This window comes from Dipodomys spectabilis, unplaced genomic scaffold, assembly GCF_019054845.1.
Source record: "Dipodomys spectabilis isolate Male_0828 unplaced genomic scaffold, ASM1905484v1 ptg000076l, whole genome shotgun sequence".
NCBI classification, from domain to species: domain Eukaryota; kingdom Metazoa; phylum Chordata; class Mammalia; order Rodentia; family Heteromyidae; genus Dipodomys; species Dipodomys spectabilis.
The window spans coordinates 1,023,309-1,095,397 of record NW_024870753.1 but is presented as its reverse complement, the minus strand read 5'-3'; the positions used below and the strand labels follow the sequence as shown (position 1 = coordinate 1,095,397).

Genomic DNA, 72,089 nt, shown 5'->3' with positions numbered 1-72,089 from the left:
ATGCTTTCTCACCTCTTCATGTCTCTTTTGCAAGGTGGGGACCCAAGCTGTATGCCTTGTTCCAGATGCGCTCTTGCCAAAACAGTATAAAGCAAATGTAAGAGTTCCTACAAAGGCTCCTGCACTCCTGAGGTAAGTACAGCAGCAGCTGTAGTCAGACCATACCCGTTCCCAGGACCCCTGCCCCCTATTCACCAGCAACCATCTCCACCATTACAGCAACTGATTCCACCTTGTATGTGCTCTATCTTCTACTGTGTGGATCCACCTAGTATTTGAGATCCCATGTGCAACATTAGAACTAGGAAGAAGAGTCAGTGGGTATAGATAGAGTGACATGTAGATCTATCTATCTATATCTGTCTGTCTATAAATATAGATAGGTAGACATGAATTCTGTGGGAAGATTTTCCTTTGCAAAATATAAGAAATTCAGCTAAACCTAATAATGAAGTGCTATACATGGGGTGGGTATTCTTAGGGCTTGAACTCACTGTCCCTTAGCTTTTTCACTCAAGGCTGGTGCTCTGCCACTTGAGCCACATCTCCAACTTCCAGATGTTTGCTGGTTAATTGGAGATAAGAGTCTTTTCTTTCCAAGCCAGCTTTAAACGTTGCTCCTCAGACCTCAGCCCCTAAATGTAAAAGGTTGGACTGTTTTCTTACAACTCCTCCCCACCCAGTTTTTATATTTATATGTTGAATAGACAAATTAAAGAATTAGTTCAGGGCTGGGAAGTTGGCTCAGTGATAGAGCGCTTGCCTTGCATGCCTGAGGCCCTGGGTTCGATTCCTCAGCACCACATAAGCAAAAAGAAAAAAGCCAGAAGAGGCGCTGTGGCTCAAGTGGTAGAGCACTAGCCTCAGGCCTCATAACTGGACACCGCCCCCCCCCCCCAAAAAAAAAAAGAAAAAAAGAACTAGTTCATAAACCAGGTTAATTATGTACTCACTTCAAATTGTTGTATGGCTTGAACTCAGGGCCTGAGCACTGTCCCTGAGCAATTTTACTCAAGATGAGCACTCTACCACTTAGAGTCACAGCTCTACTTCCCATTTTTGATTGGTTAATTGGAGAGAAGAGCCTCATAGGGACATTTTAAAATGCCTGGGCTGGTTTCGATCTGCGATCCTCAGATCTCAGCCTGCTGAGTAGCTAGGACTATAGGCATGAGCCATTAGTGCCCAGCAGTATTAAAAAAATGATTTTAAAAACAAGGAGCTGCTGGACACTACTGGCTCACACCTGTAATCCTAGCTACTCAGCAGGCTGAGATCTGAGGATCATGATTCAAAGCCAATCAGGGCAGGAAAGTCCTTGAGACACTCATCTCTAGTTAACCACCAGAAAACTGGAAGTGGTGCTGTGGCTTATGTGTTAAAGTACTAGCCTTGAGCTGAAGAACTCAGGGAAACCACCCAGACCTAGAGTTCAAGCTTCCATGACTAACAAAATAAACAGATCGTAAGCTGAGCTAAATATGGATGCATTTTATGTGTGTGGGGGGGTGGGTGAGGGTAGGGGGTTCTTCTTGGGGCTTGAACTTAGGGCCTCAGTGCTAGTCCTTAGCTTTTTCCACTCAAGGTTGGTGCTCTACCACTTGATCCATACCTCCACTTCCAGCTTTTTAACTAGTAAACTGGGTAAGAGTCTCTCATATTTGTCCACTTAGGCTGGCCTTAGATCTCAATCCTTAGATCTCAGCCTCCTGAGTCGCTAGGATTTCAGATGAGTGGATGCGTTTAAGGTAATACTTTAATTTGTGGACTAAGTCTCCATTATAGTAATAATATAGTTTAGAATCTTTGCATGTGACAGAAGTGACAGACACGTTCACATAAAGTAGGGAAGTTTCAGAAGCAACTTCTTCCTTCACCTTTGAATTGTAATTTGCTCTGAAATGTGGCTAAGGTCATGTTAACATCTTCTGTACATCTCTTGACACCAACAAAACACTTGCACTGTTTCAGAATGTACTAGGAGGGTGCTGACTCTCCCATCATCATTTGCTGTCACTCATTCTGAAAAGGGTGCAGCTGGTTCTGAATTCATACAACCCAGATAGTCTTCTTCCGGGAATTAGAATCCAGACTTGGAAGTAACAATCTTGGATTTAAACCTATTCTAAATGTTCCATAGATTGCTACAATTTTCTTCTTAGCTATTCATCTTTAAGCCATTTCATTTATTCTATTTTTGGCTGGTAATTAAAGAAAAAGGCCCCAAGTCAAAATCTCCCTGATGCTCTCCATCTTCCTTCGCTGATTTTCATCTGTTAATGCGCTTGCTTTGCTAGCATGAATCATCGGAGTCTGACTCTGAGCTGTAGTCAGTAGGAAGCTGGTTACTGCATGACTCACCAGCCAAGTCAAGCTCCAAATGACAGAGATTTTGAATTATCCAGAAATGAATTTATGAAGGCAGCAAGGGGGTTGGCAATTGCCACATCCTTCAGCCTGAAAATGTCACCTGTTTCTCTGGGAAGAACTGCTGGCTCTCTCCATAGTTGATTATATTATTGACCTAAGGAAAAGTACAGGGACTTGTGCATGGTCATCTGGTTCTTCTGCCATCTTCAGGCCTTCATGGCCCTGTCTGCCTCACGGCCCTGTCTGCCTCATAATGGGGCTGGGAGGTGAGGATGGCGTCCAAGGTTACATCTAAGCGTCAGATAGGATATCGCTGACTGGCTTCGTCTGCCCAAGTGTCCTACTTGTACAACCTCAGAAGCAGATTGCACCCACCTTACTCATCATCTCCAAGGCCTGGAGAGCTTGGGTCTCAGACTATAGGCTTCTTGCTCTTTACCTTCAGACCTCATCTGGGTTGGCTTTAGCTTACAAGATCAGGTTAGAACTGACCTGGAAGGGGGGGCGGGGTCTCGTTCCTGGGTCCCTGAACATGTGAAGTGACCTGAGGTGAGTCAGGTAGAGTTGGTATAAGTAAGATCACATGTCCTGGGGTGCCCCACTATTTCTCTAAGGCATCCTATCCCAGAGGTTTGTGACTATGCCATGAAAGGAAGCTATTTAGGCTGGAACTTCATGTTCACCTCAGGATTCTGGATTGAATGCTAGACTCCTTTTGGGGGGCCTCCGATTATTCTCTCTGGGCTAAGGTCCCAGGGCAGCAATGTTTGTGGAGTCGCCAGGATTTTGGTACATCATTTCATCTTCATTCCCAATGTACTAATGAATACTCAGTTAACGTCCAGAAGATGGAAAAGGTGTTCTGGCCCCTGCATGTTATAGCCTCCCACTGAGAGTGCCCAAGTGGAGTTTTCTTCTGGCCTGACTTTGTGGCCTTTCTGTGTCTTCGTGCAGGTTCCTGGCAGCTGACCTGTGGCGAGCTCTAGGATTAGGAGATTCAAGGACAACTCTGGTGTTTGGAAGGTGTCCGGCCCACAAAGTCTGACTCTCCGCTGGAAATGGCCTCCCCTAACTAGGGCTTTTGCTCATCATTCTCTCACCTCTGTTTGCTGTTGGTTTCCTCTTTCTGGCTCTTCTCTCTTCCCCAACCCCCTCTCCATAACCTTTCCTAGGAAAGTGGGCCAGGACATGGGTTTCTGCGTTGTCCCCCTACAGACCCAAGCCAGCACCCGCCACTCTGTCTTCTTCAACACAGCTGCCCGAAGGCTGTGGCGTCTGAGAACTCATTTCTCGTCTGCATGACTAGCTTGTGAAGATGAATCTATGGAGAGAATTTTCACAAGTTTTCCATTAAAAAAATTTTAAAAAAGTATGAGACTTATTTTTGGCTTTGACCTGGGAGCAAACTCAGTGGTGTGCTGCTGTTTCCCCTGTGCAACTGGTGTGGAATTATGCAGAACTTGATGCAATGTACCCTTCCCATCCAGGCTGTTTGTATACTTGTATATAAATGTAGCAATAAATATATTCTAAGCCAGCCCGAGCCTCACTTTCCACTTCCTTTTGCATCCTGTTGGCAGGAGGATACGATCACATTGTCAAGGCCTAGCGGGGGGGGGGGGGGGGGGGGGCATCTCTGGTTCTCTGCTCAAAGGCAGCCAATGCTTGGAGGAACTGAGCAGGAGGCCCCTTGGAGGAGGCGGGACAGGAAGCAGCATTAGTAATTCAGGCGATGGCTGGGCCTCACACTGCAGGTGTTTTGAAATGTCCAAGGACTCAAGATTATGTGACAGTTTGTGACATGAGTCAGCTATTTGATTTTTTGCATTCTTTTTAATTATTTTTAAAAATGATTTTGTCATTATTATTCAGGTGATGTACAGAGAGGTTACTGTTTTATAAGTAGTCAGCTATTTTGTTGTTGTTGGCCATGGGGCTTGAACACAGGCTTGGGAATTGTACCTGAACTCTTTCACTCAAGACTAGCACTCTACCACTTCAAGCTGGGTCTCTCCATAGTTAATTATACTACTGACCTAAGGAAAAGTACAGGTGACACTTTGATTTTCTGGTGGTTACTTGGATATAAGAATCTCACAGACTTTCCTGCCCAGGCTGGCTTTGAACCATGATCCTCAGATCTCAGCTTCCCAAGTAGCTAGGACTACAGGCATGAACTATTATCACCACACAGGAGCTGGCTATTTTAACAGTCTCTTCTACTTCCTCTGACAACATGTTGTGCTGCTTTGATGTTACTAGCACAAAAATAGGCCTGAAAGATGTTCTGAACAATCCTGCGAGCTATCTCAAGATGACAGAGAATTTTTCCATCTTTTAATTGATAGTTTTCAAGGGAATTAAGTCTAGATGTTTTAAAGACAAGCTCTTCCACATCAATGACAACCTGTTATTTAGCAAGCATAATACTGTTTATCTAATAGGAAAAAATATTTATTCAAACTGGCCTCCATAGTTCAATTAAAAACGTTGGTTCTTGGCATTTTTATAACTTCAAAGGTAACCATATGCTTTGCTGTGGTTTCTTATCAAATTGCTTTGTTATGGTATCCTAATAGGCCTTCCCTTGATCCTAAGCCAGAGTTGGCATCAAGCCATTCCCCCCGAAGCTACGGGGAGGTAATGGAGCCTGAAGTTGAAAAACCCTGCACCATGGGTTTGTAGCGCTTGGAAGGCTACTTTTTTACGTATTAAAAGTGTGAATATATTAGACTTGAAGAGACTTGAAATAATCTGGTCAAACACTCTGAACTGCTGAGCAGATGACCCTGTGAATGACTGTACCACATCTGCTCTTCACCTTTCCATTCATGCATGAGAGAACCTGAGCCTCCAGTCAAGAGACAGAGGCTGCCTCCCACGGAAGGGCCCTTGGGTGACACTGCTTTTCTAGAGATGGCTTTTTCTAGCTAAGATGCACTCATCATTGGCATGACTGACTGGTCTAGGGTCCATCCATGCCCAGTGCATCACCCAAAGGTGACAGAGGGGAATATTCACAGAGATGGAACAGATCGTCAGTTGTTTCTGGCTATTCTGCAACAAGAGGTGATCCTAACGAGAGATCCCACCTATCAGCAGCTGTGGAGAACCGGGGATTCCAGCCTTCGCTAATCAGCTTGGGCATGGGCTCTGCTCATTGGTGGTTGACTTTAGACCAGTCACTCCAGTGTAAGGGATGGGAGCAAGAGGGGCTTAGCCTGATTCCTCTGCTATATAATTTTTTTTTCTAAAGGACAGCTAATAAGACCAGCAAAACAAAGCCCTTATTATATAACTACATTGACAAATCAAGCCAAAAAGATTAGAGAGATTGAGCAACATTGTATGACCACATACACAAAAAGGGCAGCAAGAATATAAAGGAAAAAGTTGTCAATGGCACAAAAAAATGTCACAATGGAAACAAAATATGTAAGTTTTGCTTGCAATTTTCAAGAAAACAGCTTTTTTTTAAATACACTGATTTCAACATCTAAACTTCTGAGCATCTTTTCTGTTTCTAGTGTGTCCTTGGGAGCAGGAAATGAAGTCCATTTTCAATGTTACGGAGAAGATCACGGGAGAGTACAAATGGGCAACTGAGAGGGAAGAGCTTTTATGTTCAGATACTAAGAACGACACTGTTACAAGTATTGACAAGTCAAAGCATCATCAAGTCAAAGCCCTTCTGAGGAGACTTTTCACATCCCACCGGCGGGATTTGTGGTTCTCTTCTGCATAAGGAAGAAAGACTTGAAACTTTTCATTGGGACAGACAGGGAGGAACTTGAAGAGCCCACGTTATCAACACACCATCCACCAGGCCTGACAGTGCCACGCAGAGTACCCCCTGTCCTTACCACTAACCCCCAGGGCATCTGGGTCAGCCCATTCCATTTCTGGCTGTGTAAGAGCAAAGCTGAGCCCAGCTCAAAGGGGAGGAGGGCTGATCACTTCTAATCATTAATAAGCTACAACATTCCACCTGCTCTAGCATTAGCATGGACACTGCGATTCCCACAGCCTTTGCCTGCCTCTTCCTTTGTTTTACCTCTTAATGGATTCAGCACAGTGGCTCTCATTGAAAGTGCATAGGAATCACCTGGGAGACTTGGAACACAGGTGCTAGGTTCCACACCCAGAGTTTCTAATGGAGCAGGTCAGACTTCGGGTTCAAGAATCTGTATTTCTAAAATGGGTACCAATGGCTCATGCCTGAGCTGTGAGGATCACAGTTTAAAGTCAGCTGGGGCAGGACAGTCCATGAGACTCTTATCACCAACCAATAACTAAAAAGCTATGACTCAAGTGGTAGAGCATCAGCTTTGAGTGGAAAAAGCTAAAGCACAGCACTTAGGCCCTGAGTTCAATATCCCTCACCCCCACCAATATGAGCAAAATAATCTGCATTTCTAGGCTTGGGAAGTAGACCACAGGCAAATAGGAGGACCTGGGCTTAATCGCGAGCACCACTGTCTACGTCTAGCAAGTTCGGGGGAGGGGAGAGGGGGAGCCGGAGGCTGCCAATGCAGGGCTCAGGATGCTTGTCTGAGACAAATGCTGTTTATTGTCCCCTCAGACTGCAGAGGCACCCAATGTTCTCAAGGCTGTCTGAGTCAGCCGGGTGACCTTTGTTAAACTGAGCTGGCAAACATTCCTTGGTCAGTATGACTAAGTCATAACAAATCAATACCCTCTTCTAGCCCACGGCCTTGGTTGGGGTTTAAACTCATTTCCGTTCCAAGTAGAACCCAAGATAACGTCATGGTAAAAAACAGAATCGAAGAGACACATGTATCCTTTCAACACACCTTGTCAACACAGATGAACATGTAACTGCAGCTTTTCAATACGGATGGGTTTCATGAGCTTTTCCTTGCTATATATATAAAAACATTCACAGATTAAGTAACAGCTTGACAAATCCCCCAGAAACTCAATACATCTGGGAGATCAGCTCAGAGACCAGAGACCCGAGCTGTCCCAGGTGCTGGTGAGTTTCTCAGGCCCCAGGTTTTCTCTCGTCAAGGGCCTAGCAAGCCCTTAATTCTAACTGGGTAGATCAGCATCACCTGGTTTGAGTTTTCTCTATGTGAAATTGTCCAGCTTGTGCGGGTCAAGTGTCTGGTTTCTTCGACTCAACGAACACAAGAAGGCCTCAAAATGGCTTTTTGCCCAAAGTGGACCACATCACGCTTCTGGTTTGCATCTGCTTGGACTCAACACCCTGGAGCTCTCCTTCCCTAGTGCTCCATTTCGATGAAAAGCAAGGCTCTGGGGAGGACACCTGCAGCACCCCCAAACCAGGGGCCTCCTGCCCCTCACTCATCACCGGAGCTGTTGCTTCCACCAGCTCAGCTCCACACTCAAAATCAGCCACACAACCCCTCAGCAACAAAGCTAACTAACGTCCTAGCTTCCAAAGGCCATACCCAGCACCATTCTGAAGTTCTACTCATTTTCTGCTGTGTAACCTAGGGAAAATCACTTACTTTCTCTGCACCTCCATTTCTACACCTGTTTCATTTTTAAAAACCGTTTTCTGGAGCACAGAGAGCATCAGCTAAACATAAGAGTCCACATGGTGTGGTTATAACAGAATATTGGCTACAAATACTTAATAAAAGCGGAGACTTGTTTGACTTACGATTTGTTGGCTGGAAAGTCCCTCAAGGCTCTGTTGTCCTGGCAACATTTCCACATGGATGCATGCCCTGCACCCATTCTAACCCCATAGGCTACCATAGCCTCACTTTATAACAACCTAATCTCGCGAGAGAACCCTTCCAAGGGTGGAGCTCTGTGACCTTGTCATTTTCTACCTCTTAAAGATGCTTCTACCTTCCTGGGGACTGAGCTTCCAGTACAAGAAATGTTGAAGGGGAAAAAAAAAATCAAAGCAGAACATTTGTGGGTATTATTTTTTTTCCGGTCATGGGGCTTGGACCTAGGGCTTGGGTGTTGTCCCTGAGCTCCTTTGCTCAAGGCTAGCATTCTAGCACTCTGAGCCACAGCCCTGCTTCTGGGTTTCTGGTGGTTCATTGGAGGCAAGAGCCTCACAGATTTGCTGCCAAGGATGGCTTTGAACTTTGAATCTTCAGATCTCAGCCTCCTGAGTAGTTAGGATTAAGGCATCAGCCACCAGTGCCTGGCTTTTGTTTTTAAATTCTCTGGGCCAGATCATACCCTACCTGTAACCCTGCCTTGGACACTCACATGGTCTCTTCCTTCTCCATTATTCTGTTCCTGTGGGCATCCAGGGGCATGTCTGGAGACATTATGACTTCAGACAGTGTGGTTCTGGTATCTAGCAGTTAGAGGCCAGGATGCTGGAAAGCTTCTTAAAACACAACATGGTCCACCCTGCTACCTTGTCTGACCATAGGTCTTACATTGTTCCAGGAAGAGAAAGCATGGGAGTAGAAGTAAAGCCAGGCTAGACAAGAAGAAATGCACAGGGTACCTCTGAGAGGAACCAGGGGTCCCTGAATGTTGTTCTTAGATCTCTTGCATCCTACGTATTTCTCTGTCAGTACTTTTTCTTTTCTCTCTCTCTCTCTCTTTTTTTTTTTGGCAAGTCCTGGGGTTTGAACTCAGGGCCTGGCCTTCTTTTTCTCAAGGGTAGCACTCTACCACTTTAGCCACAGTGCCACTTCTGGCTTTTTCTGTGTATGTGGTACTGAGGAATTGAACCCAGGGCTTCATAAATACTAGGCAAGCACTCTACCACATTCCCAGCCCTTTCTTCTTCTTTTATTTTCCCTCGGGTTGATTGCTGAAGCAAGGTGTAAGTAACCCAAATTAGCCAGAGTCAGAACCTTTTCCCATTTGGCTCCTCTGCTCCAAGGGTGGTGTCTGGCAATGATTTAAAATGGAGAATACTCCATTTTAATCAGGCTCAACTATGATTCTGTTGTGTAACTTGGGCCAGTCACTCGACTTCCCTGGGTTTTAATTTCTCCACCTGCAAAAGAACGAATTATCTAAGAAACTTGTCTGATTTTTATCTTATTATTTTTGCTTCCCAAATAATATCTATTGATTGTCAGGATGTGTTTATGGTTATTTTTTGGTGGCAGTGATCATCAGAGCAATGCTATTCCTGTGTCCTGTTCCCATGGGCAAACACCTAGCCCCATCCCAAGGGGCAGCTGTCAAAAGGTGCTCTAAAGACAGACCAAGGGCAGGGCTGGAGGCGTGGCTCTGTTGGTGGAGTGCTAGCCAATGAGTGAAAGTGTCAGTTACCCAGTTCCAGTTCCAGTCTTGGGCCTTAAAAAAAAAAAAAAGCAAAAAAATGGGACTTGGTACAAATTCTGAGCAAGGACGATGTGATACATGAAGTAGAAAGGTTGCTTGGACAAACGCCATTTCTTACCATTCCCTCCACAGCTCTGACTGCCCTGACAGACACTTTCTCCCCGTGAGCCATTTAATGGGGTCTTTGCCCTCCCTGAGCTCCGGCTGTACCAGCTCCAGGGCCGGGACCACGTGATCATGATGAGGACAGAAAGCCAAGACACAACTACACGTGACCTTGTTTAGCCACTGGGTAGCTTTTTAGTTTTTGTCAGTTGTGGGGCTTGAACTCAGGGCCTGGCCCTGGCCCTGAGCTTTTTCCCTCAAAGCTAGCACTCTACCATTTGGAGCCACAGCACCACATCTGGTAGTTAACTGGCAGTAAGAATCTCATAGGCTTCCCTACCAAGGTTGGCTTTGAACCGTGACCCTCATATCTCAGCCTCCTGAACAGTAGGATTAAAGGTAGTGGCAGGAATGGTTGCTCGCTGGGCAGCTGCTAGGGGCCAGGAACTGTATTCTACAGTGCTGTTAGTTCAGGCTGTAGCCTGAAGAACCACCATGGATTGAACCCTTTGCCCTGAATGAACCAAAGGATAAAACAAAAATCCTAGTCTTGATTCCACTTCAGAGCTGTGGCTCACACTGCTTCCCTGGCTTTCGCCCAGTGAGTTGGTCCAGCTTAGAGCCCATTATGACTCTCCCTGATGATTGTACCTTCTCAAAGTTGAGGTACGCCATTGGCTTCCTGTTTAAATATCTTTTGTGTTTGAGGAAGCAGCTTGAACTCTGAAGATCAAGGATTTGTTCTTCTATCTTACTCTTTCCATACCACGTCTAACCACTGTTGACTGGATGATCTCGATGTCTCTGACTGGCTCTGGCTGGTTGAGAAGCAAGCTGAGCCAAGAGCTGATGGGGTGTGGGAAGGTGGGAAGTGGGAGGTGCTGGAATGTCATTATCTGGTCTTGGTGTTCCTGACACCCCAAATCCTGGGGCCAGGAGTCCTCTCTAGTCTCCACCAACACCACCCTCTGATTTTGCTTAGCACAACCATCCAGTTGAACTTGGACTAGCAACGTTAACATCCCACACTGTTTTCCACGGAGAATTTGCAGCATCCATGTATTGTGTTCTGTGGTATAATGTGCGGCTTTGTCCTTGTCTTGTTAATTTGGTAACATACATGGAAAAAAAAAAAGAAAGAAAACCCACCCATACATCTGTCTTCTGGACTTTCTTGAATAGCTTTTCATGTAGTTACCAAATTATATTTGCCATCTTCTTTAATCCTTTCACATGCATATTTGAAACAATTATTCAAATGAATGATAATTACATCCTTGGAAAGCGCAGGGGGAGAAGAGCTTTGAGGGCTGAGCAGAGGAAAGCCTCCACTCTTGTAGGGACCCCCATGCCTGGGAAGGGTGCTTCTATGGCCACTGGGACCGGCTTTGGACCTGGGCAGGCTCTCACTGAGTTCTCTTAGAAAGCTGGGAAGGGAATTTTTTTTTTTTGACCAGCTCACTAAAGATTCTTACCTTTAATCTCTTGCTGAATTCATGCAACAGGGAGCGGCTTCAGAAGCAGAAAAGGTGTCTATAGTGAGCAGGGTTAGAGACTGAAAGCTAAAACGAAGCCTCCCAAAAGACAGCAGAGATGAGTAGCTCACACCTCTAATTCCAGCTATTCAGGAAGATGAGCTCTGAGGATCAGGATTCAAAGACAGCTGGGGCAGGGAAATCTGTGGGACTCTTTACCTCCAATTTAGTAGCAACAAGTCAGAAGTTGAGCTGTAGGTATGTAGCTCAAGGGGTAAAGTGCTAGCCGTAAGCAAAAAAGTTCAGGGACAAAAAAACTCAGGGACAACTCTCAGCGCGCACACACACACACACACACACACACACACACACACACACACACACACACACACACACTTATAAAGATGGGGCAACCATCCAAGTAATAATGTAACTCATGAAAGGCTCAGGTCCATGTATTTTGCTTTGAATATATTCAGCATCAGTTGCTTTTTACACTTCCTTACCTCCCATTTACTTAATTCACCAATGTGTATTAGCCTTTTAGACAATGGTACTGGAAGAAGTACTGGCTGTGGAGCCCCACCCACTCAAGGCTTCTTTCTTTTGGATTTGCTGAGTTCTCTAACAGCCATATCTTAGGACCAATAGTCACATGGATGACAGAGCCGTAATAATCCCAGTGAGACAGCTGGGCTTGTTAGGCAATTGTGTGTGTGTGTGGGGGGGGGGGGATAAGGGAGGGTATGTAACAATAGTAAGTGGTAATTTTAGGGGAGAAAATAATAAGCAAAGGTCTGAAAAGCAATGTAGAAGAAAATCTTGCCTTCTGAAACAAACTAGTACTTACTCATGAATGTGAGCCACAAGGATGTTTATTCATGGAGCTCATTAGAGTGTCTCCTCATTATGACCCTGTCTGAAAACAGAATTGCAATTGAGGAAAATTACTACAACACTGGGTCAGGAGGACAGTACTTTCTAGAACAATGAGGGGTAAAGAGATAACTTCATGTCAGCAAGAATGGGGCAGGTGAAGAATTCAATTTATTTGCATCTGTCCTTCACCCCCACCACTTACTGCTGACATCCACCATTTCACAAGTGAGTTTGAAAGGTTCTGAAAGGTGACTTGCCCAGATTATACAATATCGTGTGTGTGTGTGTGTGTGTGTGTGTGTGTGTGTGTGTGTGTGTGTGTGTGATATACATTACCATCGTAATACATGCAGGTCTGGCATGGAATTACAATGCATGTGTACCTGATAGCCACCTATCATTTCTTCCAATCTCTGGAGGCATTTTTTTTTTTCTGTTGGTTGTGGGGCCTGAACTCTGGGCCTGGGCGCTGTCCCTCAGCTCTTCAGCTCAAGCCTAGCGCTCTACCACTTGAGCCACAGTGCCACTTCTGGCTTTTTCTGCTTATGTGGTACTGAGGAATCGAACCCAGGGCCTCATGCATGCAAGGCAAGCGCTCTACCACTGAGCCACCTTCCCAGCCTCTGTGGAGGCGTTGTTTCAGGACATTTCCTCACAGTGATTCCAGTTTCAACTAAAACTCCTGGGCATTGCTGGCTCATACCTGTAATCCTAGCTACTTGGGAGACTGGGATCTGAGGATCACAGTTCCAAGCCAGTTCTAGGCAGACAATTCTAAGGGACTCATCTTCAATTAACTGGCAAAGAGCTTGAAGTGGAGGCATGGGTCAAGTGGTAGACCATTAGCCTTGTGCATAAAAGCCAAGCAGGAACGCAAGGTCCTGAGCTTGAGCCAAAATAATAGGGAGAGAGGGAGAGAGAGAGAGACAGAGAGACAGAGAGATAGAGACAGAGAGATCCTATAGACCCTATTTCTCTTAAGATCAGTTTGGTATATTTAAATATATGTTGGCTATGTTGTCCTAAAGATTCCAGCCCAACTACAGGAATGTGGGTCTATGAGTCAAGTGCCTATTGTGACTCTAGCCACATCAGTGCTCATAGGACGTATACAGGATAGCCTACCCAGCCCAGCAAGAGGAGTCTTCCCAATGCTTTGCAATCATCATTATTGGGGAAAGAAGACCAGTGCCATCCAGCGCTTCTTGTAAACTCACTGGCTGAGGTCCATATAAACAGTCACTCCATCTTAGCCATTCAATGGATCACCATCAAATATCACCAGTAACACACACGCTTGTGACATATTAGAAAGAAAACACTCTCACCATCTTGTACATGATGACTGGTCATTGCTGACCTTTAATTTCAGTTTTCATAGGCAGTAATGTTGGCTCTAACATTTACATCAATACTGGCTCACTCTACAGAAAACCCCCATCATTCACCACCAGACGAGCCACGGAGAGAGAGAAGGCTTTTATTTATTTCACATCTATGCTGCTATAGGAGGCCCATTTCTTCATGAAGCACACCTAAGTGATCATAAAAAAATAGGACTATTTTCATTTCCTCCCTCAGTGACAGAGTCATATAGCTGTTTTAGAGATGGATTTCTAGTTACTAAGAATTCCACTATACAAACCCAGAGAACAGAGAGATAGAATTGTATTTATCAGATGGATGCTTTCAATGTACCCTTTGCTTACTTAAAAAATTGTAAGTTTACTAACTCAACTATGGCTTGGAGGTAAAAATCTACAAAGGAAAAGCAGATTGGTAACCCGGTACACTTACGTATCTTCACCTTTGTATCTGCAGAAGTCTGTGTGTTGGTGGTATTTTACATCAGGTAGAAAATGTATGATTTAAAAGACATGAAGGAAATCCCTATCAAACTCTCTCTCTATAAAAAAAAGCCAACAAATCATTGCTGCCCAATGTTGTTTTCTTTTGTGATAGAAGTTCCTTCTAGAAAGGAAGGTAGCAGAAGCTTTCATGGTCCACAGGTTACTGTTCACTTCAAACACCTGGGCAGGAACATTAGTACATAGTTTAAGAAATAAAGCCTTACAACATTCTTTAATTTTAAAAAAAACATGTACTGACATTTTCTACTGCCACATAGTCAAAAGTTGAAAGACAAAAGATCTTAGTTTGGAATACACTTGGAATACATTGAGTGTTGTTTTTCACAGGATGAATGGCCCAGTCCACAGAAAACATTCAAGGGGTGGGGGGAGAAGTAGCCACTTAAAATGAGAAACATTCTCAGTGCTAGAGTCTAGATTCCAATGTCAAAGAAAGCATCACTACTGGAGTGGATGGTAGGATTCACAGCTATGGAATGTTCTTACACAGGTGGTGGCTACAGTTCCACTTGGTGTAGAGCATCCTGAGGAATGTGTCCAGAAGTGTGGACTTCCAATAAATTCAGAAGAACGTCATTCATCACCAACAGTCCCCTAAGGTATCTAAAAATACCTCTATTAAACATTTAGACATTGAAAGCAGAAACACAGTGCCTCTCAGCCTCACCAGGTAACAAATACACTCACACTTGAGCCATAATTATACTAGTTACAATGTTCAATTTTACAGAGGAAAAAAAAATTAGCTAAATTCAGTGAAATTACAGAATTGGTATTTTTCTATAAAACCATTTTTAAAGGAGGGCTGATCTGTCACACAGTACAAGACAAAACCAATGGGAAAATGTATCTGGTAAATGCAAGCCTTTAAAAAAAAATGTGGCTCATTAGAGGATAATTTTCCAAAGATAACGAATTGTTTTCTGGTTGATAAGGTCACTCAAAAGCACAGGGTTCCTGTTTAGCAACAGAGATGCAAAGTTCATGGTCAAAAATTCAATATTTATTAAAATATCTTTTTTTTGGGGGGGGGGGTCAGTTGTGGGGCTTGAACTCAGGGTCTGGGTGCTGTCCCTGAGCATTTTTTCTCAAGGATAGCACTACCACTTGAGCTACAGCGCCACTTCCGGTTTTCTGGTGGTTTATTGGAGATAGGAGTCTCACGGTCTCTCCTGCCCGGGCTGGCTTTGAACCGCGATCCTCAGATCTCAGCCTCCTGAGTAGCAAGGATTACAGGCATGAGCCACCAGTGCCCATCTTAAAATATTTTCTTACAGATTGCTTTTTAATGGGGAAATCCAAGAAATAGCTCAAATAATGGATGTGACCAACTGAAACTGAAAATGCATTAAGATGTTTTACTGTCTCAGATCACCTTCAGAAAGACATCAATTACTATCAGCTTGTTTTCTCAAAGTCCTTTGAAATACAATGACTATTTCTTCCATTAATATATTTTTACTCTTTAATCTACCTGTTTTTCTCCCTCAAGGAAAGGGATGATGAGGAATGGCCCTTAGGCCAAATTTGTTGGCCCGTTGCTTTCATATATATATATATAGTTTTATTGGAATACAGCCACACTTTTATTTCCGTATTATCGATGGCTGGTCTATGCTATAAAAGGCAGAAGTGAGCAGATTTTTAAAAGACCATTTGATTTCAAAGCCTGAACTATTTACTATGTGATCCTTTCCAGGAAAAGTTTGCCATCATCCCTATTATGGGGTTTCTCTAGACCAAGATAAGAGATCTTACCTTAGTATTCAGCTTTCCACTAGAGTAACAGATGTGAGTCTGTGTGTGTGTGTGTGTGTGTGCGCGTGCGTACATAGGCACATGTGTCCCATTTGCATTTACATGACACTGCAGCTGAATTCTCATCTCTAGCAACATTCTGCTTGATTTTAGGTTAATCAGGAATTCTCCAAGAATCAGAGCATTAAAAGGAAGAGAGAAGGCAAGAAACATACACCAACAGAAGGGCCAGTAAACTATATATCTTGTTTTATCTTGAGTAAGGAAGTTGGATAGAAAATAGAATAACAAAATGCAAACATTCATTAGAGCAGATATTATTAAATTAGGGAGAAAAAACTAGTTTTCTTTTATAACACACACACTCACATACATTCTGTCTCTTCAAATTTGCTCATCTTTCACAAAGAACTACAACATAAAGTATATTTGTTGTATAAATATATTATTGTTTATATGCATATAGATACATCCATAAAAGACATGTTAAATAATTTTTATAATCAGCACTACTGGAAGGTTTTTATGCATTAAAAAAATTATACCTTCTATTATCAAATTATCAAATACTAGGAAGATTACTTGGTCAGGGAGATGGGGCGGGGTACAAGTTTGAGTTTCTTGAAGAAAGGAATATCTTCATTCCCATAGATCCCTGGATCCACTAGCTACTTCTACTAAGTTAAAGCTTGTTGACTAAATAACTTATTTTGTAGCATCACACAATGGACAGACTTAGAAAGTGGGGAACAAATACGAAACCACATTTTCAGATAAAACCAAACTGACTGTGTGTGTGTCTTACCACAATCTATCAGCTGACCTGGGCTGAGGAAGGCCTGCCTGCCCCGGAAAGCTTCCTGAATGGAACCTTCACTATAGTCCTAACTAGTGCTCCCTCCCGCCCCCCTCCCCGCGCCTCACCCCCAAACCCTGTCATGCCCACACCCATCCTGGGTCTACCAGGAAAGAGTTCACCACCACCAGGCCACGCCTTCTCAACACCAGAGTCTCAAGCAGGGTTTGACTTTCATATTGACCCCAAACTTTTGGAAGGCCCGGCACAAAGTACCTCAAATCCAGCAGCAGATCTCAGCAGAATCAGCTCTCCTTCCATGATGAGCTCTTAACGCAAAGCAGGGACGCTGAAGCCAGGGGGAAGAAGCAGCCAAATTAAGGCCACACCATTCACCAGGCCCCCTGGGGTCTGCCTCCCTTCCATAGGACCAAGGCCAAAAGCCACCACGGGGGATTTTGGAGTGGCTCTAAGTTCATGAGAGCAACCTGTTTGCAATCAGGGCCTCAGTCCTAGAGACTAATTCCAGCTATCCATCACCAGCTACTACTCACTGAAGGATCCTGTTTATGGGAAGGTGCCCACAACAGGAAATCTCCATAGAAACAGAAAATGGGTCATCAGTTGCCTACAGCTGGGCTGATGATGGGATCAAGTTTGCTCTGTAGGGAGATGGACTGGTCTAAAGTTGCTTGTGATCATGGTAGTGTGGCTCTGAGGATGCTGTCATTCAACTGGACACGTCACACGGCTGAGGACGGTATGCTATGTGAACTCCATCTCAAGAAAGATCAGTCAAAATGAAGCTAGCAAGGAAGACAGCAGCCAAGAGCTGCGTTCCCTGTAAGTGGTTCTACACCTCTCACTGCTCACTCAGACCCGGCAAGGCCTTCCACAGCTCCAAGAAACAATTCAAGAAGGGAAATGTTAGCTATGGAAAGAAGCCCCTCTCTATTCTTAATACTTCAGCAGAAATATTTATGTGTGGCTATATAAAAACACTCTATTATAATACATATTCTCATAAATGCCTTTTCATAAAACACAAAATTCAAGTTGTCACCAGTATCGGAGATTGAATACCAGTGAACGTTTTCATGTTTAGGTTAACGTTAGGAGACAGAGATCATAAAAACAAGACTGAAAATGTCTTGTATTGCATGCAAGGAAGGAGGAAATACTAAGGGCCAGTATTTGGCCAGTTGGGTACTCTTCCCTCTGGAGTAAGAAACAGAGGCAACAGACCGGACATGGCTGATCCCTAGGGGAAATACAAGCCATTGGCAACCTTGCTCTCATCCGCTGACCACTTGTGGCCAACTGTACTACTTGCGAAAACACTACTTTCTGGTTGTTTATTAGCAAGTCTGCCAGACAGGGAGTAGGAATTAGGAAGAAAGAGCTGACTCAAAAGGAAGGTTGGTGACAGGATTTAATTGAATAACAGACTTTAAAAGAAACACACTTTCTGCTTTAGATCAGCAATAACAGGCTGTACCTAAAGCCTAGCAGCTTCCAAAGAAAAGAGGGGAGGGGACAGACAGGTTGTCCCCTCGCCTTTAGAACGCTGCTCTTTCTATCATTCGCTACTCCCTGGAGCAGTAGACAGGGGAACACTTTTTCCAAAGCAACCACCACCACCACAAAAATAAAGCCAGCTCACAACACATTTCAAAGAGTCCAACTGTTTTCACCTAAGAAGATGTGATCTGCAACAACGTACTAACGTCCGGCCACTTTCAAATCATCAGAATGCTAAACCGAAGCATGCGGAAGCCAAGCTCCCAGGTACAATTAAAAAAAAAAAAGAATTTCATACTACAAAGTCTTAGCAGAGCGACCCAAACCAAAGGTATCTAACCTACGCATCTGAAACACTATTCTTGGCACTCACCCGGCCTCTATATTTAGACTTGTTCTACAGCTAAGGACGGTCAAGGGGAGGGAGGACACTCCACAGGTGTGGGGGTCGCTCTCCCCCCCCCCAACCCCACTCAGAAGGGTAGGCGTGGTCTCCTCCAGCCAAACACGACAGTGGAAATGGTGTCGGACTTCACTTTCCTGAATTAAGTTTGCTGAACATGGTTCAGATTATTGGATATGTCAATATGCACAATGCCTTTTAGAAGCATTTACTGTATACCCAAATCCTACTCCGTGCAACACATGGTGTTGCACAAGTAGTGGAAAAGTTATTCTAGTCAAAGATGCTTGGACATTATTTTCAGGCAGCATTTTACCTTTATTTATGTATTTTATTTATTTTTACGTTCAGTTCACACTAGGTTAAACGTTTTAGGAGAAAGAAAATGCCAATAAATTTCTGTAATCTGTTTCAATATATTCTATAAAACTAAGACAGACACTTTAATTTTACCTTAATTGTTACTTTTTATTTTCTACCCTATTCTAGACTTCAATTTTTTTTTTTACTTGAAAAATTTGGTATTTAAATAAGGGATAAAATGTTGCCCAAAACTCTAATCATAGTTACACATTTGTGTTTTGAACTAGATCTACAAATCAAAATAGTTATTATCGTTAAAAAGATACAATTTGTATCAACAGTAAAAGGTACTTTCTGGTTTTGCAGGGTTTTACTTCAAACTGTAGCTCTGGACTCCAGGCAGACTGCAGAGACAGATCTGAGTGTGTCTGACGGGCTAAGTCAAATTCAGAATTGGGAGGGAAAAGTCAAGTTACGTCAATCACACGACTGTCTGCCACAGACTGTGGAATCCACCTTCTAATCCTCAGAAACGCAATTGTGGTTAAGCAAGACCCATGTCTTAGAAACCAGAAATATCCCTTGCTAAAACTAGAACAGACTTCAGTCTGTATCTAAAACTACACTATTTATGGCAAGAGTCTGGCCTTAATAATATAACAGGCCCCCCTCCCCCACACACAAAAAAAGAACTACCTCCAGGAAAATGGAAAATATACAATATGTTACAAAAAAAATTTAAGTTACCAATTTACAGCTCCTCCATCGCCATTTCTATAGTGCAGTATCAAGAAATGCGGCATGTCTTCCATACACATACACACACACACACATACACACACACACAAAAGAAAACCTACCTCAGGCCAGCCTTGATAAATAGCAGGAAAGCTAGAGTATATTAAATATAAAAGTTGCATTGAGATTAATTAGATTCATTAAAAACAGGCAAGTACTGTGGAAACTTATTTATCCAGTATTATTGTGCCCCCAAACGAAAAGACAAGACATTAAAAATACAAGTGGATGGAAATCTAGGAGCTTGTTCCCATGTCTGCTGCCTGTAAACACACCCCGGGCCAATCAGAATGTTCCTGCCTCTCAAGTTACGGCTTTTGCCTTATTCATTAAAACCAAAAAACCCAAAATGGAAACAATGTTTTCCATTGATTGCATCTGCTTTCTTTTAAATTGACCATATTAAATTAACTAATTTCTCAACAGCAAAAAAAAAAAAAAATCAAAAATAAAATAATAAAAAAGTGCCATATTGTAAATCATTCTAATATATATACGGTTACCCATTTTTAACATAAACTGGTAACTTACATTTTTGTTTCAAATATAAAGTCAGTGCTGTAGTATATCTTTGTTTCTATAAATAATGATTATAGCACAAAGAAGCCCTCTTCCTCCCCCGCCCCTCCCCCCCCCAAATAACTTAAAAAGCTGTAAAAGGTTCTAGTTAAGCTTGGCTTGAAAAAACAGTTTGCTAGGCCTAGTCAAATGCCCCACATTCTGAAGGTATTGTAATCGCTTGCAATTTAGATAGACAAAACACCCAGTTAGTAAAACATGAAACAGGCATAAAAAGTGCTGCATATAAACCCCTGATGCACCGAAGATTCATATCAAAGGTCACAGATACATCTAGGAAATCAAACTGGAAACACTTTCCAGCCAAGGATATAGCTTTGAAAAAGAAATGTTTGGGGGAGAAAAAAAAAAAAAAGTTTGAATGTAAAGCAATTGGCTAATCCTTCTGCCAAGTGGGACTAGACATACAGATTCCATGATACAGTATTTCACATAAATGGATACTATACAATCCCCTTGCTGAGAAGGGGATCATGTGTGCTATTGTAGCAAACCTTCCTCAGCATTTGAGCTGAACCACCACACACACACACACACACACACACACACACACACACACACACACACACACACACACACACACATGCGCACGCGTACACACACACACAAACCCCAAAACAAAAAAACAAAAAGAAAAAGCCACCCACTCAACACCACAAAGATGCATCATCTTTCAATAACCCAGCTGGGATTTCTCCACTAAAATAGCTGCAGCCAGCTGCTGGGCATCTGTCATGTGAGGATTTCTTTTCATGACAAGTCTCACAAGGTCGGGTGGGAAGATGTTGCACAAGTTGATATAAATCTTCTCTCGGTTGTCCTGGTACCTGGGAGCGTCTGGTGGCATTCCACAGTATGGGACTCGCCAGGTGGGCTCTGGCTGCTCAGGTAGGCTCTGGAAGGTGAACTGCTCATAGCAGGGTGGCGTGGAGTTATCAGGTAAGGAGTAAGTCTGCCGATACCCATAGGCATCCATCCCATAACTCGGCCTATCCCAGCCTCCCAGCCCCTCCTGGCGGGAGTAAGGCTTTCTTTGTCTGGAAGGAGAGCTGTCATAGAGTCGAGAATCAGAAATGCTGTCTATTCTTGTGGCCACCAAAGACCTCCCTAGGTGCGGTGCCTTGGAGTGGGTGGAACTTGGTGGCGAGGGGTAATCCCCGGGACAGCTGGACCGGGCGCCCACAGCTGGGTGCTGCAGATGCATTGCCAGATGTGGAAGAGGAGGCTTGTGATGGAACTTTGGTTCTTCATGACTGTAACTCTGCACTCTGGTTAAGGGGTCGTGGAAATTCTGCAAGAAGGGCTGGGAATTAAGGCGGCTGTGAGGGTGCATGTGTTGACACTTCAAACTCTCTTCCAGCTGTGGGTCGGGAGAGCTGACGTAGGAGCGGTCATTGTACCCTGCATAGGAGTCACTGCTCCCACAGCTCATGCTCCCTTCACTGCTGCAGTCAGAAGCCACAGAACTTACGCGGTAATCTGTGTCTAACGAGAAACGCCTTTCAGGACTTCGTGGGCCTGAGATACTCAGATTTGAATACGCATTCAACATGGAATAATACCCAATGTCAACGGGCGAGTCACATTTGGGGTACTGTTCATAAGGCATTGGCGTTCCATGATTTTTGGTTGCCATCATCATTGGAGGATATTGTCCCTGTGGTCTTTGATCCTGAGGTGGGAAATGCACTCCAGATGGAAGGCCATTGCTTAAAGATGTAGTGCTTTGGGGTTTTGTAGTAGAAGGAGCCGGAATGCTAACTAAGGAAGGTACGGACCTGGTTTCCAACTTGTTTTTGGTGGGAAGCTTTTCTTCTAGGTCTTGGTAGACTTGAGTCCTGATGCTTGGATCGGATTGCCTCTTTGGAGCCCCTCGCTTCACGTCGGAAGTGCTGTCCGTCTTCGTGCTACAAGGGACGCTGTTGCTTTTCACCAGCCCTCCTTCGGTGGCAGTTTTGGCTGCTGTGTTTCTAGACATGGCACGAAGTTCATCAGCTACTGACCGCTGAGGCTGACTGCCCCTTTCCGGATGGTAATATTTGCACTTGTGCCCATAGGTACACTTCTTTCCTACAAAGAGGGAAAGTTAGTTAGACTAAAGAACATACCATCGGACACTGCAAAGTCGCCACGGCACCATTTTAACTCGAGAAAGAGCGACAGGGGAGATATATTTGCTAAATAGATTACTGTTCCTGATTCTAGAGAATAACCCAGGAAAGTTGGCTGACGGATGAATGGTCACTTCCAGGGTTTCTGGTCACCACTATACCATGTTTTCGGCTCCCATTTACCTCTCCTCCTTCAGCAAGACTTTCTGAGCGGGCAGGAACTTTTGTTTTGAAGAGCCACTGTAAGGCTTCAACGTGGTAAAGCCTCACACGCTTTGTGTGAGGATTTGTGTCTGGATATAAGAATCCTCAATTTTCCTCTACCCTAAAGCTAACTTCAGGCACAATTGAGTTTTCAAACTATATTTCAACTGAGGGGAATGAATAGTAATTCAACACGAAGAGGTAACAAAATCATTCTTTTCCATGGACAGGACATATTCTTCAATTTCACTGGAATCCAAAGGGCTATGCCACCCCAAATTTTAGATGTTTATTTTTATTATGCTGTTTTTATTAACAAGACATTGTGTCCCAAAGGCACACGTTGAGGATTTGTTATTCTTTCTGTTTAATTACCATAAGGACAAGGCTGCTTTTTGTGTTCAGGAGCAATGGGTTTCTTTCTCAGGAAGTTGTCCAGGCTTGGGCCATGTCTGCCCAGAGGATCATCAGGAGGCATGAACCTATCATGGAGATTAAAATAAATAAATAAAAAAGACGCCTAAGTAAGAAGCTGGTTATTTAATTCTAAAGGAAGAATACAAAATTTTTATTTCTTCTACGGTATTTTCTCTTGATGTTTTAATCCAATGGCTTTGATTCGACAATGACAGGAGAGAAAAAAAATTAGCAAACCAAGTTTTCCTTTCTCAATGAGACACTGTAAATAATGGAACGTTTTAAGCTGAACACACTATTTGTATTTAATTCACAGTACCTATGTGAGTTAACACCAATTTAATTCAAGTAGGTTTTGAGTCTAGCACATCCTAATTCATTTTCTCATCCTTCACGTCATAGGATATTGTAAGGGTTTTTAGAAAATAATTACAATAGCAGGTGCTAGTGGCTCACGCCTGTAATCCTAGCTACGAAGGAGGCTGAGATCTGAGTGACTGTGGTTCTAAGCCAGCCTGGGCAGAAAAGACTTGGGAGGTTCCATAACTGATAAACCAAGTACTTGACTTTCTGGACATGTGGTTCAAGTGAAAGAGCGCGTGGTGTGAGCAAGAAAGTGCAGGAGAGTGAGAAGCCCCGAATTCAAGCCCCAGTAGCAGCACTAAAACAAGCAAACAAATAAAACAGTATCAGCAACACTAACAGTGAAAAGAGAGGAGACAAAGTCATTCAATTCCACAATCATTTTGTTTGTTTATGTTTTAGGGGTTGTCTTCTTTCAATGCGAACAAAAATATTTTCCATGTTTCTTTAGCAACTGTCATAGTCATTCTGAAAAACAGAATAATATTCCAGCAGACATGCATTGTAACTTGACTGGTTTCTCTATTAAACGTTTAGCTGCCTTTGAATTCTTGCGATTGCAAATAATATAGTAGTGAACATATTCAATCTTTCTTTTCTCCTCATTATACATTCCAAGACGTAAGATTGTTGGGTTGAAAGAGTAAACATATCTTGAAGCTTCTGCTAATGTTTGCTACATTAGTGTATTAGTTTACATACATCCTTAATAGCATATGGCATACATAAAACATTGTGAGTTAAACAAGTGAGAAAATAGGCTTTTAGGTTTAGTCTGCATTTCTGACGAGTAACCAACCCAGTTTTCCTACGTCTTTCTAGATAATGTGACACATGGCCATTCAGACCATCTGTCTATCTATCATCTTGGAGACTGTGATCATGAGTAAGTGTCTTATAGTCATAAAACTTTCAAAACTTGTCCAGTGAGTAAACTATCGATACTCTCTAAAAGTTGACTTTGGAAGGCATTTGGGGCAGGGGCAAAAATGGGAATTTTTCTACCAGCTATAACAGGTCTCCCAGTTTAAGAAACCTCCTTTGCTTCAGGTGCATAATTAATGGTTTTGAGGAAGGGCAGAGAGCTCACACAGGTCTTCCTACAGAGGAACAAACTTCCTTCTAGTAGTGAGGAAATCAGGTGTTAAGAGAAACCTGTCCTAAGATAGGAAGGGGCAAAAACAGAAGGGTTCTGTAGCATCTAGCAGGAATGGCTGGGTCGTGAGGGAAGCAGGTCACTGGTTTACTTACTTGTCATTGACGAAGGAATACATCAATAACCGCTCATCTATGAACTTCTTCCATTCTGGTTTCTCATTGGCCAAATCCCTGTAGTTGTCATTGGATACAATGATGCCGTCGGACTCAAACGCCAGCTTCACGATGAACCTGTCATCATAGCAAACCACGCGCCTCCCTTGGACGCGCCGTGATGGCGTGAACACCAGGATCTTCTCCTTCTCTAATTTGCGCAAGATTTCCTGATCTGCGAGGAGAACACAGGCTGAGTTTCAGGAACAGATTTGTAAACGGCATATGGTGACTCTCACATGATGTTGAGTCTTTTAAATGAGTGAGGGCAGACATTATCATTGGGAGAATAGGATGTAGTTTAAAGATGCAGCATAGTTTGGAATTCTCAATAGTTTTTCTTTCAGAAATTTCAATGAGAAGTTTTTACATTAAAAAAAAGACTAAAATGGAAAACCAAGAGTATGTGTTGTATGTTTTCCTTGTGAATTATTTGGAGGATGTGGTTGTTAATGTCTGTGGAATGAACGAATGCATGAGTTTCTTAAAGATATTTACTCAGAAATCTTTCATTAATCTTCCACTGAGGAGGTGGGAAACAGGACATTTGTAGCCTGGGCTACACAATGATATCATTTCAAAAAGAAAGAAGGTAGGAATGAAAGAGGGGAGGAATGAAAGAGGGAATGGAGGAAGGAAGGAAGGAAGAAGAAAGGAAGAAGAGAGGAAGGAAGGGAGGGAGGGAGAGAGGGAAGGAGGGAGGAAGGAAGGGAAGGAGAGAGGGAAGGAACGGAGGAAGGGAAGGAAGGAAGGAAGGAAGGAAAACAGGGAGGGAGTGAGTTAAGTACCCATGGTACTTAATTATTTGTGAAGGTATTTATATTAATACATTACATGCCTAGAGCTTTACCCAGGAGGTCAGAGGGGTAAATGTGTCAGGGTAAGGCCCTCACCATACTTAATCTACATTTAAGGGACAGCTGACAAGGTTGGGAGGAAATAAGGATGCCATATAAGTAATACTAATAACTTAAATAGAAGTTCAGTACAGCTAGTAAGTGATTACAGCTAGTACTCTGCTCAAGTCTCTGTTAGATGAAAGAAAGATTTAGCAAAAGTGCCAGTCTAAATCGATAGCTCTGAAAACTTCAGTACATTTTTAAATCAAGGGATTTTTTTTTTTAATTGGTGCAGCAAAAGGTTATCAAGAATCATGTGGTTGAGAGCTTTAGTCAGAAAGTTATTACATTGGGAAAGAAAACAATGAAAAGCCTCTGAAATATAGCCCTAGCATTTTACAAAGTAAACTGCATTCTGATATGTTATGTGTTCTTGAGACCTGGCAAGCTGCTACCAGATGTACTTAACTCCCTCCCTCCCTCCCTTCCTAGATAATCTCATTGTGTAGCCCAGGCTGGTCTTGAACTTTCAAATGTCCCGTTTTCCACCTCCCCAGTGCTGGGATTACAAGTGAACACTACCACACTTGGTCATTACCTTTTTGTTTTGTTTTCCTTTGTCACATACCACCCATGATTTCCCAAGCATTGTAAGAATATAAGGTAACTCTAAAGATTATTATGGTATGATAGTTGGAAAGCTCCTAACATTTTTTACATATGCTAAAATGGGTCCATAGCTTGGGACTCCACCATTACTGGCTTATTCACTGTATTCAACAATGATTTAATAAATGCAGACTAAAATCTTAAAATAGTTCTTCCCTAGGTGCTCATGGCGGTGATCTCATTTGTTTTGGATAAGGCAAGTTCTTCATCCCCTTCCTCTAGGTTCTCATGGTGTGTGGTAATTTTGGAGGCAGAGTGGGTTTTTGAGTCATAGAAATTAAGACAAATGTTCAACAGTATAGTCTACAAGACTCATTTCCAACTAACCACCAAAAAAGGGCAAAGTGGAGATGTGGCTCAAATGGTAAAGTGCCTGATTTAAGAAAACAGAACAAAAACTTCCCAAGTGAGTGAGGGCCTGAGCTCAAGCCCCAGTACCAACACCAAAAAACACTACGACCACCAGCAGCAGCACTGCCCACAACCACAAGAAAACCAACCAAAGGCCAAAGCTGAGGTTCTAGTAGCAGGGTACCTGCCTAACAAGTACAGGACCCTGAGCTTAAGCCAAATAAAATAAAAATAAATGCCAAATAGTGAAAACAGCAATCCATTCTTGGGATCGGGCCATCTCCTCCTCCTTGAATGGATAGTATATACGCTGTCTCTTACAGATCCTTTTGACCTGTAGCCATGCTGGCCACTTAGTCTAATTTCATAGAGTGTATGAAAAAGTGGGGTCCAAAGAGGTGGTGTATGTTGTCCAGAGTCCTGGAGCTTGTGAATAGCAAATCCAGAAATGGTCTTCTGATCCTTAGTGTGCCTCTACACGTTGGAATTTTATAGAATTTGAAGTCCACATAATGAAAAAACCCTGACCGAATGTAGCAGACATGAATGTTTCCTGTAGTTAATTCGATTAGTTTCAAACTCAAAAGTAACTTGAATGTCCCAACCAAGAGTAGATGGCAGCCACACAGATTGAGTGGCTGAGGGGCCCACTGTCACACAGAAGCTAGGCAGAGCGGCTCACCTGTGATGACAGCATCAGGGCGCGACTGCTCTTTCCTCCAGGCAGGAACAAAAACAGTGATATCTTTGTGGCCTCTGTCCAAAAACCAATCCACTGCCAGTTTTATTCCTCGGCAGGAAAAGACTTCTTTGTTTCCATGGCTGAAAGATTATTTTAGAAGGTTTAAAGCCCACAGAACTTAATTTGATTTCACTAATTCAAGGTTATAAGAACAGGATGATCACATAATGACAACAATTAACAAGAGGGCTGAAATCTGAGAGGAAGTGGCAAAGGTCAGAGAAAAAGGAAGGTGACAGCTGAAAATCAAAACCTGTGAAGGGGGGAAAAATAAGATGGAAAGGATTATTGTTTACAGAATAAAGACCATGAGTTTTTCAAATGTGAAGTTGTGAAGGCTGATAACTCTTCAGGTTTCCGAAACTAGTCAGACAGGGAAAGAGATGGCATTTGAACCACAGAAGAATTTCTGTCAACTGTAAAAAGAAAGTCATAAAAACATTTGTCTAAAGGATGGTAGGGGAAGCCTGCAATGGTGTTAACTCCTTGGAACAACTATCTTATACTTAAACAACATGAAGACCGGAGATGGAAACATGCTATCAGGAGGGCGGGAGGTCAAAAGGTGGGAGGAAGGTCAAATGGAGGGAAGGGTGGATGAATACAGCCATAATATTCAATTTAGATAGGTAAAAATAGAACCAGAAACTTGAGGGGATGGGCAGGGTTGGGAGGGGGGGGGGAGAGCGATGGTAGGGGAGACATTGACCCCAGTGCATTGTACTCATAAACTGATGCAATGATACACTGAATTGAAACCTCTTGGTACAAATACTTAAAAAGATTATACACACACATATATATATACACACACATTTTTTAAGATTTGAATTTATACATACACACATGTATAAATTCAAATCTTACAAAAAGGAGTCACACAGAGAAAAATTTTGTGAAACAGTGAAAAGCAGTACTTGAGCCTTTTTAAAACCTTCGCCTTTTTGAGTTTTGTGTGCACACTTCAATGCAGTGACTAAGTAACCTACGAAGTGTACAGGTGACCAGAGAAGAATCACATAGCCCAGACTCGCTCTGAGGAAAAACATATTTGCAACGCTCAATCTCATCCAACGGACACTTTGCACCTCTTTCTGGCCACGGATTGGATGAACACGGATTAGATACGTGGCGAGGCATTCGGATGAGATTAGGGGTGTTGGTGCTAACAGAGATTGAAAAGCAATGCCCAGCTCAGAGGAGTCACTCAGCAAGCATTGCCCAAGTGCCAGCCTCCACTCATACACTTAGCCAAGTAATTCAAATCACTCTCCTACTTTGAATACAATCCCTTGCCATCTTTTACAGTTTGAACTCTGAGCATTCCATCTCCCATACGTATGTGTGTGTGCCTGCATAATGCAGAGTGCATACATCATATCTATACAATATATCATGAATATATTAAATGTAGTCATACATTTACATACAACACACACATATATATAGTAGTATTTTAAAATAAATATTATCTGTAAAATGTATTACATAATATAGAAGGACCAAGGAGATAGGAATAGTGTATATATATATATATGAATATATTACATGTACATATATACATATACATACGATACACATGTTATAAAATAAATACCATATATAAAATTTGCATTTTATAATATATGTGGATATGTAACATATATTTTGCTAACTTTCAGTGTAAATCAAACATTTCACTGATTTAAAATATTGTAGCTAAGCCCCAGGAAACCCCAGAACCACTTAACATCTTAACACAGCGTAATCATTTTTTAATGCAAAACAAATAGAGCTATTTGCTTCCAAGATGCCCAGGGCTGTTTATAGCGGTGTGGAGATTGGGCATTGTGGTGCAGATCCATTTGTGGTCCGGGGCAGGATTACAGGTGAAATCAAGTACACTGGCAGCTTCCAAAATGGCATGAGGAAAGAAAGGGAGAGTTTGTGTGACGGCTTCTAGGTGAGAATGCAGGCTGGGAGCCACCAGTGCCCCAGTCAGAGGTTCAGCGTCACGTCAACTTTCATGGGAAATACTGAAACTGAGTCAGCCTACTGGAAAAGTACAGAGAAGGAGAACATAGATAGTAAATATTCCCAAAGACACTCAACTGGTTAAACCCTTTACTATATGATTCTTTTGCGTGAGTGCTTTGAAATCCATCGGATTATATTTTGCTTGTAAACTGATAACGTGCGGTTCACCAAAAGCTGAGCGCTGCTCCTGGCTGGAAAGGCAGATTCCTCCCAGGGACCAAGTTTCTTCCTGGTGACTTCATTTGGGAAGGCCTGCTGTCCCTTTCACTCACTCCAGAATGAGAAGAATACCGCTTTTGCCTAAACAACTTCATGCAATGTGTGTAACCAGCACGGAATGCAGGGTCCCTGGGTGCTAAAACAGGAAACTGTTTCACATGATTCTGATCATAAAGGCTGCGCTCATTCTCGCCTCCTCCCTGCATGGAGCCTCGGGGAGAGAACAGGCCCGAGGGTGGAAGATGGCACACGGGAATGATGAAGAGAATCAGACAGACAAATCTGGCACAAAAAGCAGAGACGAGAATGCCTTTTCAAGAACACAAGAGAACCTCTCACATCAGCTGTCTCATTAGCTGTCGACCAAGCTACAGAACAGAGTCTGACAAATGTCAGGAATCTGTGTCATAATAAAAGTCCTTGACCACAGCATATTATCACACTGCAGAGAGATACAGGATTGGGCAAAAACAATTGACATCTTTCTTTTTTTTCTTCTCTATTCTTGTGTGCTGGTTTTAGGACTTGAATTCAGGGCCAGAGTGCTGTCCCTTGAGCTTATTTTGGCCGCAGGTAGCACTCTACCACTTGAGCCTCACCTCCATTTCTGGCTTTTTTGGTAGTTAATTGGAGATAAGAATCTTAGATTTTCTTGCCCCAGCTGCCTTTGAACCTTGATCCTTACATCTTTGCCTCTTGAGCAGCTAGGGGATTATAGATGTGAGCCCCTAATACCCCAAAGCAATTTAAACCTTAATTGTAATAAGCAGCAAAATTTAAATATAAAACAAAAAAGACATGAAAAAATTTTGTGGAGAAAGTGAAGTTGGAAACCTGTATTAAAGAGCCCAAGAGAAGACGTGAATGAAAGGAACAATGTTCCATCTGCCTAGATGGTAGGTCACAATTTGTAAAGATGGCATCAGTTCTCAAAGTAATCTATAAGAACATTATAATTCCAATTAAATTCCACGAAGGACACGTGTGTGTGTGTGTGTGTGTGTGTGTGTGTGTGTGTGTGTGTGTGTGTGTATTCTCTGGTACTGGGGCTTGAACTTTAGATCTGGATTCTGTCCCTAACCTTTTTTTCCCATCGATACTGGCAACAGCTTTACTTCTGGCTTTTTGCTAGCTACATGGAGGTAAGAGTCTCATGGATTTTCCTGCCTGGGTTGGTTTTGAACCTGGACCTCAGCCTCCTGAGTAGTTAGGATTTCAGGTATAAGCCACGGTGCTTGGCTAGTTAATTTTTGTTGTTATTGCTGTTTTAAAGGTGAATGATATGGTCACTTGACCAATATGTATATGGAAAGCTGCTCAGTAGAAGACAAACTAAGACACCACTTCACAGCCATTAGATAAAGTCTGCAAATACCAGATGTTGCCAAGAAGGTGTGGAAGTAGGAACCCATACCTCACAGGTGGGAGTGTGAATTTGATGTAGCTATTAGACAGAGTAATTTGGCAATACTAAGTAAGGTTGAAGACATGCTCTAAAACATAGTAATTCCAGGTACAGTCATCCTGTAGTAACCTAGAGTTAGATATAATGCAATTAGGTGTCAGACTTCATCCTTGGCCCAGTGCCTACATCCCACACAGGTGAGGCTAATGTTGTTACTTTCCACGGCAGGGTAGGAGAGCAGGAGAGCAGGCTGTGCAGGTTAGAGTCCGGAGTCTCCAAGATTTTCCCAGCTAATCTCTCCTGGTTCATGGAAATAAAATGGTACACCTAAGTTTTCACCTGATTGGTTACTATCTTATGGATTCATGACTTCACTCTTAAAAGTAAATATAACTAATTTATTCAGTGCCTATAACACACCAAGGATTTGGTGGTGTTAATTACCTCTTATCCTAATAGCCAGCCTGCAAACATAGAATTCCCCTATTTACAAATATGAGCTAGGGACTCATAGCGTATAATCCAAGCCTATCCAGGAGACTGAGATCAGAGGATGCAGTTTGAAGCCAGCTCTGGCAAGAAAATCAGTGAGACTCTTTCTCCCCCCCGAAACTACCCTCAAACAGTGGCACTGTAATTCAAATGGTAAAGTGCCAATCTTGAACAAAATAAGCTCAGGGAATAGTACTCAAGTCCTGAGCTCAAGCCCCAAGACTGGCATATACACACACAAAAATAAAACAACAAAAAACAAATATGAAAACCAAGGCTGGAGCATGGAAATCACTTGATGAGAATCTCATAGGTGGTATGCAGAGAATAAAATATCTCTTTAAAGTTCATTATATAATCTTAACAAAAAATATTGCCTCTTTCCTACTTTGAATTTACATCTGAAGACTCATACATATCTTCTATGGTTAGCATTCAAATGAAATTAAAGTATATTCATCTACAGGGAAGTATATCTGTCTAGAAGAAAGGAAATAATACTTTATTCTAAACTAAACTCCGTATTATAATACAGAATGTATCAGTGTGTTCACAACTGAATGTATACTTACTAGGATTCTATGTGTAACCTTAATGCAGATAATAGGCTTGCTAGTATTTATTATGAATAGAAAGTTCATTTTCAAAGTCTAAGTTCATATTTGTGCAACAGGAAGGATGAGTTCTATTTTTGTTAGAGGAAGATTTTAGATCTGTAGGTAGAATGTATAAATAGAATGGAAAAGTTCACGATATATTTTCTTGAGTTCTGGAACTCTCAAAATTATGGACATAGTGCAACATTTTATTGTGACTGACAGTATAATACTGCTAAAATAAAAATCTGTCATCGTGTTCTCTCCTGGAATGCCTGAAGCAGTTCAGCTCAAGTGTCAGATTAAAACTATATGACAGGAAGAAAAGATACATCTGCACTGTCTTATCTTTACAGCAAGACATATGGAGTGGTACAAAAAAATAATGTGTGTAGGGGGGGGGTTGACGATTATTTTCATAATTATGCAATCTATTTTTACACTAAAGTCATACGTAGTTAATGGTTTTTTAAAGATAGTGTCTATTTTACAACCCAGGTTGGCCTTGAACTTTTGATTCCCCTACTGAAGTTTCCCAACTGCTGAAATTACAGGCATGTATAACCACACTTGCTTTCCTGTAGATAACTGTTACTGTGTTAGATGAGTAAGGTTTCGAGCTTTTTGTAACTTCCAGTATGCAAAAATTTCTTTTTTTTTAATTTTAATTTTTTGTGAACATACTGTACAGAGGGGTTACAATTACATGGGCAAGATAATGAGTACATTTCTTATCAAGCTATTGGGAACTATGTTTCTTTCATACATGTGAATATGAGGTTGGCACAACATCAAGTTTTTCTCCCATCCAAGTACTAACCAGCCCCGACCCTGCTTAGTTTCCGAGATCAGACGAGATCAGGCGCACTCAGGGTGGTATGGCCATAGACAAAAGTTCAAGTTTTTCTAAGCCTCACTTGTTTTACCCCTGTCTAAAAGTATATTTCCCTTGAATACCAAATTCTGATTTGTGCCTCTTATTGTCTTCCTTTATAGTTTAGCTTCAAAAATTAGAGGCTTCTCTCATAGTACTTTTTTCCCCTCCCCTCCTCTCCCTTCCCTCCTCTCCTTTCTTCCTTTTTCGCCACTAATAGGGCTTGAATTCAGGTCCTGGGCACCGTCCCTTGGCTTTTTTACTCAAGGCTAGTGCTCTGACTCGAGCCACACCTCTACTTCCGGATTTGTTGGTAGCTAATTGGAGGTGAGCCTCGTGAGCTTTTCTGATTGGGCTAGCTTTGAACTGTAATCCTCATATCTCAGTCTCCAGGGTAGCTAGGATCACAGGTGTGAACTGCCAGTGCCTGGCAGTACTGCTTTCTTATTCTTTTCCCTCATCTGTTCTGTTTCTGCAGTTTTGTTAAAACAGACAGACAAATAAAAACGTCACTCAATTCTTCCTCTGGTCCTTCCTTTCCCTTCAGAACAACAGTCTAGACTGGTCCCTTCATTCATCACACAGCATCTTGGCGTCCATCTTCAATACCAAACAGCATTCTTGAAGATGGCCACTGCCTGGCTGTCAAGTTTTCTGAACTTTTTCTTTTCCTAGCATAAGGCAGGGCATTCTCTCCTTGAAGTCTTCCTCCTTTGGGGGGTGGGGGGGTCTGATAATATTTTTACATCTTATGGGTTTTCTAGCACTGAGAATTTTCCTAATATGACCATTTCCCATCCCACCATTTTCTACGCCTTCCTGAAGATATCGGGGAAAGAGCTGGGATATGTGGCCTTTACCACAGTACCACTGGATTAGCCTCTTCAGCGGCAGACACTGACGTTGTGCTGTTAAGGAATCCCTCGGTCATTGTGCTCAAGGATCTAGGACTCACTGTACTACCTTCTCCTCGTCAATTTCATCACTTTGGGACTTATCAAGGCAATCAGGTAGTTCTACGTTATTGGGAACCATCTTCTTGCGAAAGACTTCTCAAAGTCATGTGCTCTTTCATAGCTCTAGGATCCCAGTGAAGTAAGGACCCCTCTCCTCCACGGGAGAGGGAAAGGGTCGTTTGCCTTTCAGATGAGTTCCAGCCTTCTGTTCATCACTGCCAAGTAATCACCTCCTGTCCTGACAGACCTCTCTCCTCCAAACCCCTTGTTATGGTCTCACATTGCAAAGCCAGGCTGATATTCTCTAGCTTGGCACTGGAGGGCTCGTGAGATCTGGACAGATCACACAAGGTTTTCAAAGAGTGTAGACTTAGAAGTCACCAGATTGGTAACAATGTTTAAAGACCATTTTAGTAATAATGGTCACAGTCAAGATTTATTCCCCCTTTCACTTACCTCATTGCTACATTGCTGCCGTCAATAACGACGGGCCTCAGATTTTCACCATCATCCGCCACAATCTCCTGCATGGGTGACTCGGACCTCTGGGACTCTAGAGATGACACTTCCCGCATGACACTATTCATTGGACTCACGGTCTGATCTGTCTCGCTTTTATTTCCAAGCTTGACGAGTTCTCCCAAAATATCATTGATTAAAGCATCGGTACCAAGTTTGTTGAGCACAAGTTGAACCTGTTCTTCGGAATAACCTAACTTCAGTGCAAACTCCAGTTTCGTTTGGTATTCTCGAACGACATCTGGGGGTTTCTTCACTTCCTTGGCTGGAGTCTGGGCATCCTCGGGTTTGAAGTCTTGCAAAATCTCATTGCGCTTGAGGAGGTGTGGCTCTAAGCACGGGGACCGGCACAACTGCCTGTGAGCCTTGGTGAGTACACACGGCTCTACGGAAATGGTCTTCTGCTGCTCGGGCTCATGATCAGAATGCGTGCTTTCCTCAGAGTCCCCAGAGCTCACGTGCTCTTCGGATCGCCCCCTCTCCTCCTCCCCAGCATGGATGCCATCCATCGCCGCCTTTTCTACCATTGGCCAAGGGGCAGCTGCACTTGAACTTGGGTCGGTGCTTTCCACATAGAGATGGCCAAGGTCATGCCCCAGGAGATCTTTCAGACCCATGAAGCTGTTACATGGACTCGACTCGACTTTGCTGTTGTTTCTGAATTCCTGAAGGCAGAGCACCCCGTATTCCTAGAGAAAGACAGGAAATATTGAAAATGTCATACTCACGGACTACTCCTGTCTCGATGGAGAGGCTACAACTGGCAGATCATTGGATGCCTAATTTGTAGTTTATCTACACCCTTCCTGAGGTTCCTCCACACCAGAAAGTTTCAAAGGAGAAAGGCCCTGAGATTTCTCTGAGGCAACATTAAATAAGGAGTGAAATTGCCTTTTTTTTGGTCAGTTGTGGAGCTTGAACTCTGGGCCTGGGCACTGTCCCTGAACTCTTCAGCTCAAGGCTAGCGCTCTACCACTTGAACCACAACACCACTTCTGGTTTTCTAGTGGTTAACTGGAGATAAGAGTCTCACAGATGCTCTTGCCTGAGCTGGCTTTGAACCACGATCCTAAGATCTCAGCCTCCTGAGTAGCTAGGATTACAAGGTGTGAGCCACCAGTGCAAACTGCGTATTAAAAAACAAAGAAGGTTTTGTTCAAGACCCATGCCTTTCCCATGGTCAGTTGTGTCTCAATCTCTACGAGAGACATTTTCCTGTTTACATTTCTGAGGATGACACATGGAATACTATGCTTTTAAAAAGCATGTTTTAAATGTCATGACAGTTTATGTACACTTTTCCCTAAAAGGTTTAATAAAAACCTGGGGAAAAAAGTTAGGTTAAAGAGAAAGAAAGCCATGCTGAAAGGAAAACATTCTTTTATCATGTTGAAAAAAAAAAGTTATCCTTAATTTGGATGAAACTTAGCAACAACCTCAATTAATTTCAAAAATAATTTAGCAGAAGGCTGAGATCTGAGGATTGTGGTTCGGAGCCAGAAAAGTCCATGAGCTCTTATCTCCAAATGAACTAACAAAAAGCCAGAAGTGGAATTCAAGGAGTAGAGTGCCTGCCTTGAGCAATGAAGCCAAGCAAGAGTGCAAGGCCCGCAGTTGAAGACCCAGCACAAGTACACACACACACACACACACACACACACACACACACACACACACACACCAGCTACTGAAACAACATATATTCTGAAATTAAAAAAAAAAAGACAGCCAACAAGGAATTAAATAATTACAAAGATAATTGCATCCCTTGGCCAGGCATGAGTACCTCTGTCATTTTAGACACAGAGGCTCAGGCAAAAGAATGGTGAGCTTGAAGCCAGCCTAAGCTACAATAGGGTGGCGCTGGTTAATTATCTCCCACTTAGGGATGAGTATAATCTTACCCCAATACGCATGGGCTTTATGAATACTTAACTAGGTAATAGAAGATGATTTTCACCATGATGCTTTCTTAGTCAGTTGGTAAGAACACTGTGGTCTATTTCATTTTATGAAAAAAATTGGTTTTTTTTCCCCCAGCCTATGCCCATTTACTGAGAGCAAAGAAATTAAGTGTTTCACATACAAGCGGCAATAAACAACTAAGTATGATAAATGAACAAGGCTATTTCTGTTTCTTGAATGTTACGACAGAACGTGTCTGTAATGCATCAGATGAACTCACAGTGTGTCTGTACAAGTATATTTAACTGTCTAAAAATAATTTTGTTGTTTTTCTCTTTTCTTTCAAGTCCACTGAAAATTATTGGTATTTCTCTGCCAGGGACAGACTAGAAAAATAAAGTTGTTTACTCTAAGGACTGTAAAACTATCAGTGGCTTAATGATTAAGGCAATGCTAGTAGTATCTGGCCCAAGTAACATTAACCAGCCTCTGGCAGATGTCATAAAACACCTGTTTAAATAACTTAAGAAAGAAAAATGGGAAAATACTTTCTTCTAAAGCTCTTAGACAGAATCTATTCACTAAGAAAGAACTATTATATAGATGTCAAAAAAAAAACCCAGACCAACAACCAGTAGACTTTCTGAGAACACACAAGTTTGAAAGCATATCTGATAAACTGATGAGAGCTAAATATTACTCTATAACAAAATAAAATTTTATTTATAAATACTAGAGAAGATAAAAATCTTCAACAATACACTTAACAAGGCTCCTCAGTGTAGAACTAACTCTTACATGTTTCTACAGGCTCCATTCTCTGAGAAAAGAAATAACTGTAATATCAATGTTCTTCTGAGATGGCATGCATTCGTGTTGAAGAGAACCAGATTTTTGTTTCTGCATGCACGACAGATAAAGAGAAGTATTCCATAAAAGAGCTCTCTATGTACATCTGCTCCATTATCAGAAGCTGAATCCATTTCAATTTTTCTATTAATATGGATATGCGTGAGGCCCAATTATTTAGAATTAAGGATGGGCTTTCAAAAGCATATCAGTACCCCCTGTGATTTATTAACAACTCTAATATACTAACACCAAATGCAAGTCAGAGATCACAACAGCATCCTAATAAAGGGATGCAGTTAAAAGAAAAAAATCCACTCTGTGGCCTTCTCAGAGCTCTCAGGAAAAGTCTCTTACACAGGGAAAAACCTATTGGACGCTGAGCTGCCTTGGCAACGAGAGGCTGGTTGCTAAGCTGAGCTCCTTTAACATGTCATCATGAATGCTAGCACAGTGAAAGAATAATTTGGTATGAACAAAAGCCTATAAAAGAAACTGGGACTTAAGTGCGTCTGGTTTACCCTCTGAGAACAATGTAGCTGCCAAACCAATCTGGAAGCCCCGACATCATTGTTCAGTAAACCCCACAATCTGCTCTGACTGCACCCAGTGCATTTAGTGGGCAACATTTTTGATCTCTGAAAAAGTTTGGGCTTTGCAGTAAGTGCTGTTTGTGAGATAATTCGTCACGATAACAACTTGCTGACCAAACCCCTGAATTGAACTAGGAAATATTGTTTTAATATTGAGCAGTAGTGGCTTTTTTTTTTTTTGAGAGGTGGGGGATTGTATCTTTCATTCATCAGGATGTCTTAGTAAAATATACCTGGGAAGGGACATAGGAATGAAATGTTTTGGTTTCAGGATAGGTTAATTTTCTTCACTTTTCAAAGACACAAAAGCAGATCTTGTTAAGTTTTTAGACAGGAAATCAGGTACTCTTAAAAAAGTACTTAAGTCTTTCTATTTTATCTTTAGTGTTTTTAAAGGTATCAATGCACTTACCTAAATCTATTCTAATATACGCTTTTAGTATACGGCTCTGATGTGATAGGAAGAAAAATGAGACCATCAGTGATTTGTGGCTTTGGTTTGGTTTTGTGCTGGCCTTGAAAACTCAGAGCCCTCACTTAGTTTTTTTAGTCAAGGCTAGAACTCAACCATGTGAGCCCTATCTCCAGTTTTTGGTTTTGATCATATTAAATGACTTCAAACTTTCAAATATTAATAGTTGACTACCACATACTTTTAAACTAGTGATAACTCATATAGCTTTTCTGTAACACTTAAATACAAACTTTACAAAGCTGGGTGCTGGTGGCTCAAGCCTGTAATCCTAGCTACTCAGAAGGCTGAGATCTGAGGATCACAGTTTGAAGCCAGCCTGGGCAGTAAAGTCCATGGGACTCTTAATTCCAATTAATCAACTGAAAACCAAATTGGTGCTATGGCTCAAAGTGGTAGAGCACTAGCCTTGAGTGAATGAGCTCAGAGACAGCACCCAGTCCCTGAGTTCAAGCCCCATGACTGACAAATAGAAAAACTAAAGTTTGCGAAGTCAGGCTGTTTTTAATGTGAAGGACAACAAATATAAGTTTGTTTTTGTTTTGTTTTGTTTGTTCAGATTAGGGCTCTATTCTGTTAGGTGACCTAATTTTTTGCTTTACAACTTTCTGACTCTGCTTTTTTCCATAGACAGGCCTCTCCTCTAGACTTCACTGGTTAGCTCAGAGAAAGTTATCTCAACTAAAAAACCAGTTAGATGACTTTCAGTTCTTATAAAACTAATGACTACTACACATATGTAGTGCAAACAAGGACAAATGAGTTCTATTTCTAAGCCTATAAACAACCTGACTTGAATTAACCCAAATGGTAAAGATTTGGTTGTGAAAATTTATCTCGTTGGGCTCCAGTGGCTCAAGTCTGTAATCCTAGCAACTCAGGAGGCTGAGATCTGAGGATCACAGTTTGAAGTCAGCCTGGGCAGCAAAGTCCATGAAACTCTTATTTCCAATAAAGCTACTAACAAAAGGTTGGAAGTGGGGCTGTGGCTCAAATGGAAGAGCACTACCCTTGAGCAAAAAGAAGTTCAAGGACAGCACCAGGCCCTGAGTTCAAGTCCCAAGAACGGCAAAAAAAAAAAAAAAGGAAGAAAGAAGAAAACTTCAGTCTCTTAGAACATTCTCTTACCCCTTGTAAGATTGTCAAAGGTTGTTGATTCAACATGGCGCACATGGCACTGATAAATTTAGTGTGGCAATATTTTTAAATCGTTCTGTAAAAATTAAATGCCAACCTAAATATTTAAAAATTAAATGCCACCCTAAATACTTTTACAAGCTACCAACGTTGTCAATGTGGTAGAATGAGTAAAATTTACAAGTAACCTAAGAGACTTTAGAACAAAGGACAGCATGATTTTTTTTTAAACCATTACTTAGTACTTAAAAAATAACCAATATAATTTGGAAAAAACCAAAATTCTGATTACATCTCAGAATGTGATATCACATAAGAAAAAAATTACTTTTTTCCTTAGTTCTAAACAATGAATTGTGTAGAGTGCACTATTCAGGCCTTTACTCAAATTCAAATATATATATGTATGTAAATGTCTTCCTAAACTTAAATATTTACTAATAACAATCCTCATCCTCATTTCACATGGCTGCAGCATTGTCAAAGTTTTATAGAGCAGTTTATAATCCCAGAGTTACCTATAAACTCCAAGAAGTATGGTTTCACTGTGAAAACTTTTTATCAGGGACCTAGTACAACTGGCCTTATAAACTATATTCCTGAACACAGAATGCGTAGGGGGAAAAATAAAAAGAATCTGAAATAGATTTCTACTTGTTTGGATCTTCAGATTACTGCTGGTATTGCCCTAGAAACTCATTCTTTCCTTGCTAAAGCCTATCTAAAACAATAAAGTGTTTGATGAAAAACTAAATCATGATGATTTTGTAGATGATCAAGTGTAACTAATTATTTTAATTCAATCCCAAACAACTACCACATAAAACTTTGTGGTGGCTGAATGCAGCTTTATGAACTTATGATTACTTCCTAGAGATTTACTGTTTATACTGAAATGCTTCTGTTTTGTGGGGAGATTTTCTAAAAGTTATCTTTAGATAGCTTAGATAATAACTCACTTGCAATCTAGCCATTTGAAATAGAATCTAGAAAAAAAAAGTTTCCTATTAATCAGGAATATTAAACCATAACCTTGTTAACTCAATTTATCTATAAAGCCTAGAATGCCATGAAAGTCAGTTCTGCTAGTTACCCAAATGGTGATACTATGAGAACAATGAGAATAAAATAATGAATATGTAATGACTACCTACTGCTGTAGTCTCAGAGTCTTTAATTACCATTGTATTTGTGGGAGTGCTCTTGTCTGCATGCCCCTCACTAACAAAGGAAGGATGTCCCTTTGAGCAGATTGGTTAGTGTTCTGGGCAACAGATGTCTTACTAGAACTGCAGTAGACCAGCAACTGGTGGCCTGCCCATCTTCGGAAAACTTTCAATAGACTTATGCATATGTTTGCACAATAGGACATGTGGTAGAAGTGAAAACCTTTTTTTTTTTTTAACCCTTTCTGCTCTTGTTGTTCTTCTCAGTCTTTGTCTATGCCTCACTATAGAACTCTTGAAAGCAATTGGAATAACATCTCTAACCGAATATCTGAAATGGATGCAGATGGGGGGAAAAGCAGGTAGGGGAAATGAGAAACTGTCCATGAATTTGAAATTGCTGATAAAAGTAATTTGATGAATGCTTCCTGATCCTGTTAAAAAAAAAAATTAGCAGTTGGAAACACCTAGCGCTCTCTGTCCACCTCTCCAAGCTAGACTTTTAACACAATGGAAAAGTCTGCCAGATAGTGCCATCTTTGTACAGCAAGCAGGTATGACAGTAACACCTCAGGAAACCTAGGAATTGGACAAGGTAAGCTAAACGTATTTATTATTGAACACAACTTTGTTATAACATCTTTTAAACTCTACAGCATGAAACTCGGTCTGAAGCCAGCAGTAGGCTTCAATTTGCAAAATTCTGGCCTATTTAAAAAAAAAAAAAAAGAGAGAGAGAAGAATCTCTGCTTTACAGATAGTCAGCCCTGAACTTTCTAGTCTACCAGTACTATGTAATAACTTCTGGGCTTTCATTCGAGGCACTTTGTATCTAACAGTTTCAGATGAACATTGGATTTAGCAAGGCATTAAAGTAGCATAGATACTCACCTTAGCAGGGAAATACAAAGACATTGGTTTCTGTAGCAGCTTCAGCAGTAACTCCTTAACACAATTTTAGCTGCAGCCTTCAGGCAGGGAAGAAGAACAATGAATGGCTGAACAGATGGACAGGCAATGTCTTTGCTTAACCTATTACTGAGCAGAGGAATAACCAATCATAGGCCAGGAAGCTCACAATTAGTTGGCCGGGGCAGATGCTTGAGACAACTTTAGCACCCTGCGTCAGGTTTGCAGGATTCGAAGATAAGCAAGTTGATGTCATTCTGGGGTCTGCCCCGGGCAGCATGTGTATTAACTACGGGTGGGCAGCAACAATAGGCCATACAAAGCCTGCTAGTAGGCAGCTGCTCAGTGAGAGCAGTCATTATGCCAACAAGAAAACACCTGGCTTGGCAGACTCAAGCCTGGGCCTTTCCTGGTTGTATTGCATTAGACAAAGAAATCAATTATATTTTAAAGTAGTAAAAGTTGCATGTTTTTAAAAAGTTGAGGCTATCACACTGATCTATGAGCTTTGCAGTTTTTGTTTGAGAAAGAAAATGAAGTATGTCCAAGTAGCAATTAAGTCTTGCAAGCAGTCTCTTTCATAAGTGAGTTTGTGGTCAATTGAGATGGAAGTTTCGAGCCAACCTATTTCCCCGGTAATAGTGGGAAATCTGTATTTTTTTAAAAAAATGACAGTGGAGATAAAATTGTGAACTATTAAAAGGCTTATAGGCTAACAAACAGAATAAATAGAACTGATTTTAAAAGTAGGTTCATTACAAATGTAGAGGTAAAACAAGTTTGATCCAGCTTGTGTCAGGACAGACATTCATGCCATAATTAAATAAAACAATAAAACAAAAGCTGAGATCATCAGAACAGCCCATCCTATCTACCTAGTAGTATAAAAGCTTTCACTATAGAATACTAATTAGCTGTGTCATTGACAGTAAAAACAAATAAACAACAACAAAAAAACCTTTCACTCTGTGCAAACATATAACATACTTGTGAGATGTATTTGTAGTTCCTAAACTTTGAAAGATGTAATATTCAAATTTCAGCTGAGGATGAGTTAACATTTAAAAAGTTATTTTTAGAAGAGTATAAAGTATACAAAAAACAATCCCCTTGGTGAAAAAGCTTGTGAGAGACCTGACTTTTCTTCTGTTTCAGACTTTAGGACCACTAGCTTTTGAGGGTTGCATGGTTATATTTTGAGTAGGCTCTGGTTTTGAAGAAATTCAATCAAACTGAAACACCGTAAGGCACTGTAAGAGTACTTACTGTCCATCTAAGAAAACGGCAATTCATACCCAATATCCACCCTACTACTTATTTATGTGATGGATCACTCTCTCCCTCTCTCCCCACACCTCCTTCCAGGGTAATTAAATTCCAGTATAGGCTACAGCTGCTTGTTTTTGATACAGGTTTATCGTTTATAACTATATTTTTTTTTGTCAGGGGAACATAGCACCTAACAGGGAACTCTAGTGATACAAAGCATCACAAACAATCTGAAGCCATTTCTTTTTTACACACAAGTAGGAATTACTCACAATTAGGATCATTATGAATCCTTAAGAGAAAGTAATACCACTTTGAGACTGCTGGCCATGGCTTTTGTGTGCTCACTCAGATGCAAATTGGATTTTACCACAGACAAAATAAAAGAGGATGATCTGGTCTATCTGGTGAAAATTTTTCCTTTTTAATTGTCTCACCACAACATTCCTTATGCTGTCTAAAAACCTAAAAAGTACTGTTGCTAAAAAGAAAAATGAAAGGTATGATATTTTAGATCATTTTCCTTGAAAGAGCTTAATATTTTCCTCAAGTATGTGATTCCAAAAGTGCTACCATGATTTTAAATCTGTGTCAATAGCTTTGAAGTAAATATAATCACTAGCTTCCGAATGTCAAAAGAATTATAAAGCAACCAGGCCTGGTGCAAATGGCTAGTGCTTGTAATCCTAGCTACTAGGGAAGCTGAGATCTGAGGATCTTGGTTTTTCAAAGCTAGCCCAGGCAGGAAAGTCTGTGAGACCCTTATCTCCAATTAACTATTAAAAAAAGCTGGTTAACAGAGCTGTGGTTCAAGTGGGAGAGCATCAATCTTGAACAAAGAAGCTAGGGAAAGCTCCCAAGTCTTCAGTTCAAGCTCTAGGACCAGCAACACACCCCTTCCCCCCACTATCAAATAAATAAATTCTGAAGCAAAGATTAATTCTTCCCCCCCCCCCCAGCCAAGTATTATAGTGCTACTGCATTAATGAAATAGTTAAGCCAAGAAAGATAAAGACAAAGCATCTACAGTATAGTTTGTGGTGAATTACAGTGTGAATGGCACAGAATTCAAACTCCCTTTTGGGTTGAGCAAATGAACAGAGAGAAAGTAAGTCAGCATTAACTCCTTCTGCCCTCTACATGGTAGTTCCTTTAAAAGGTGAAGAAAAAACACCAAAAAACAAGTATCAACCCTGAGATGGCGGCGGCGGCTACGGCTACAACCACAACTAGTAAGCTGAAATTCTTCTGCTAACTCAACTAATGAGTTTAAGTTATAAGAAAAGTGAAAACGCATAGCATACCTGCATGCAAATGTAGTCACAACCAGAACCTAAGGAAACGCAACAGCAGAGATGTTCACAGGAAGAGCCCGGGAGGTCAGTATTGATGAATCTATACTACCCTCTTTTTCTTTTGAATGTGGCAAAGGGAACTACTTAATATGAATGAATAGACAGGTTCTTTACTTTGGGTTTTCCTCTTTCTCTTATCCCTGTCTATAGTTAAGACTCCACAGCTCTCATTCAGCAGGAAGAAGAATCTCCTCTTCTGTTCCTGGGAAGACAAAGAATGAGAGAGAGCTCACCAGGAAGGCTGACCTATAGTAAATAATACATAAATAAAGGCAGCAATCTATACTAGCTAATCAGACCCTGCTGTGGCATTTACAGCATCTCCAGGGCTAATAGTGGATCATGTTAAGCACATTAAAACCTCTATAGGTGGACAGAGGGCCTCAGTCCGGCTCTCTTAAGTCACTTGGCTCTGGTCCACTGTACTGCAGGGCAAACAGAAACAACTGGAATAAGCTCTGTTTGGGGGAATGGCAATAAATGCCTGAGCACTATGCACACACATTTAAGAAAGGAAAAAAGGAAGAAAAAAAAAAGGAAGGAAACTAGTACAGCTTTGGGTGTTTACTAAAATTTGCCATTCTAAGTGTGGGTCTGACATCTGAGCCTTGGGCCTTGTTGCAGTTTTCTAAGAAATGAATATGAAATAAGGGAGATAAGAAGCCAGTACTTGGAATCAATTCTCTTGGCTAGGGGAGATTCAAGTTGACTTTCTGGTACCTCTCTCTTACAATGAGCTCTGGTGGTCCTAACAAAAGCACCAAGGAAGTAACAATATGACCCGAGTTTTCTCATTTGTGCATCCAAAGGTTAAAAAGACTAAAAAAAAAATCAGGGGTTGGAGATTTAGTGAAAGAGCACTTGCCTGGTAAGTACAAGGCCCTGAGTTCAATCCTCAGCTTTGCCAAAACAAAAAAAGAGTAAAAATTCTAAACCAAAAACGGTCACTATTTTTAGTTAAAAAAAGGAATGAAAAAGAAGTCAACCAACTGCCCATCCAACCAAGAAAGTAAATTCCCAATCATAGCGTGAAAGGATAGAGGAAAAGCAACTGGGCACTAAATTAATATCCGAGTGACATTTAGGAAGTCGAATGAGTCATGAAACATGTCATGTAAAACTACTCTTCTGAGTCTAATTCGAAGTGTGAAAGACTAAGCCACAAATCATGGTGGTATGCTTCTTCTTCAGAGCCAGGTCAGCAGAAAATGCCCTGCTTTTGCTCTGTAGTTGTTAATGCTACTTTCCTTTCCGTAAACGAGTGCATTGTAGAGGATCAGTCTGAGAATATAGCCTGTGGTCCTGGCATAGCATGGGGGGGGGGGGGAAGTAGGGCAAGGGACACAATGCAAATGATAATAAGTGAATGTCAGGCAGGTGGTGGTAGGAGGTAGGAAGAAACTTTGACTAAGGAAAGCTTCTTGGCTAGTGTAAGGCTTGTGTAGACACCTAAATGGAATGAAACATATTAATGACCCTATGAAGACCCATGGCTTGCTGCCTGATGCCCGTGTGGTAGACTGAGGGGAGGGACCTTGGAGAAGTAAGTCCCCAAGGCTCCAGTCTTAGTGATGGGATCAATGCTCTAATAGAAGAGGCTCAACCCAAAACCCTCTTCGACCTGTGGAGTCATGGCAAAAAGTGTCCTCTAAGAGGAATGCCCCCCTGCCTCTATTTGGACTTATTTGGACTTATCATGGCACCTCTGTTTTGGACTCTTCAAACTTATGAGCAACAAGTTTCTATTCTTTATAAATTACTCTGCCTAAGGTCTTTTTTATTTTGGGATCGAGCAGCAGCAAAATTTAAGACAAACAGGTAAGAAGGCTTGAGACTGGCAAGATACGCCCATGGAATAAATAGCAAGGTGGCCAGGGAGACTGGTGCCTAGTGAGCGGAGGAGGATCTGAAGGAGAGGCCAAAAAAGGAAGGCCAAGAGAGAGCTCCCGAGGGCAGCCCTCCTCAAAGTTTTAAACTGACTTAGGGTCTAGGGTAGTGATGAAGAGTCTACATTTTAACATGTCCATAGGTGCACACGGTTGGTCCATGAACCCCTCCCCTCTTTAGTAGTAAGGTTACAGGTTACAAAGATGACTTTGGATGAAAAACTATAAGATGGGCTTTTTAAAATAAGTTTTTTATTGTGAAAATACTGTACAGAGGGGTAATAGTTACATGAGCAAGGTAATGAGTACATTTCTTATCAAGCATTGTTGCCTCCTCCTTTCTTTTTCCTCTACCATCCCTTCCCTCCCATCTCCACAATTACACTCCCCTTCCCCCCCACAAATTGTAAAGTTCGTTTGCAACATCGCGTCTTGAATATCTCACTGTTGCAATGGGTCCACCTGTATCCCTATTTAAACAATTTTTTTCCCTTCCCCTCCCCAAATTATACCAACATCAAATACAGTGAAGACAGGGGTTATACCGTGGGGGAGGGACATACAAAGCAACAAAAAAAATGACATGGTACCTTATAAATACGTTAGAAACAATAGCAAGAAAGAAAAAACCACTTGTGTCCTTATCTTGGGGTTCATTTCGTTTAACATCATCTTATCTGACCCTTTCTGATTGTCTCAGACATATACTAGTTATTGCAAATAAGGGAAACCATGGGACCTATGTTTCTTTGGGCCTGGCTTACTTTACTTAATATAATTTTTTCCAAGTCTTCCCGTTTCCTAACAAATGGGGCAATGTCATTCTTTCTGATGGAGGCATAGAATTCCATCGTGTATATACACCACATTTTCTTGATCCATTCATCTACTGAGATGGGTTTTTGTTGTTTCTTTTCTCTTCGTACTAGGCGTGAATACAGCCTGGGTGCTATCTTTTACCTTAGCTCTTTTGCTCAAGGCTAGTATTCTACCACTACACAGCTCTCCTTCTTTCTTTTTGCTGGTTAACTGGAACTAAGAGTCCTATAACTTTCCTACTTGGGTTGGCTCCAAGCTTCAATAATCGGATCTCGGCCTCCTGAGTAGCCAGTATTACTCTTTTGAGAGAGAAGTGCCAAGACTTTTATTCTAATGTCCTATAACTTTGGACTTCCAGTTTTATCCCAGTGATCTTTTTCTATTTCTGAGCCTGTGCCACAAATGATCTGCCTGTGCAGATTCATAATTGATTGGGTATCTTGTATTCACAAGTCTTTTATCATTCCATTTCCATCATTTTCTTATCTTTATCCTGGCTATTTTTACATGTACAGGCTTCCAGATGCATCTTCGAATTGTTTTGACAATTTTTAGCCAAAAAGCTATTGGGCCTTTGATAGATATTGTGCTATAGTAACTTGAAAAGCACTACTGATTTATTAAATTACTCATTCAAGGCTAATTTATTGAAGCGTGCTTTTCCTTTCAACAGAGTTCCCTAGATTTCTTCATGGGATATTTATACAATTCTTGTTGAACTTGTCTTGATATTTTGCTTTTTGTTTTTTATTCCTGTGAATGGAGGCTTTCCTTCTCCCATTTTAATTTTTCAAGTAGCTATCACTGGTATCTAAAAAAGACTTGTTCTTGCCAGTCACCAGTGGCTCATGCCTGTAATCTTAGTTACTCAGGAGATTTTTTTTAGGAGGCCAGTTCAAAACCATCTGGGGCAGAAAATGTCTGTGAGACTCTTAACTCCAATGAATGAGCAAAAAAAAAAATCAGAAGTAAGGGCTGGGAAGGTGGTTCAGAGGTAGAGTGCTTGCCTCTCATGCATGAGGCCCTGGGTTCGATTCCTTAGCACCACATAAACAGAAAAGGCTGGAAGAGGTGCTGTGGCTCAAGTGGTAGAGTGGTAGCCTGGAGCTGAAGAGTTTGGGGACAGCACCCAGGCCTAGAGTTCAAGCCCTATGACTGACCAAAAAAAGTCAGAAGTAGAGGCGTGGCTCAAGTAGGAGAGCACCAGCCTTGAATGAAAAAGCTAAGAGATAAGGCCTAAGCCCTGAATTGAACTCAATATTGGGGTGACTTGAAGTCCCAATATCGGCACGAAAATAAACAAACAAGTAAATAATAAAGACATTCTGTAAATGTGAAATCTTAGTACACTCCTGGCCTCTTTGCCTCCTTCCTTATCCCTTCCATTGATCTTCCTGAATGTGCTACTGTGTCGGTATGTGTACAAATGTGCCTTGTACAACATGTGGAAATTAAGGAATCAGCTCATTTTGTTTCTCTCTCTTGGAAGAAATACTTAATCCACTGGTTTGGTGGCGGGGAGGGAGACTACTGGGAAGCAAAAATATGGTACTTAAATGTTCAAAGTTGAGAAAGCATTTTTAAAGTAAATAACAGCAGGTTTCATCAAAAAGGTTTTATTCATTGTAATCCTGATTGTCTTTTTAAGAATTCACCAAAGTTAAAGAGCCCATCACACATTGAGAAGCACGAGAATTCCAAATGCTCCAGGCTCATAAATGAAAAGTATTTCAGGATTCTAACCTGAGAATCCACGCTGGACCGTTCTACTTACACTAGGTCCATACCATTGAGTCAGTACCCAACAGATCCAAAAGCACAGAAAAAAACCGGTAAGCGCTCATTTATGAGTAAAGTAGAAAATAAACACCTGCCATCGACTTGTTTATTTTGGGGACTGCTCAGGCCCAAGACTCAGCGCCCAGTAGCACACTTGCCAAATTAAAGAGTTCCAAATCACTTTCTCCACCTGCCTTGTCTCTACTCAGGTGCTGGCCCAGCACGGGGCAGTCTCAAAGCTAAGCTCTAGCTGCCAACCCTGTGCACGCTTCCTGCCAGGCAGGCCAACAGTAAATTTCCTATCTCAACCCAATTCACAAAATTAATCTTTTTTTTTTTGCTTCTCAGTTGATTGCTGATTTTTTTTTAATCACACGTTAAACATAGCACATTGATACTCTGAAGCTAGAAGATCTTTCTTATTTCTAAGATCAGGATCTGACTCAGAATAGTAGCTGCTTCTTGTTCCCTGCTGATGGTCTTAACCCAAAGGGAGGCTTTAAAGAGTTTAGGGGCAGTCTTATCAATAAAGATAGACAGTGAATAAAAACCAAAAGCAGAAATAAATTAGGAAACAAAAATTAAAAGTCAAACTGGTAAATAAAAGCAAAACTGATTGAGTAGCTTACGATTCACTAATCTCTAGGTTCAATCCCCCAGCACCCAAATCAAGACAAAACAAAAACTGTGGAATAAAATGGAAAGTTGGTTCTAAATGAGTGTCTCTATAAAGGAAAACCAAAAGTTCAGGGAATACCACAAACGTGTTCCATGACAAATGTAATGTCCAATGAAATGGGAAAAAATTCCTTAAATGCAACAATTCTTCAGAAGTCTCTATGGCATTTAAAATCATTATGGCTTTGAAATCAAGGTTGGCTTAAGAAGTTGCAAGCAGGAAAAACCATAGAAGACATAAAAAACTCATTAAAGATTTATATCCTCCATTCCATTCCTAACAAAGGATGCTGTGTCCACAGGTTCTACGATATTTCTAGCAAAACCTCAAAAGCATCCATCCAGCGACGCCTATGTCTAGATTATTCTAGGACACTAGAGAAGATGGAATGGCATCCCAACTACTCTATTAGGCCAGCGTAACTGTTGACACAACCCAACAGATGGACCTAACCTAAAAAAGTATGTATACAGAAAATCCTAAATGTAACCCAAGCAAATTACATAATACATTCATATTATAATAATATATACTGACAAGTAGAGTTTCATTCCATGGTAACAGATGATGTAATATTAAACAGCCTTGCTAATTGAGCTCAAAGAGGTACTAGTTAAAAGGTTCCTGTGCTGCACTGACTATGGAAGATGACATGAGAAAACCAAGGATGTCTAGATTTGGGGGTTGAGTAGCAGCACTTACCAAACTGTGAAAAAAAAAAGTAAATTTGGGATTTAAAATTTTTTGTCTTAGGTAATTTTAGTTTCAGATACTAGTAGCAATCCAAATTGATCTGTCCACAGACAGAAGTATACAAGAAGTTATGTGTGGAGATATAAAGTGGCTATCACTGTGATACAAAATACATACATACATGTATATATATATAGTAGGTCATGGTGCTTGAACTCTGGGCCTGGGCGCTGTCCCTCAGCTCTTCAGCTCAAGGCTAGCACTCTACCACTTGAGCCAGAGAAACACTTCTGGTTTCTTAGTGGTTTACTGGAGATAGGAGTCTTACGAACTTTCCTGCTTGGGCTGTCTTTGAACTGTGATCCTCAGATCTCAGCCTCCTGAGTAGCTAGGATTACAGGCATGAGCCACTGGCACCTGGCTCATAAGTTATATTTTGAAATACAACTTTGGATGGATCTACTCTGGATGAGGATGGAGAAAAGTCTGGGAGTGACATTTTAGTAAGGACAAAAGAGGCTTTATCTGGATTTGTGGATAAAATGTTTATATACTCTGTATTTGCTACACTTGATCACTTGCCATGCTAAATTAGAATTTTAGTACAAAAACCATTTAATGAGCCCTTGATGATATCACAGCATGGTTTGCCTACCAGTCTTGGAAAGTTTCAATTGCACTGCTATTTGTGGGGAAGATGTAAATTACTGAAATTTGTTTCTTGGAGGACAGGAATTTTCCAGTTGTGTTGTATGCAGATTACTAAGGGGATCAGTAAGAAAGGCTTAGAGTACCCGATCCCAGAGCTTCTTCTGAGTGAAGAGTCAACTCTCCCTTTACCACTCACAATGAGGACTACCACACATATTTTTATGGACATGACACAAATGAGCAAAGAGTGAGTCTTAAAAATTTACACCAATGAGACAAGGATAGAATTACGAAGAGGGATGAAAGCCATAAAATTTCAGCTTTCCTGGCTTTATATTGACTGTAGGTATGTCCAATCAAAAGTGAAAGCAAACCCTAAACACTGAAAAAAAAACTGACAATTTTTAAGATATTTAGAGATTTGATAATGAAAAGAAACCCCCTAAAACATGCAGATCTACTATGCTTCAGAACTTGTATACATAAGCAGGCAACACCTGTGTTAGAAAAGAGCCACAGGCATTTTAGACATCCAATGCCCACCTGAGCGACTATCAGCTATCAAATTATAGGCTAAGTATCCCTTATTCCAGTGCATAGGATCAGACTTCTTTGGATTACTTTTTGTCATTTGTGGGGCTTGAACTCAGGGCCTGGGTGCTGTTCCTGAGCCTCTTTGTGTTCAAGGCTAGCACTCTGCCATCTACCACTTGAGTCACAGTGCCACTTCCAGAGCTTAATTGGAGATAAAGAGTCTCATGAGGATTTTTCTGCCCCGCTGGCTTCGAACTGTGATCCTAAGATCTGTATCTTGAGTAGCCAGGATTAGAGGCATGAACCATCAGCGCTCAGCTGGGATTTTTTTTTTTTAAATGTTTGGGGTTTTTCTTGAATATCTGTGTAGACATGAGACATCTTGGGTACAAGATCCAAGTCTAAACATGAAATTCACTTATGTTTCATATACTTTATATACACAGGACCTAAAACAATTTTTATACACTACTTCAAATAACTTTATGGCAGAAATTAAAGATCTGTAGTGTGGAATTTTCCCTTTGTGGTCATGTTGGCACTGGACCTTTGGGACCTTGGAGCGTTTCAGATTTTGGAATAGGGGATGTCCAATTTATATACAATGAGGATACATATTGATGGTTCATAATACATAATGAGAGCTAGGGACATACATACCTTAACACATATCATCATCAATGTCCCCATTCTACTATACCATAACGGGTATTACGATCACCATTTTATGTAGGCAAGGAAACTAAGGTGCAGGGAAATCAGTAAGATCATACATAAGCAGCAAGCATCATAACAGGAACGCAGATTCAGTCTCTACAAAATAAGTTTCTTAGCACTATGCCCTTCCTTGTCTACTAAATTAACCAAACCAGGCCATGTGGAAGGTGAGCCAGGCCAGTGGCGTGTACATAGAAATGAGCACGCCTGCAGTGCTGGTACAAACACAAACTGCTGCAACTTTTCTGGCATGGGTGTGAATGTGTTAATAAGATATTCAATATAATGGGCCATTATCTCAGCACATATCTTAATGTTTATAAGGAATAGAAACAAAATGGGTTGAAATCCCAGAAATTTACCCATTTCTACTAGGCTTTCCAATTTCTCAGTATATGGCTGTGTATAATAACCGGCGTTTAGAAGCTGGGTGCTGGTGGCTCACGCCTGTCATCCTAGCTACTCAGGAGGTTGAGATCTGAGGATCGTGGTCTGAAGTCAGCCAGGACAGAAAAGTCTCCATGAGACTCCTATCTCCAATTAACCACTCAAAAACCAGAAGTGGTGCTGTGGCTCAAAGTGGTAGAGTGCTAGCCTTGCCCAAAAGAACCCAAGGACAGCACCCAAGCTCCAAGTTCAAACCCCATAACTGACAACAACAACAACAATAATAAGCCTTTAAGGATTCATTATATTCCTGTGTGATCAGCTCTAATATCTTTTTTGTCACCTCTAAGTTTTTATGGCTCTCATCTCTGTCTTGGTTTGGTCACAATCTAAATATCCAATATGATCTATAGTACTTGAATAGAGTAAATGCCAGTCAGCCAATAAAAACAACCTCTTAAAGAGCTCAAAGATACAGGAAAACTCTCAGAAAAAGAAACAAGGCTACAATGCATAGCTTTATCAAAAGGATATGCTTATATTAGCTAAAATACTTAATTTTAAATGAAAGTAAGAAGGCTGGAGGCATGGGTCAAGTGGTAGAACGGAAGCCAGGCAAAGGAGCTGAGTAAGAGCAAGACAAGTTCAAATCCTGGCATTGCTCAAAAGATAAAATGAAAATAAGAATACTAATATCTTCAGTTATTTCTACATGACAATTATAGGTGATTTTTACAGTATTATGTACATGTGTTCCATATTTTACCAATGTGATAAAATATTAAACTTAAAAGGTATTTAACAAATAGACAATAGTCAAAATAATAAGAACGCATTTAGAAAACACGTCTCCCTTGTAAAACTGTTTTTTCTTATAGATGATAGTACTAATTTTGATTCACTTTATGTCCATGATTTCTGCATTATTCAAGGTAATTTTCCATCTGAGCAAAACCAGAAATACACACTTTACTTAAAAACAGATAATTTGGGGCACAATTTAAGTCTTTCAGATCTGTACTACTCATCTTAAATTACAGAAAGATTACAGAAAGTACTAAATACGCAAAGAATCCCAACTCATTGGGGCCACCAAGGAAAACCATGACATAAACATTAAAAACATGGAAGTCAACAAAAAGGAGACAGTTTCAATTATCTGAGAAAACTGTTCTCTATAAATGTGCAAAACAATAACCATAAATCCCTAAGTAAAAGCCAAGATGGGGAACAGACTAACTCACAGCATAAGGATAAAACTAAGCCTACATAATTTTGAATAGGAAATGAGTACAGATGACTAAGAATAAAGAACAAAAACTAATTTTAGCTTCACCCTAAAAGACATAAAGTAATATATTGGAAAGCCCTTGGAAAAACCTAAAATATAAACTTAACATATTAGTAGCAAGAAAAGTAGCCTTTGTTTTATAGAAGAGCTTTATATTTGGTAATTCTAAACAGGAGTTAAGTTAGAAACTAAGTCAAGGGTCAAGTAGAAAAGCAGAACATATAAAATCCGCATTTAAAAGAATTGAATACTTCTACACCCATCCATCTATGCATCCATCATCCATCCATTTATATCATCTATCTATCTATCTATCTATCTAGTGAGCTAGCTAACTAGCTAGCTCATCTATATATTTATCAATCGATCGATTGACAGATTGATGTAGTTTGATTCTGTGCTGGTACTAGGGCTTGAACTCAGGGCCTGAGCACCATCCCTTAGCTTTTTCCACTCCAGGCTAGTGATCTACCATTTGAGCCACAGTTCCACTTCTGGCTGGTTTGCTGGCTAATTAGAAAAAAAGATCACTCTAATTTGGAATGATATTAGGAGTCTATTAGTTAATAGGTGCACCTAGCAGCATAATATTCTGGTCAAAAAGCTTCTTCACCAGTAAAAACCTTAAATATTATTTTTTCTTTGTCCATTATGTCTAGGAATTCACCTTGAAAACACAGGTGCAGATAACAAAGTTTAATGATATTCAACTAAAGCATTATGATATTAAAGTATTAAGAACAAATGTCCAACAGATTAAAAAACATGCTGTTAGAAAGACAATGTTTGAAATATTTTTAATGTCACAAAAACCCTAGTGTGTATTATTATATAAAGATGGGGGAAAAAAACCTCTAAGACACACCACTCAAAGTACACAGGAAAGTGATATATCTTTTTAGAAAGACGCTATTCTATTATTTATAATTCACAATAACAGGTGAATCTATTAGGATGTACGCATCAGACTAATAATGACCTTAATGTTGATTCTGTGTGTGTGTGTGTGTGTGTGTGTGTGTGTGTGTGAGCGCGTGTGCGCACGCGCACTCATACAGGCTTGAACTAAGGGCCTCATAATCTAACTTGGCTTTTTCTGTTCAAGGCTGGCATTCTACAACTTGAGTTGCACCTCTTCCTCCAGCTATTTTGCTGGTTCAATGCAGAGAAGAGTCTGATAGAGTTTTCTGCCTGGGCTGGCTTGGAACCATGGTCATCACATCTCAGCCTCCTGAATAGCTAAGATTACCATAGACTGTGAGCCACCAACTAGGGCCCGGGCTTAATATTGGTCTTCACAGAGACTTAGCTTAGCTAGAACTTTCCCTCTGCCATTATTTACCACAGACCAATGTTGCAGGTGCTGAGACACTTTCATTAACACTTAAAATACAAGAAGCCTTTTTTTCGAAAATTTCAGACTTGAGTTCACACCCAAGCAACTCAGTATTTCAGGGTGAAGCATGGAATCCTGTGTTAATAAGTTTTTCGTTCATTTATTTATTGCAGATTGGCACTCTAATACTAGCTACATTCAACCCAAGACTTTATTTTTTAAACATCCACTACTCCTTGGGTCTGCTACGGATTCCAACACTGACCCAAACACTGCTTTCCTCCACTGTCCGGATTCCTGCATAGCTCTCATCTACTCTGGCTACTTCAGTCCTCTATCCAGAGATCATCCCCACCATCTGAATTCCTCACTCTCCACTGGTTTGGTTCATGCCACTGAACATTATGTTCTATCTGTTCCTATCTAGCAGTTCTTAGCGGCCAGGGACCCCAGCCTGCCCTTAAACTGATACTAAATTATTATTTGCCAAGGGAATGGAAAAATACTAGTTTCAAGTTTATAACTTTACATTCGGAGACTACAAAGGTTAAAAAAATTTTTTTTCCTATTTCACCTTTAGTTTCCTTAAGATTGCATCAAAGCCGGATGAAAGAGTTCTAAGTTTATGGAGGGAAAAGAAAAACACTAAACAAGTATAACCTGATGAAAACAGCAAGCGTTAAAAATATAGAAGCCATGTGGTCTGTGAGACAGGGGTTAGGGAATGGGAGAGGGTAACTCAGTTGTAGAATGAGAAACATGTTTAAAAGATACAATTTCTATTAACTGTGGAGGGACCAATTTGGCAGCTAGAACCCACTACAACATAGCTTCAGGGAATCCAACAGCACAACATAGGAATTTTTTTTATTATTATTCTGGCAATTAAAATTTAGAAATAGGAAATGACTAACGAAAACTATCGGTGAACAGTCCAACTTTCTATTTCCTACCCTTTAATATTTTCAATTATGCTTAGAATAGTTTCATTAGACTTTCATTTTTAGATGAAAGTTAAAAATATTTATCTTTTTTTTGTTGTTGTTTTATTTCAAAGTTCATTTGGATCAATGATGGATCACCTGGCATGCGTGTCTTGAATATGGATTCAATCTCCAGCACACATACACACAAAAGCAAAACCAAACCAAAATCGTTCATTTTATTTTACTTATACTACTACTACTTAAGGTTTTGTGTGTTGGTCCTACAGCTTGAACTCAGGGACTGGGCACTGAGCTACTGCGTTCAAGGCTAGTGTTCAACCACTTGAGACACAGATAACACTTCTAGCCTTTTTGGTTGTTAATTGGAGATGAGTCTCACTTTCCAACTTCAGATTTCAGCCTTCTAAGTAGCTAGGATTACAGGCTTGAGCCAATGGCATCTCAATACTTATTGATATGATGACAGGATCTTAAGAAGAATTGTGACTTACTTTGAAAAGCAAAAATCACTCTTTTTGTTGTTGTTGTTGTTGGTCCTGGGGCCTGAACTCTGGGCCTGGGCACTGTCCCTCAGCTCTTCAGCTTAAGGCTACCGTTTTACCACTTCAGCCACAGGGCCACTTCCGGCTTTTTCTGCTTCTGTGGTGCTGAGGCATTGAACCCAGGGCCTCAAGCACTCTACTGCTGAGCCACCTTCCCAGCCCGGCAAAATTCATTCTTTTAGTAAAAATATTCCAATACTGTTTTGAATGAAGGATTCAGAGACAACAAAACAGGCCATTTTGATATGTTTATGGTACTATTAAGTACACAGATTTAGATTAACTTAAAATCAGCATGCAGCTGGCCATCATCAATTTACACCTGTAATCCCAGCTACTCAGGAGGCTGAGACCTGGAGGATCAGGGTACAAAGCTAGCCACAGCAGAAAAGTCTGCAAAACTCCATCTCTGCTTAGGCAGCAGATGAGATGGACAGGAGGTGTGGCTTCAGTGACAGAGTACCAGCCAGCTCAGCAAGCAAAACCCAAAAGTGTTAGTTCAAACTCAAGTAACACTGTACACCCCCCCCCCCCCCAAAATCAGCATGCAAAACTAGGAGAAAAAAGAAAATGGAACAGCAAGTCTGAAACAGGCATTATCCTGGGCTTATCATATGAGATTTATAAGTCATCGGTGTGTACATTTTATATATATATATATATATATATACATATATATATTCAAGTGTCAGGAAATATTAAAATTATTGCTACCAAAATTAATAATAACCTAAGTTTATTTGAGTTTATTTATATTTAGGACTTCTCTCTTCCCTCCCCCCCCCTCCCCCCCCCCCCCCCCCCCCCCCCCCGCCCTTTCCCTTTTTTCACCTCTGGAGATAGACACTTGCTATGGTATCCCAGGCTGACCCTGAACTTGTAGCTTCCTATGAGGGCTGGGGTTAGTGGTGTGCCACTCAGATCCAGCTGGACTCTGGATTTATAGATCTTGGAAAATTCAATATACACACCTATGTTTGTAGCATGTCTCAATGTGTCAAATAACTTTCCCAAACTTCTAAATATACACCACTCATGTCCAAGTATCTCCGTATCTATTCTACTATGGCCACACACACACACACACACACACACACACACACACACACCAAAAACAAAACAAAACACCAAAAGATGCCAATCAATAAGCGCCTTGATAGGCCTGGAGATCTTCCAACAATCTTACAACCAATAGAAAAACTTTCTCTACATCTCGATTCGTGTTTCACCCATCCCCAAAACTCAGGAGCACGAACCCCGAGTGTCCACCCTTACCCAGGAGGAGAAGCCCCGGTCACAGCAATCACCAGCACTTGGGAAAACGCTTTAGCTCAGCTACCTCCGTTTCTCAGGACTTCGGGAGACAATAGAGAACGGAAGAGTTCCGGGAAGGAAGCGGGATTTCATTTCTCCCCCAAGTTCACGTGTGCAACAACCGCTCCGCGGCGAGTGCACCGTGTGCCGAGCTGCAAAGCACGCAGCGTGCAAAAGGGACCTGGCCGGGGCCTGGGGGGTGCGCGGGGGACGGCGGCGCAGGGGTTCTGGTGAGCGCCGGCCGCGGATCCGGGTGGCGGGGCTGGGGAATGAGAGCGAACGGCCGGGGAGGCGCCTCGCCCCGGGAGCGCACGAGGCTCGGGGCTGCGGAGAGGTTCCGTTTCCATCGGGGCGCCCGCGCCTCCATGTTCGGCGTCCGTGTCCTCCTCCCCCCCCCCCCACCGGGCGGGAAAAGGATCAGCCCGTGTCCTAGGCCGCGGACGCCGGCCTCACCTCGTCCCCCAGGCCGGCGGGGACGGCGCTGCCCGCGGGGAAGGATGCGCCGGGCTCTGCCGCTCCGCCCACCTGGCAGGGGGCTCGGCCCTTCGACCTCCGGGGAGCCCGATCCGACCAAGCAGGGCCTGGAGCTCCCGGTTCCCACTCGCCCGCCTGGCGGCCGGGCGCGGCCTGCCCATGTCCGGTGGGATCTCGACCCCCCACCCGCCTCGGCCCTTCGCGAGGACGAACCTGGGGGCCGCTACTCGGCATGGCCAGTCCCGCCACAGGAAGCTCCGGCGGGCCGCGGGGGTGGGGGGGAGGTGACGAGGGGCGACAACGGCCACCCCCCCCCCGCGCCGCGCCCCCTCCCGCGCCCCGCTTCCCCGCGCCCCCCCCCCCCGCCGGCTTGCACAACTCCCTCCGGCGCGCGCGCGCGCGCACACGCTCACCGGGACCGGCCGCCCAACCTACTTGCAAGGTCTTCTCCGCAGCCATCACGACATGCTCCGGACGCCGCCGCAGCCCCGGGGCCCTCGGGCCGGCGGCCGCCTCCGGTCCCGGCCCAGGGCCGCCGCGGCCGCCGCTAGGGCGCGGGGCAAGCGGGAGGCGTCCCCATGCCGTCCGCCCCGCCAGCCGGGCCGCGCGCGCGCGCGCTCCGGGGGCCTCGCCGGCTGGGGCTCTCCGCTCCTCCCCTTCTACCCTCGGCTCCGGGCGGGCGGCAGCGACCCCGGCTCCCTCGCCGTCCTCCCGGCAGCCCCGCGCTCGCACCCGCCCCGCGTCCTCCTTCCCCGGTGCTCCGAGCCTGCCTCGCCGCTGCCGCCGCCGCCGCCGCCGCCGCCGCCTCTGGAGCCAGCCGGGCTTGGCAAACCAGCACCTGCTGCTGGAGATCGCCGAGAACTGAAACAGGAAACCCCGGGCCGCGGGGAAAACCCGGGAGGCGTGGAGAGGGGGTGCGGGGAGCTGCCGCGACTTGTCCGGCTGTCTGTCGGTCGGTCGGTCTGTCTGTCCGGCGCTTTACCCGCGCCGCAGGGGCTGGGGCCTCCGCCCCTCTGGCCTGGTCCCCTCTCCCACCCAGTCCAGGGGTCCGGATCGTCGCCCCCCTCCCCCGCCTCCCCCAGCTTCGTCCCGGATGGAAAGCCGCCCCATCTCCAGCCGGCAACAAGACCGATCGTGGCCTTAGGCACTTAGGGGAATCCTGGGCTGTCATGCCAGGGCCTGTGCGGGGGTTGTTTGCTAATTATCAGTATTCCCACACGAGGGAAAAACAAAAGACAAAAACCACACCACCACACCACACCCTGTCCAAGCAAGACCAATAAGGGAATTTAAACAAATGAAGCGGTTGGGACTTCTCTTCACCAGGAAATGGGCCTTGCTGGAAATGGCAAGGGGGTTGAGCTCAGTTGGTAAATCCAGATGGCTTGGAGGCGGCTGGGGAGTGAGGGAGCTGGGCACACCTGAGGGGCGAATGTGAAAACTCCCAGAGCCGAGAGTTCCTACTTCTGTGAACTGAACACACCCAGCGTTATCTAGGTCAACGTTTCTGTACAAATTCACTTTATTCACTTGCCAAACAAAAATGCTGCTCTGAGCCCTGGGCAGGATTCCTCAAGGCCAGAGCAGAGGGCGGACACCGGACAGACTGTCCCCCTAACAGGTGTCCCCATCCACTAGTGTACTTTCAATGCTGGTGACTTCATGTCACTGTTCAGGTGAGCTGGGCATTCAAATCTGGTTTGTGCATCAGAAGTTAAAACGTTGACCTGCAATGACCCAGCTTGAATTTTACCGACTTCATGTCTTTGGTTATAGTTTTCTCTTTTAAAAGAATTATTTCATGCCTCTCCTGCTTGTTTTCAATAGGGCAGAGCTGATCTAAGCCTGGACCATAGTCTACTTAATGGCTGTGAAAGCCATCAGGTTTATTAGAGCTCAAATTTAGTTTCCCAGATTACCATCCTTTAAAAAAAAAAAATTGTGGCTTTAAGCCTGGCACTGGTGGCTCACACCTATAATTCTAGGTACTGAGGAGGCCAACGTCTTGGCTAGATGTCGGGGCAGAAAAATCTTTTGAGACTCCATCTCTAAAATAACCACCCCAAAGCCAGGCTGGAAATATGGCCCAAGAAGTGGAGCATCCATAAGTGCACAAGAAGTCCTGAGTTCAAATCCCAGTACTACTATTTAAAAAGATGTGCCTTTGTGATTCAGCTGAGCGGCACAGATGTCCCTGTCTCTTTGGCTACCATCTATTATTCTTTAGCTGTCAAGATTAGCAACCAGCTCTCTATAGCAGGGGCAGATTTCATTGGCAAGAAAGGTAATTTGGCTCTAGGAAAGCCAAGCCCACAGAAGTGCCAGGGCCAGGGACTTAGAAACTTAACTGGCTGATGACAGTAAGTCAGAGCCTCTACGTCATGCCTGTAGTGTTACTGGAAGTTTCTCCCATTGTACAATATACTGCCCACAAAGTCTGCCTCTTGCTCGGTGTCCCAAATTAATGTAGTTGAGTCTTACTCAATACTGATTAAAGATCAGGGCACACAGCCAGATGTTAGTGGCTCATGCCTGTAACCCTAGCTGCTTTTAGCAAGCTGAGATGTGAAGATTGTGGTTTAAAGCCAGCCCAGGCAGGAAAGTCTATGAAACTCATCTCCAATGAAACACCAGAAAACCAGAAGTGGCGCTGTGACTCTTAAGTGGTAGAGCACTAGCCTTGAGCAAAAGAGCTCAGGGACAGTGTCCAGATCCTGAGTTCAAGCCCCAAGACTGACAAAAAGGAAAAATGGTCAAGGCGCTTTGCCACATCCTTTGGAGATAAAATGAACAAAAATTGTAATAGCTGATATTTAATGATAAGGGTTACTTAGGTTACCAGATTGTGGGTACTACTCTAAGCTCTTAGAATGTGTGATCACATACAATGGCCACAAAATCCCTGTAAGGAAATACCTACCACTAGTTCACATTTCACAGATGGGAAAAACATGGCCAACATGACAGCCGTAAATAACCAATAGTACAAGCACTAAAATTTAGGCATTCTGATTCCAGACTCGAGATCCCTTATGCAAATACCACACTAGGACTCTTCCTAATCACCTTACTATTGAGTTGGGAAGAGAAAAGCACGTGAAAGTTCAAAGGAAACGAAGATCACTATGTGTCATGGGGTAATAAATCCTGTAGCGTGTCAGGAAACGGGAGACACTTCAAGTTGGTGTAGTTGAGAAAGCTTTGAAAAGCAGGAGTCTGAGCTGGATTGTAATGGATGAATACTTTGATAAGTGGGAAATTTGGGGAACAGGGTTAAGAAAAAGCTAGAGGAAAAAGTAAGGCAAAGTCAGATGTAAAATGGCTCAAACCTGTAATTCTAGCTATTCAAGAGGCTGAGATCTGAGGACCTCAGTTTGAAGCCACCCTGGGTAGGAAAGTATGTGAGATTCTTATCTCCAATTATCCACTAAAAAATTGGAAGTGGGTTGTGGTTTAAATCATAGAAAGGCAGCCTTGACTGAAAAAGCTAAGAGACAGCGTGCAGGCACCAAGTTCAAGCCTCAGAACTGACACAAAATAAAATCGTGTGTGTGTGTGTGTGTGTGTGTGTGTGTGTGTGTGTGTGTGTGTGTGTAAGAGCCAGAGACAGACAGACAGACAGACAGACACAGACAGAAACAGGGGACACAGACAGGGACAAAGAGAGACAGAGAAATATGCCCATTGTGAAACCTGAAGTATTACTGGCTGGAAAAAAAAAAGGGGGGAAATGGAGGGGTTGAGGAACTATTTTTAAATGTTCACAATTGTTTGGCTTCAGGCATATATTTGATATAACATCAAGATATGCAAGTGAAAATGATACAGTGTTATCTAGAAAAAGCAGAGAGTTTGGCAAATGAAGCCCTTAGCTGCTATGAAAGTAAGCCTGGAAATTTAACATGTTCATCTTTGTCAGCCAACGTTGAAACACAATTTATAAAAACTTGAATATAACAATTAAAATATACCCAGGTGCTGATGGCTCACACCTGTAATCCAAGCTACTCAGGAGGCTGAGATGTGAGGATCTTAGGCCTGAGGTAATCTGACCTCATGTTTCATTTTGAAAGTGGAGAAATGGAGGAATCAATTGCTGATTGAGTGTCAAGCTTCATAAGAGGCATCAAGCAAGGAAAGCACCTTTGCTCCTGCCGTTCTGGCTAGCAAACTGGTGTTTCAGTTATAAAAGCAAGGCTGGGAATTGCAACTTGGAATTGCACTTGGAACTCAAGTGGTGACAAACACTAGATAAGCATGAATAGATGGCAGAGTTTCTGCTTTCTAAAATGTGGCTGTCAGGTAGACTAGCACACAGCTAGATTCTCATTGGAGTCATAAAATGGAGAGATTCAGATAATCATCACACACACACACACACACACACACACACCTTCCATTGGAGTTGTGTTAGCATAGCTCTTCCCTTCCCTTTCTACCCTATCTAAGATCTCCAGGACCTTCCAAAAGTTACCCTCAGTCACCGGCCCACACCCCTGGAAAAATACTTCTAGATCTCTCTAGAGGTATCCTGATGGATTTTTGCCATCGGTCATGGGTGAATTCCATCATTACATTTGGAGTCGGCCAAAGAGGTATTTTTCCTCTCAAATCGTATCTCAGAATGCTTACCTTGGTTAACACGAGGCTGGCGGTGTCTGTGACACACCTTCACGTCCAACTTTGCACCAGCAATCTAATTTCTTCCAGTTGAAGGGTTTCACGGAGATAGCCAGGTGGCCACTGTGACGCGTCTTCCGTGTGTCTTGGAGAGTTTCTGGTTAATTCCGATGAGGTATAAAATGTCTAGCTAATTTATCAATGTTCATCTACCAAAACCCTTCAGTAAAGCACATGCTCCATACAAGACAGACACGGAGAGATACCACACATTCTTCCCCTGGAGCTTCAGTGACCGCCTGGAGGTGCTTACTAACGCTAAGAGCTTAGAGAAGGAAACCGGCAGACACGAGATAGGCTCTGTTGACCAATCTCAGGGTTTCTTTCTTTTGATGGGAAACCACAAGACTCCATACCAATGGCATGACTCTTTTTTTCCACCAGCATTTGTGGGAGGACATCAGATAAGGTCGCCAGACAGCAAGGTTTTCAGTCCTCTTGTGTCCTATAGCCCAGGGGCTACATTCTCTACCCGAGCCTCATGGGGTGACTGAGCCACTTTTACCACATTTGGTCAATATAGGAATTTTGAGAAGAAACACTTAGTTTTGGAAATATAAAGAGATGTACATCCTAGCTGGAACGCTGCCATCTTAACCAAGACCATACCTGCTGCTTTAGCGTAGCCCACTCTGCCTAGCATATTCTCATGTCTCCCTTTCCCCTCCCTTTCTTTCCCTCCCTCCTTCTCTCTCTCTAGTCTCTCTTCTCTTTCTTCTTTCCCCTCTCCTATCTCCTCTCTTCTATCTCCCTTCTTCTGATCTCTCTCTTTACTCTTCTATCTTCTCTCTTTTCTCTCTCCTCTCTCCCTTCTTCCCTCCCTCCCCTTCTCTCTTCACTCTTCTCTGCTCTCTAATGTGACCACATTTTGTTTCAAGGTGGGATTTCAAGTTCCTATTTATTAAAACCTCTACAAGGATCTGCTGTTTTAAAAGGAAAGTGGAGCCAGGTGAAGGTGGCTCATGCCTGTAAGTTACTTAAGGGATTTAGATTTGGAGGACTGTGGTTTGAGGCCAGCCCAGGCAGAGAAGTCGGTGAGATTCCATCTCCAAAAGAACCTGCAAACAGCCAGTCTGGAGGCATGCTCAAGTAAAAAGGTGCCAGCCAAGCAAACAAGCTGAGTAAACTTGAGGCCCCTGAGTTCAAGCCTTAGCAAGTGAAGAAGAAGGAGGGAGAAGAAGAGGAGGAAGAGGAGGAGGGGCAGGAAACAGAAGAGGAGCAAAGCAAGAGCGAGAGATCGAGATGGGGGGGAGAATTGGGACTTAGAATTGGACTTAGATTGTACTTAGAATTGGACTTAGATGTACACAACTGGGATAGTTGAAAACAGAATTATGAAAGCAAATTATCAGGTTAGAGCCTGTCTTCTGTTAAAAGGTCATATTGCAACAGCATTAACCGAAGCATTATTCACAAAGGCAAAAAAAAAAAGTATGTTATTAGGGAACTGCTCATGTAAACTCTGATTTCTCCATTCATCAGGATGATATTCACCATTAGAGTTGCTTTCTGTGGATGCAATGAACTTGACAGTACATTACTACTTCAAAAAGGAATGTTTACAGTGTTAACTTTTTGTATTGAGGACAATCTCTGCTTAAATAGATGAAGAATGTGAACACACAAGGACACAGGTATGCCTGGTTGTCTATGGGCAGAGAGGAGCTGGAAAACTGGGAGATAAGTCTGGAAGAGAGATTCACTCATTATTCTATTCTCTCTCATAGTTTTAAAATTTGAAATTGCATACTTGGATTCACTATTTTTTATATTATTTATTTTATTGTCAAGGTGATTTATTAACTTACTCCCCTACTTATGTAAGATAATAAATACATTTTTTGACAGCCCTGGGGCGTGGACTCAGGGCCTAAGCACTGTCCCTGAGCCTCTTTTTGCTCAAGGCTAGCGCTCTACCACTTGAGCCACAGTGCTACGTCTGGCGTTTCCTGTTTATGTGGTACTAAGGAATTGAACCCTATGCTTCAAGCATCTAGGTAGGCACTCTACCACTAAGCCATATTCCCAGTCCAGCGTTGGGATTTTTCAGGGGCTGCACTGGGTTCTGCCCGTCTGGAGTCACTGGTAGGTACAGTACTGTGATCCGTGAGCCTGTGCTCTTGCATTACACGGCACTAATTCAACCCCGAGGAAATCTTCAGTAGAGCACTTTCTCCAAATTCAGCTCTACTCCTGGCGTTTTGTGTAATTCATAAAGATTACAAGTCTCAAAAGGACTTTCCTGGCTGAGCTGGCTTTGGAACCACTATCCCATAAGTACATTTCTTGTCAAACTTGTTACCCCCTCCCTCATTTTTCTCCTACTTTCCCTTCTCCCCAACCCCCTCCCAAGTTGTACAGATCATTTCCAACGTACTGTCTTGTGAGTATCACTGTAGCGTCGGTTCCCCCTTGTCCTTTGTCTCACCATTTTGTTGTTCCCTTTCCCTAATTCAGATAAAAATATATATGATACCCAGGGTACCAAAATCAAATATAGTGACAACAAGGAATAAACCATAGTGGGAAGAACATGCAAAAGAAACAAGAAATCACACAGTACATTAAAAACAACAACAGTAAAGAATTTCACTTAGCAGCATCTTATATGGTCATATGTACATAGCTATTGAGCTATTCTGCTCTTCTGCTAAGATTATCCTAGATGTACATCAATTGTTGTAAATAAGGGAAACCATGGGACCTATGTTTCTTTGGGTCTGGCTTACTTCACTTAATATGATTTTTTCCAAGACTGTCCATTTCCTTACAAATGGGGCGTTGTCATTCTTTCTGATGGAAGCATAGACTTCATATATATATATATATATATATATATATATATATATATATATATATATATATCACATTTTCTTGATCCATTCATCTACTGAGGAGCATGTGGGTTGGTTCCATATCTCAGCTATGATGAATAATGCTGCGATAAACATAGTGTGTGAATTCACTATTAAACAATACCCTTTTTTATATTTAATTTTTTTCATCATAGAAATAGTTCCTACCCTCTACATTGTTGGTGGGCATGTACAGCCACAGTGGACATCAATATGAAGGTTCCTCAAAATCCTAAACATAGAAGAAATAGTCTGTGATCCCGCAAAAATGTCTCCCAGACATATACACCTGAAGAACTGTGAGTCAGCATGCAATATACAGAAGCAACATTCACAATTGACGAGCTATACTATCAGCCTAGGCATCCATCAAGAGAATGACTAGATAAAGAAAATGTGCACATGATGGAATAATATTGGCCAGAAATAAGAAGGAAATCTTTTTTTGTTACATAAAGATGAATGGAACTAGAAGTCATCATGTTCAGTGAAATACACCAAGTATTGCTTTCTTTTTTCCCTCTTATATTCAGAATCTATGTTTTTTAAAAAGACATCAAAGTAGAAGAAGGACTATTTAGGAAAAGCATGGTGGACCAGCCAGAGGCTGGAACAAGGCTTTCCATTCCCCATGGTAAGAAAGTCAATATATTCAAAGTAAAGTATATCCACGAGTGAGCGTGTCATAATTTTTTACAATTATTATTATTTTTTGGGGGGGGGTCTGGTTGTGGGGCCTGAACTCTGGGCCTGGGCACTGTCCCTCAGCTCTTCAGCTCAAGGATAGCGCTCTACCACTTGAGCCACAGCGCCACTTCTGGCTTTTTTCTTTTTGCTTCTGTGGTGCTAAGGACTCGAACCCAGGGCCTCATGCATGCAAGGCAAGCACTCTACCACTGAGCCATCTTCCCAGCCCCTACAATTATTATTACATTATTTTTTACAATGAATAGACACTAATTAAGAAAACGACAACAGGAAAAGAAGAAGTAGTAGTTTCCAGTGTGGAGGAGGAGGAAGTCCCGGGTCCTGTGAGCGGCACGCGTGAGTTCCGGGGCTTCCCAGCCAAGGACGGATTCCTATGGTATGTGGAAGGGAGATCCCATAATTGCTCAAGGAATTCCCAGCCAGCATTAACAGGCTTAGTCACTGTGTGTGTGTGTGTGTGTGTGTGTGTGTGTGTGTGTGTGTGTGTGTGTGTGTGTGTGTTTTAAAACAATCTACTTGTCAAAGTTCTAAACTCAGATTACAAGAAGGTTTTTAATGAGAAGAGACACATTCAGGGATGTTCTCCTGGGTAGGCAGTCCGGAAATACACACAAGCTAGACACATCACACAAGTCAGCTGAAGACTTAGGCAGACAGAGCATGCGTGATTTCTTACAATGACCCTCACTTCAGATTATATTTGCTTATTTGTTTCATTGCTTGGAATGTGGGTAGAAGGTGTTAAGATACTCAGGCTGGCTCTGGACAATTTTCTAGGCATTCATCTATGAGAAGATAATAAAAACACAAGGAGGAAAACTAAGACTCAGTTAGGGTTCCAGTCTCTGAAGGAGTAGGCAAGAGAGAATTCAAACCTCAAAGGAATGTTGGGATTAGCTAAAACAAGGTCACAGGATGACCCATTGCAACAAAGACACACAAAAGACACTATGTTGGAAATGAACCTTACAACTTTGAGGTGGGGGAGTGGGAAGGTAGGGGAGGGAAGGAATAGTGGGAGAAAAATCAAGGAGGGAGTAACAACGCCCGACAAGAAATGTACTCAGACAAGAAATGTACTCATTACCTTACTGATATAACTGTATCTACAGCATCTTTACAAGCAAATAAAATTTAAAAAAAAAGATCATGGAAGATCAAGACCAAGAAATCAACTGCTATCTCTAAGCAGGAAGTGTCAGGGACTTGGTTATTAAAAGAAAAAGAACAAGAAAGAATTCGAGAGAAAAAAAGGAACCAGCAGGCCAGAAAAACTAACACAAAACAATCTCATAAACAAATAACACATAGCTTGACAAGAAAAAAAGAAGTTAGGTCCCTCCAGGAAAGGAAGAGGGCTACAGTTTAGAGGAAGTGCAGGATTATCAGCAGAGCAGACCAGTAGCTGAGTCACTGCCACTGCTAGAGACTTGGAGACTGGGGGTGGTTTTGGTCACCTTGACTTAGAGTATAGATTGACTTGAGAATCTAGGGTGGGGAGCTGGTGAGTAAGCTTAGTGGCTCATGTCAAATAGATACAGGAGCTACAACCAATGCAGGCTGCTCCAAAGGCTCACTTTCAACCTTTGATGGAAAATTCAGTCAGTTGTTTTTTGTTTGAACACTGAAATTCTAGGAGATCGTCAGACTATTCTTTGGATATTGTAGAAGCATTTACCTGTTCCTGTGTCTTATGGCCTTTCATTTGGGTCAAAACAGTAACTTGGGTAGGTATGGTGGTTTAAGCCTATAATCCTAATTACCTCGGAAGAAGCAGAGATTGGGGGATTAAGATGTAAGGCAGCCCAGCCATAAAAGTTCACAAGACTCATCTCAACCAATGGCTGGGTATGGTGATGTGCATCTGTAAATCCAGCTACAAGGGAAGCATAATCACTGGGCAGCTCAGACCAACCCAGGCATAAATGGTGAGACCCTACCTCAAAAATAATCAGGACAAAAATGGGAATGGAGGTATGGTTCAACTGGTAGAGCACCTGCCTTGCAGACGCTGAATTCAGTTCCCAATACTGACATAGCACTAACTCATTTAATCTTATTTATTTAACACTCCTTCTTAGAGCTGACCTCCTAAGCTGACGGTAGCTATGGTTTTCTGGTCTATTCTGCCAACCTTTCACTCTCTCAGTCACACTGATCTTCACGTGCCTGCTGTTCCTCTCTAGAACATTCTTTTCTAAACCTCTACAAGGATTTCTCCTAATGTTCTGTAGATATCTGCTCAAATGTCACCTAATTAGAGAAGCTATCCTTTGACACTCTTTGTAATTGCAGTATCTTTCCTTTATTTATATTTGGATCACTATCTATTCCTTTAATACTGACTTTTTTTTTCCTTCTTTTTATGCCAGACCTGGGGTTTGAACTCAGACTCTGGGCACTGTCCTGAGCTTCTTTTGCTCAAAGCCAGCGCTCTACTACTTGAGTCAAAACTCCACTTCTGGCTTGTTGGTGGTTAATTGGAATTAAGAGTCTCACAGACTTTCCTGCCTAGGTTGGTTTTGAATGGCGATCCTCAGATCTTCCTAATTAGTAAGGACTATAGGTATAAGCCACCCACACCTGACTATTGAAATAAACATATGCATACATATGAGGAGGCCATGTAGTATATTTATGGCTTTAGTATTCAATGTAACACCGAATGAAAACTTGAATAAGACCAAGATTTAGAAAGTTGGGGAATGGGATGAAGATCAGAATAGAAGAATAGAAGACTCTCTTCCTAATAATGAAATGACTTTTACAGGAGACATAATTGAGATTGGATTTACCTGAAGGTAAAGGGAAGTTTATTTGGGTACAGGAAAAAAGAAGAAAGACATGACATCACTGTGGGGACATATCACAGGAAACCCAGCCAGATGTCAAAACATAGCTAAGGCTTCTTTCAGCAAGAACCTCAAATAGGGATAAGAGAAATCCTGGACTGTCCAGGTGCCTGCTACCCATCCCTCGCAGGGAATCATCCGATCAAGCCTCAGTGTACCTCATGGGCTCTATTCCCTTTGGCTTCTGTTTTTTTGTTTGTTTTCCCTTTCTTCTGCCTACTCCTACAGAGTGTCTCTCTGATCCACTTTCTTTTTGGCTTCAAACACATGCCCTGCATTTTCTCATCCATTCCTATGACTGTAGCTATTATTACCTGTACTCGGATTCCTGTTTGCTAAATCATCTCTGTAGCCAGAGTACCTGACCCTAGATAGGCTATACAATAAAGGCATCTGTTGTTTCTTCATAATGAAGAAGTGGCTCATTAGGTACCATCCGTGTGCCAGCCATTGTTATAGATGCTGGAAAAGTTCCCTGCTCCAATACAGCTCATGTTAGATTCCTCCATGTGTTGCTCGAGAAACACATAGAATACAACAATAAAGAAAGAAGCCAAGTAATTTCACCTAACAGTAAACACTGAGGAGATCAAGTGGAGTCCTAGCGGGCTTGCTTGTGGGTGGTGGTAAGAAATGGGCTCAAAAGAGGCCATTTGAGCTGAAAGGGCGTTAAGGAGTTCATTAACAGGCAAAGCACAAAAGCAAGTGTAGGAGGCTCCAGGTAGTATGGGGGCAGAGGGGAGCTTCCAAGAAGAGAAGGAAGAGCAGTGTACCCCAGGATGGTGAGGGGGGGGATGGGCTGGCCATTTAGAGGGGCCATCTTCCCATTGTCCCTCCCTGGTAGCCATTTGGCCTTCTTTTCTTTTCTTTTCTTTTTGGTCAGTCCTGGGTCTTGAACTCCGCCTAGTGCTGTTGCTGAGCTCTTTTTGCTCATGGCTAATGCTCTACCACTTTGAGCCTCAGCACCATTTCTGGTTTTTGAATGGTTAATTGGAGATAAGAGTCTCACCAGGGCTTTTCTGCCTGGGCTGGCTGTGAACTGTGATCCTTAGATCTCAGCCTCCTGAGTAGCTAGGATTTCAGGCCTGAGCCACCAGCACCTGGCTATCTCATTTGATCTTTTAACTCTTTTTCTGCTCTTGGTAAAGTGTGCTGATACCTATGTAATGATCCTGTGCTTTTGTCTACCTTTGGAATATTATAGAGATAGGCTGTCCTCTTAGATTACAACACTTTTCCTCTAATACTTTTGTGAATGAAGATTCAACCAAGCATCTCCTTCCATTCTAGACTCTTCTTTGATCTCATCTATTTTGGTTAGCTGTGCCTCTGCTAAACTCTAAGAGTCCCATGTGAAAACCAAGGTGCAGGAGAGTTGAATCCTTGAGTAGCCAGGATTTACACCTACACTTGCACACTACCACACCCCATAAACCTGTTGGGAGAATCACATGGGTAGTGCCCACAGTGACCTTTAGAAAATATTCAGTAAGTGTCAGGGTTACTTATACAATCTCTGGGTCTGAGAAGGTATGGTTAAATGAGGGAGCGAAGGATCTAGTAAATAAATGAATAAGGTAGAGAAAACAAATTGCATACCCGGAAGTACCTTTCTATAGGTTTAAATATTTCTGTTATCTTTACCCCTTCCTGTGCAGCACTTGCCACTAAACATCAGTGACAAGGGTGACATTATACATGGAAAAACATGACACATTTGGTTTTAGATGTGTTGAGCTAGAAGTTCAATTAGAGATGACCAAGAAGCTAGATAAATAGCAGTATAATATGACCTATAATGTAACCATCATCTTTTGTTCCTCCTGTCCCTCATGTTTGTATCTAAAGCAGAAGGTCTCATTGGTCCTTCCTTCTAGATACCTCTGTAAATATCCATCACATGTTTTCATTCCTGTACAGAATATAGAACACACTTCTGTGAATGTCTCGCCTGTGTTAAGCAATGGATGGTTGGAGTTTTTTTTCCCCGGAAGAAATATTATGAAAATAGTCATTTTTGTTCAAACATGAACATAACTAGAATTAAAAAGAAAGATGGAGTTTGATTGCCCCAATTTAATTGTTAATATATCTAATAACCACTCATTAATATAATGGATAGATTAGGAGAAAAGTTTAAGCTGTTATAAGACACTTTTCATGCTTAAAATATGCTAAGACTAACTAGCCTGGTGCTGGTGACTCATACCTGTAATCCTAGCAACTCAGGAGGCTGAGATCTGAGGATCAAGATTGAAAGCTAGCCTAGGCAGGAAAGAGACTATTATCTCCAATGAACAACCCCAAAAGCTAGAAGTAGAGCTGTGACTCAAGTGGTAGAGCACCAAGCTTGAGCAAAGGAACTCAAGGACAGCACCCTGAATTTAAGCCCCAGGACTGGCATGAAAAAAAATGCTAAGATTAGGTTGCATGGAGTGGAAATATCTTCATCAAATATGGAAGGAGTAGAACACTAAATATTTTATTTATGATTAGATTTTTTTTAATTTTCCAAGTAGATTTCTGACAATATGCACGCATAGTAAAGACACTAGTTGTGAATACTTTTTCTGACCCAGCACGTAAACTGTAATAAACTCTCTTATCACATCATCTAATAGTCATCTCACAATTGATTAGTAATGCTGCTCATGACGTAGGTGCAAGGCCACATGTAAAAATACCTACTATCTATTGTCTCCATTTTCTCTCTCATCTTCTAATGGCCCTAATGGAGAAGGGAGGAAATTTATAATCCAGGTAGGGTGGAGACCATCTTCAAAAGCCTAGAGACCTTGTCCATATGTCTTCAGCTGTTCCATCCTGAGGCCCTGTTTCTCAAGCAATGGTGATTAAAGAGGAGATTGGTCTTTCCTCCTTGCTTACTCAGACTTGGTCTTTCCTGTGAGTCATGATTGTTTTCCAGCAAGATGCTGTCGCCAGCCTAGCTCTCAATATGTCATTTCATTCATTTGGAAACTGAAGACGCCAATGCTTCGCATCACATCCTCAATGTTAGCAAAGCCAGCTCTGCTGGACTGAGATGCAGACGTATTTGCAGCCAGTGTGAAGGCTGCTGGTCTCTGAG

The 72,089-nt window shown here is 42.1% G+C and overlaps 1 protein-coding gene across 1 annotated transcript; it reads right to left on the bottom strand.

Annotated features, from left to right (window-relative positions):
- Positions 1-20,691: 20,691 nt before the first annotated feature.
- Positions 20,692-58,400, bottom strand: Zc3h12c (zinc finger CCCH-type containing 12C). Its single transcript, XM_042682999.1, has 6 exons — positions 58,342-58,400; positions 34,140-34,891; positions 27,066-27,205; positions 24,465-24,699; positions 22,809-22,915; positions 20,692-22,188 (listed from the first exon to the last, which is right to left on the bottom strand). Exons 1-6 carry the CDS (start codon positions 58,363-58,365, stop codon positions 20,792-20,794), a joined length of 2,655 nt encoding a protein of 884 aa, XP_042538933.1. The 5' UTR covers positions 58,366-58,400; the 3' UTR covers positions 20,692-20,791.
- Between the last annotated feature and the right edge of the window lie 13,689 nt (positions 58,401-72,089).

Excerpts from the sequence above, each read along its gene's own strand:
- Zc3h12c (XM_042682999.1), bottom strand. The coding sequence starts at position 58,365 with ATGGCTGCGGAGAAGACCTTGCAA. Across the intron at positions 24,700-27,065 it reads CCCTGATGCTGTCATCACAG|ATCAGGAAATCTTGCGCAAA; the intron begins GTGAGCCGCTCT and ends TTCTCCTCGCAG. Across the intron at positions 22,189-22,808 it reads AAAGCAGCCTTGTCCTTATG|GAAAGAAGTGTACCTATGGG; the intron begins GTAATTAAACAG and ends CCCTCTTTGTAG.